Source organism: Hevea brasiliensis, chromosome 17, assembly GCF_030052815.1.
Source record: "Hevea brasiliensis isolate MT/VB/25A 57/8 chromosome 17, ASM3005281v1, whole genome shotgun sequence".
Lineage (NCBI taxonomy): Eukaryota > Viridiplantae > Streptophyta > Magnoliopsida > Malpighiales > Euphorbiaceae > Hevea > Hevea brasiliensis.
In genome coordinates, this window is record NC_079509.1 from 49,308,753 (window position 1) to 49,380,841 (window position 72,089).

Below are 72,089 nucleotides of genomic sequence, written 5' to 3' on the forward strand. Positions count from 1 at the left end.
ATTAGTACAGAGCAGCCTAAATGATTTCATGTCAATCCTTACCCACATTATGTATGATATTGATCTAAGGAAACTATAAGATCATTAAAAATAGAAATTAGATAAAATAAAAAGAAGCAAATAAATTTTGCAAAAGGTGGGGCCTAACAATCCAAAAGCATACAATGCAGGAAGGCATGAAATTCAGAAAATTTTCTAGATCGACAAATTTCCATACTGATATTTGGTTCTATATAAATAAATACAATCCATGGAAGGCATGGCAATTGCACAAAGTGTCAGATCATAAAAACTAGAATGCAAGAACTAATCTTATTGATACCAGTCCGTACAATTTCCTGCAAGGTGACACAAGTTCAACAAGATTAGTCTTCCTGCATGGTGCATGGTAAAACATCCATTACCCTTACCATGTGCCATCCACGCAGCTTTCATTTCAATTATAATTCTATCTACCTTTAGAGAGTTGAATATGACCCATTATATGCAACTCTTCCTTTCCAGAATTGATAATCTTATCAAAGGCCCCAACTGAAATTCCTCCATTTCTAATCCTAGCAGGGGGCAGTGTTCAATCTTTTTGGTCATTTTTTGTAAGCAACTCCAGATATAGGGAGGATTTCTTTTTGACATTTGGAAGAGGTGACACAGTTCCATCTTTTCCTGTTGAAGCAACAATAGAAAAAAAAGACTAAATGAATACAAGTGACTCTATGCTAGGACTTGCCATTAAACATTTGCATAAGGATCTTAATAGTATGGACATTCTTGTGATAGACATGATTTGCAGTTACCCCTATTAAAGAATATGTGCTGTAAGATTGTCTTAGGGGGGAAATTGTCATTATAAACATTTGCATAAAGAAGCAAAGCATTTGGATGGAACATTCTTTATGCTATAGGATGAAACATTTACCACATAAAGGGAATGAAAAGAATATTTTACTTCCAAATTTATAAAATAGGCAATAAATCTGAGCCTATCTGTTAATTACATTTAATATGGAAAAAATATGCCTCCACTGCACCTATTTAAGTTAAGAAGAAATTAGGAGAAAAAGAAAAGGACTAACATTTTCAAAAATAAGACGCTTGGAGAGGTTTGTTAAGTTTAACAAGTTGCATTGCTTGCTGGATGCCATTTTAGGGGAGTCCTATAGCAGCATCCTTCTAGTTGCAACTTGTAATAAACAACAATAAGGTAGTGTTTTCAGACACAACTCCAAGATGACAATGAAAAGATTTTCTCTCCTTTTCCCATGTTAAAATTTTTTTGCAAGACGGCAATTGCTATGTCTTGAAAGATTACCTAATTTCTTAGGCTAAATGCAATTAACAGAATTAGGGAACTCACCAAATAACATCAGAGATCATTTTGATACAAATTGAGGCCAAGTCCTTGGCTTTTTGACACATTTCAGAGTTCAGACGATTAGTGGGTTTCCTCCAAATGGTCATCTCTCTTATACTTCATTCTAGCACAGAGCATTGCAAGATATTCCAACATGGTTTGACCTTGTTCTGAATCCCTATTCTGTCTCTCCTAACCGTTGCAGACAATATCCAATAGTCACCAGGAGGCAATGCTTGATCAATCTGTATCAGATGAGTCCTCATAGTCATTCACATTTAGGAAAACAGAGCCAAAGTGAATAATTTTAAAAAAAAAAAAAAAGAAAAAAGCAAAGTTGAATGTTGGTTTGTTAGATAATCAATATGATTAAAATAGGGCAGTGATATAACTATTTTGTTCTTGTAACAATTGTTGAAACTTAATTCCACAATAAACATCTTTTTTATCTTTCGAAAGCAATTACTTTGTTTCTACTTCACAATATAATGACACAGCTCATTTAAAAAAATAAGAGTACCGTTATTGGTCCTTTGCACTACAGATCTTCAACAGTGAGCCATAACAATTATCTTGACGGGAATGCGGATACCAAGCACTGCTGGAAACCTCCTGCTGAGGTGGAACAAAGTGAAGATTGTCTTTAGTTAAAAAGAGTTCTTTCTGTATTTTTATTTTTAGCATTAAAAGATATTTAGTCATCTTTGCATGTAGATTTGATAGATATGAGATCAAGCAAGACAACATTTTGAGAAGGTCAAAACACACCACATTTTTGGGTAATAGGCACCTCCAACTGTATCAACCAGAATTATAACATTCACTTGTATATAAATACATTGGTCAGCTCCAGGTCCTGAACTGGAATATGATATTGGACATAAAATGTGCTCTTGTTCCGCTGAAAACCAAATAAAATTAGGTAGGCATTTGGGCATGTGATCGTCATGTAGCAAAGTTCCCAAGACCCAAAACCTGCAGAAGAAGAAGAAAGAAATAGAAGAATAACAGAGGAGAGAGCAGAGAAATCAAGATGGAAGAAGAAAGAGGAAGAAAGAGAGAGAAAGAAGTAATTCTTGTATTATTGAATTCTTAGCTTACCTAATTAATTACAATACTACCTTTTCTAAACAATATTTTCCTCCTATACATTCTTGCAGCTCCTGTTCTCCTTATTATCATTGAAGCCAAGCACTTGCCATACAGAACATGAGAAAGTGCAAAAGTTTCAGAAACAATCGCGGGTACAAGAGTAATGCAATCACAACAGAACAACAATAAGCCAACAAATATAGCAAAAATTATCAACCTACATGACTATCTGGTTTCAACTGAAATTTGAGGTCACAGCAGTCAGAGTATTGAAAACAAGCAAATATAAGCCAAGTAAGAAAAATAAATAAATAAATAAAAATAATATAAAAAAAAACTCCAAACTTGAATTTTCATCATGAAACAAGAGTCACAAACTTTAATTAATATGCCAAAAGAAACAACAAAATCAATGTAAGCAAATGAAAGTATATAGGAGAGAGAGAGAGAGAGAGAGAGAGAGAGAGAGAGAGAGCATTTTTACCAAACAAAGCAATTAAGCACCTAGTATTTTTGTGTTCATTTGTGCTATATTTGGTAGGCGCAATGGGATGTAACGAAATCAAATATTCTATTTAATGTTCATAATATATTTGATTACATTGTTTTCCATTACACCTTACCAAACATAGGCTTAGTTCTTATGATTTGAATGCAAAAACAATTGAAAAACAGAGGTCACACTGCTCCATTTAAATAATTGAATAGGGCATGCAATTAATGAATACATAATCACTGCGGCCATTCTTCCAATATGAGAAAAGAACAGAGGTCACACTGTTTCATTTGAATCACTGCATAGAGTTTGCAATGAACAAACAACTTATCACTCCTACTTTTACAATAAGATTTTAGGTCATGCATTACATGAAAACATCCTAAAATTAACCTTCCTGAGGCCAGCAAACAGTCCCAAGGATCACAGATAGGGACTCATTTTCAAGAGTTACAATAATAACAAGCGTTTCTACATCCAACATACACCATTGATCTCTCTAGACCTGCTTTCAAATTGAACATTAGACCTAAACAAGCAAGACTGAATAAGCCCACGAAAGAAACATCCACCAGTTCTCCTTCATGGTGCTCCAAATCAGTGCACAACACGTCACTTAAACAACTTACACAAGCATTATGCAAGCCAAACACCAAGCAAAATGGATAGATATAAACAAATCCAAAGAAATACTCTAGCCATTCAGATAATTCACTGTCGTTTTAAATTATAATTTTTGAAAAAAAAAATAAAATTAGGTGAATTAGAAAAATGTACCATAGAAAATAATGACAAAAATGACAAGCTCAGATATATAAGATTGCAGTACCACAACCAAACAGAAAAACACAAACAAGTCCCACTAAGTAGTCAAACAAAAGAGAATTCACAATTCCACCAAGCATCATTCACCCCACATTTAACACTTGATGATGTACATGAAGCCATTAGATTGATTGAAACTGCAAGTCAACCTCCGAGCAAATCACTTAATAATGCACCATTAACCGTTGGATTTGTTTAAATTGATAAAATATGAGTGCAAAAAAAAACTAATTAGCATCAGCTGCCTGTTTTTCTTGAACCCAATGGATATCCTGTTCAAATGAGGAAATTGTAAGCAAAACACTAATAAGGTATCTATAACATCACAAAAGTAACTTCACATTCTAGATGCTTCAACAAAGCAAAGATGAATAGTGCCTGGAACTTAAATTTTTAGCATGACCAACTCTTCAAATGACCACTTCTGATCCATTGGATAAAGTGGGCAAAATATATTGCTTCACTAGTAAAATAGAAGTTCTCAAATATTCAAGCAGTCTATACGTTAAAAAATTATAGGTGCATAGTTGCAAACGACCAATGACTTGTTTCCGCTCCCTATAGATGGACAGGGAGATTGCTCAGCTTATGGTTATAATCCCTTATAAATGTAGACAAACAACAATCATTCTGATGCAGGGCTGCAAAGACCTCTTAACAAGATAATTTCATTACAAGAAAATTGAAATTTTCAAGGTTCCCTTGGTGACAACTATTTATTTTCTTTACAAGAAAAAGAGAAGGCTCGTATCTGGAATTACTTTGGTTAAAGCACATCCACCAAAAACAGTGTCATATATATGCTTATTGAATAATTATTTGATTGACTTAGCAATAGATGGTGGACAAAAACACAGGTGCATGCGACCACACACACACACATATATGTATGTAAATGTGCATGTGTACAGATAGATAAAAGCCATGTTTCTTTCCCAAAAAAAAAAAAAAAAAGAAACTAAAATTGGTAGGACTGTTATGAAGAAAAAAAGAAGAGATAGGGAAACAAACCATCCGGCATTTGCCATCTGACAGTTGCAGTGCCTCTTCCCACTTGCCAACTCTGAGAAGTCCCTCGATAAGGTGAACTGAACTGCTTAGCTCTGGAACATGGCCACTCCTAATCATGTCTGGGTACAACTTAAAAGCCTCATCAACTTTACATGCAAGTGAAAGGCTTTCAATTAACGAGAAATATGTATTCTTGCAAGCAGCTGAAAAAGAAGAAAATGATGAGAGCTCTGCATGCAGTTCTAGAGCCACTTCCAGTCTTCCAGCCTTGATAAAAGTTTCAATCAGAACTATATAAACTGACAAAATTGGCACTGAATCACTCTCAGTCATCTCAGCTAAAAGACCAAGAGAAGCTATGAATTCACGGCTGAAACCTTCTATAACTTTATGATATATTGCTATGTGCTTTGGCCAGTATGTCTGTTTCATCTCTTCTAAAAGTCTATGAGCCTCATCTAAAAGGCCGGCAGCACAACTGTGATTTATCAAAACCCCACGGGTGACAAAATTTGGAGCAAAACCCTTGGAACACATTTGCTGCAACAGTTCAAGGCATTTGTCAACTCTGCCTGCTTTCCCAAAGCCATCAATCATTGCAGTATAAGTCACAACATTTGGATAACACCACTTTTCTTCCGTCACAAGCATAATTGTTATAAGCTTCATCTGCCTTTCCATCGTTACATAGAGCATCTATCATCTCAGTGTAAATAACAACATTGGGAGTGGTCTGAATAAATCCGCAAGTATACGGTTCGTTAAGTAGTAAATAAAAGCTATCGTTATACAAAGATTTGATATTTAAGTACCAAATTATAAAAGTTACGATTATTTGAGCTAACAATAAGGTGTATAAAAAATTAAAAGATGAGATGCAGCAATTTAAATTGGAATTCAAGGAAAAAATAAAAAGGCAAGCAATTAAATCTCTAAACAGTACGCTAATTTACTAAATTACTAGCAAGTAAATAAAGATTAAATTAATTAATAGCAAATATGATTCCAGAGTTGAGATTTATGAAATAAATTTTATTGGGATTTAGATAGGCAAAACTAAATTTAAGGGAAATACAAAATTTGAATAAAGTTGATTCTGATTTCTTTTAATTTCTCTTTCAAGCAAACTAAAGAGTGTTTTAAAGGAAACTAAACTCATTCTCATACAATGTTTAATAACCAAAAACATTTAAGTACTTTAATCAACTTAAAATTTCTCTTAATCTACTAGTTTATCTCTAACACTAGGTAATTAAGTTTAATATCTTGATTATCTATCATAGATATTTACCTCTCGGTCCATCAATTTAAGATTAAGAATAAAACCCAGAGAGTACCAATAATGGGTATATAAATAAGCACACAAGATAAAAATTAAAACTTATATATATTAAAATCTAGTTAAAACCAGTCTAAATCCATAAATAAAACTTAAATTATTATATTCAACTTTGAAATCTTAAGTATCTACTCACTCATGTTTGTATTTATAAGAGGAAAAATATAAAATAAAGTAAGAAAACATGAAAAAAGGACTAAAAATAAAAGAACCCACAAAAAGAGAATTTAAATCTCTGAAAATAGAAACTGGGAAAACGACACTCTGCAGGTGGTCTTCTTCCAAAGATGGTGTTCTTCCTTGCTTTCCCTTTTTTTCATTTTTCTCTCTCTTTCTTCTTATGGTAAAAATGAGAATATGATGCTTTATACCTTCTAAAGTTTTGCCCTAAAAATAGGCTCAAAAGGAATAAAGACAAAATGTATAAAAGGTGTAAAGTGAGAGAAATTTTCTAGGTCAGTAAATCTGCTAGCATCTTTCAACATGCCTCATATTGAATTCAGTGATTTTTTATATGCCTCATGTTGTTTTAGAAGAGGGGCTTTAGGTTCTGCATTGACCAGCTACACGAGACATGTCAAGGTCCCTGAAACTTTCATCGAGTTTTAGTTCCCAAATTTCTGGCTGCACGATCCAGTGTTAAATCTAACATGCCCTGTGTTGGTTTCTGCTTATTAACTCTTGATTTTACATGCCCTTCAATACGGGGCATGTTGAGGTCCTTGAAAATCTCAGCTAGTTTGCTTCCTGAAGTGATTTTTCTTCATTTTTCTTATCACTTTAAGCTTCTAAATCATCTTGAATTTCTCCTATATGTACCTTTTTGCCTTCAAATCATATTAAAACTTATTAAAAACATTAAAAATTCAAAAATCAAATATAATGCAACTAAATTAACTAATTAACTAAAATAAAGATTAAAATCATAAAATACTAAATTAAAATGGATAAAATGGATGCAAAACTACCTTAAAATACCTATATAAAATGAGCTTATTAAATACTCCCAAACTAAAACATTTACTTGTCCTCAAGCAAATTAAAAACGATTAAATGTAATTGGGGCCCTTAGATTCATGAAAATCACTCATCTAAACTCTCAAGCTTATGTCTAGCAACCAACAAACCATATATTCACCTTCAAGGTATAAGGAACTCAATTCTCATCAAAGTTATCACTGCTTAGCCTTAGGTCAATTATTTATCTCATCAAACCCAAACTAACCAATTACAAAGAGAAATCATACTCAAACAAACTCTAAAATAATCCATAAACTAAAGTATCTCAAATGATGATGGAAATAGATAAATGATATTCCTAGTCCCATAGGCAAACTAACTATTCCAATCTCTATTAATGTAGCAAAACACTATCAAAAGATCAGAAGGACTTTTAAGGGTTGTAATGAGGCTAAGGGGTAATGATTTGGCTAACAAAGAAAAGGCAAAGGAGACAAAGTATGATAATAATTAAATTATTAAAAGATAATAAAGAAAAAGTAAAAGAGACAAAGTGTGAGAATAATTAAATTATTAAAAGATCAAGACACATATATTTTTTTCTTTTTTTTTTTTTAAGCAAATGAGAGAAATAACTTTACAATGAATCACCAGTGCTAGCATAAACAACTTTGAAGCTCTTAGAGGAACTATATAAATAACATTGAATTTGAATTTCATTTGTCCTTTTTAATTCACCCCCAAACTCATTTCTTTATGTACTTGGATGGTAAATTATTTTTTATAACATGATATGATTGCTAGCAAATTTACTTTAGTTACTTCTCTCATTTAATTATATATATATATATATATTTTTTTTCTATTTTTTTATAGTATATTTATTATTTAAACAATCATTCTCATGAAGAGTAGGTAGTGTTTAGGTTTACGGTTAGGTAAATTATGGGTACTAAGGAAATAAAGGGGATGAATGTAAGCTCAAATTGATTTCAAAGGGAAATTTAAAGTGAGATTGGTTAATGCTAAAATGTGGGTTTAAAATCTAAAGAATACCTAAATCATTTCTTTTTTCAAGTGCATATAGGATTTCACCTCGAAAAGTCTAGAAGGATTGTTATATGATTGGTGAGACATAATTAGCTATTTCTTACCCTAGAGTTTTCTCTAAGAACTTAAAACTCAATGCAATTAATTGGGTGGCCCTTGGCTAAGAAGATATAAAACTAGGTAAGAATCTTATAACCTTATACCAATCTGGAACTTTCAATTCATCAAACCCTTCGAGAGGCAAGTTCAATTGCTTTTCAAAGCAATTCTCAATCTTCTAAGGATTAGGTAAAAATTTATTTTTATGATATGTATGATTCCTAAAATAAATGCAAAAATAAAATAAAATCATATGCAATCTATATGATAACTATATACAAGTGCATATGTGTATAAGTAGAGGTATAAGTGTAAACTAACTATGTATGAATGAATGAAATGCAAAGAATGAATGAACGGATGAAATACAAAGAATGAATGAAGTGCTCAAAAAGGTCAAAAATTTTGCAAAAATTTTGCCCTTACCCCTAAATTCAAATTAGACAATATCCTCATTGGCTTAAATGAAGTGGCAAAAGTGTAAATTAAATAAATAAATGGCATCTCAAAAAGATATAAATCAAGAAGATGTGAGAAGGGGTTACCATGTGGAATGAAACATGCTCAGTGTTAAGTAGTCAGGAGATTTACATGAGGCATGTTTATTATAAGCATTTTGAACATGAGGCATGTTGAACTAAAGCATTTTCGACGTGGGGCATGTTAATGTTCAGAAGTTACCTCAGATGGTGAATTTCTATGTCCAAACATAAAAGAAGCTGCTATAATTTTAATAATCCAGTTAAATGACTATCAAAAAGCAATAACAATAATACTAATTCATTAGTCAATACAAACTGAGATAAAAGAAAGCGACCAAATTAGCATGAATTTCAACTAGCAAAAATAAAGAACATGAAACAACAAAAGTAACAGAAGCAGGAAACATGGAAACAACTCAAAATTTAGCCAACAAACAGAAATATGGATTAAAATTCTAACCATTCACAAAGAGCTTAAATATTAAAAAGTCCCAACAAAGCAGAAAGTTAACAACTAAAAGTAGAAAATGTTCTAAATAAACAAAACAACTTAAAACTAAAGTTCCAAAAACTATAAACAGAGACATAGTCCTAAAATTACTAGTCCATCTGTGGTGGGACTATATTTGAAACTGGCTAGTTTGCTGCATCTGCTGGCTATACTTGCTCAGTTGCTATTTTTGGTTCTGGTATAGCTGATGTTCCTACTATAGGTGATGTTGAATTGTCAGATTTTTTAGAGGCAGTGTCCAAGTTCTTTATCATAATATTCATCTTATAAAAAATATCCTAACCCCATTAACACAGTTGATTAAAAGAGGCTGCCAGTTTATTGTAAATGTCAATCATTTCCTTATCGTGTCTTCTTTGCTTCTTCTTGAATGAGAAAAACTTCTTTTTGATCTTTTTCTCATGTTTAATTTGTTGCTGCCCAAATTTGTCAACTTTAACCTCTCAAGCTTTCAAGGCAACCAAAATATCAAAACTAGAATGAGATGGGACATCATGTGCAGGCTATTGTGCATCATTCATTCTATCAACTTTAGCTTCCAAATCTTAAAAAAAAAAAAAAAACAGTTTTGATTGTCCAATTGCCGGTGGTGGTTGGGATCTTGAAGGCCCAATATCAGTTGGCTATCCTGTAATGAACTCACTCTATGACTACTGCTACTGTACAACATCATGTCCAACTATGTTATAATCACCTTTAACTCTAACACCTCCTTCTGCATTTACCAGCACATGCAAATCACCTCTCTTCATGAATATTTTCATCTAAGTCATGATAGTCCTATACAGAAAGGAATTCCCAACCATAGACTCCATAACAAATTGGTCAGGGGTAAAACCAAATGATTTTGCTATCATAGTCACTAACCCTTCAAGAATTATACTCCCAGCTATATGCTTAGTCACTATATGCTCCGTATGAGAAAAGAGAAAATAAGCACCATTTATCCTTTTCTTTTCTTTCATACACCATAAAAAGAATAGATCATTTTTTTAACAACCCCATTGCTATGTCCCCTACCTAAAATAGTGTATGACATGAACCTTTGCAAATGCCCAAATGCAAGGTTTGTAATAGCAGATGCTTTGGTAGAGCTAGGGTTGTAATATCTCCAATATAGTGTAATTGATTTCTAAAATAAGGATGGATCATAAATGGTCCTCTGCCATTCTATTTCTTTTTCACCATCATTACTAAAAACTAATATTGCATTTAATTGAGCAGGTTTAAGTTCTCTATTCTAACCCAAGCATCTAAAAGATATAACATCCATATGGCTATTGTTCTTGGGCTAGAAATCTAATTCTAGTGAGCTTAAAAATTAAAATGTGAGTTCCTTAGATGTAGAATCTTGAATTTTAGCAAAGTTACCCTAGCCTACATTTTTTAGATATTCACTGATAGAGTCATAAAGCCCTATTTCTCTAAGACTTTGTTCATCAATGTATTTTATGGCTACAATTTTCTTCTTAAACAAGATCTCATATTTCTTCCTCATATTGTCATCTCTAAAAGTCCATGGATAAGAGGTATTTACCTTCTCAACCGTTAGAGGTACTAGTGGGGTAGACTGAGACAGTGCTGGTGATTGGTGTTAAGGTGATTGAACCCTAGTTGGAGTTGAAGACACCTGAGGAGAAATGGGTCCTTGTGTAGTAGAGCTAGTTCTAGCACCAACAAGATTTAAAGAGATAACCCTAGGTTGCTTTTTTGTGGTAGGAGAGCTAGAAATTGGGTCTTTCCATTTTCATGACTCATAGACATGAGAAGGGGTAAATTTGGCTTGTTTCTTGGAAGTGGAGGGTGGTTGTTTAGCTATTGCATCGATGACAGGGGTGGAAGGAAAAGATTGGTGAGGTGACGGATTGGGTTTTATATTGGGAGATTGGGGATTTGGGGTCAAAATGGGTATCTCAAGTGAAACATGAGGTGGTGTGGAAGTTGGTGCTTGGGTCAAAAAACCACTATCTCTAGCCATTCTAAGAGCTCGGTGTTTGGGTATGTGAGTGGAGGCTTGTTTGGTGTGCACCATGGGAGGAACAGTGAAGCTTGGGTCGTGCGGCTTACAAAGTGAAATGAAATGAAAGAAACGAGGGTTAATGGTTTTAAGGGATAGGGGTGTAAAGGCTTGACATATGGCATGTGGAATTAAATGTAGGATAACATGCCTCGTGTTGCTGGGTAAGAGATGAATGACATAAGGCATGTTAAAATGAAGGGAAAGGAGCATGCCCCATGTAGTCCTAGAAAATTTAACATGAGGTGTTAATATGAGGCATGTGATGCCCTCCGAAAGTCTCGACAGGTTTTGAATTTTTAATAGTTTAAAGCATTAGAAATGGGTTCTAATGGCAATACTACCCCCAACATGCATCATGTTGAACCTAGTGCTATGTGACATGATATACAATCCCAAAAACATAACCTGAACAACCTGAAACCTAAACCAATACACAATTTAACACAAGAATTTTACTCACAACCAAAACAAAACCTAATAAATCACTAAAAGCATTTAAAATTTATCTAACCACCAAACACAAAATAAAACATCACTTAATTAATATTCACAGTAAAAATCACAGCACAAGAAGCAATACCAACATCAACCCCAAACTCATCACTGAAAACACATGAAATATCAACAAAAATTCTGCTGCAGACACTATTCACATGACAAAAATACTGTAGAATTTTAGCATAAAGATTTTACAAAATTTTAAACTGCAAATATGTCAATTTTAGTACAGTACATCAATATTAATAACCAAAGACTAAAAACAATATCATATTGCTACTGTTTACCATGAAATTTTAGATTTTTCTCACTAATTTACTTATAATTTTGAAATAGCTCCAACCTTTTACATTGCTATATTGTTGCAATAGACAAGAAGCTCACATTAGTTCATATTTGACATGTTAAAAATAACATGCAACATAGCAAACAAAGATAAAGCTCAGAAACTTCCCAAATATATAATTTTTCAATCTAATGGACACATTTGCTTGAAATTTACCATTAACTTGCAAAAAGAAATTTTCACGTCAAATTTGAGTTCAATAGAGTATAAAATAAAATAAAACAAAAGAAATTTAAAATAATAAAGAGAAAAATTTTGGTGTGCCTCCTAAACAGTGCTAATTTTTGGTTACCAGCTTGACTCTTTTTAAGTTAGTGAAGTAGTGGATCATCAAGGAAACAACTTGTTCCCCTCTCAATTGGCTGCCCTGAGACATAAATCTTGAGCCTTTGACCATTAACTTTATAAAGTCTTGAATTTTCACTCCAAACATCTGTGACTCCATAAGAATAAACCTTTATAACCTTGAAAGGACTAAACCTTCTTGATTTTCACTTCCCAGGAAAAAGTCTACGTCTAAAATTATATGATAAAACCAAGTCACCCTCCTTAAACTCCTTCCTCTTAATATGCTTGTAATGCCAAAATTTAGTCCTTTCGTTGTAGATTCTAACATTCTCATAGGCATCCAACCTTATTTCTCAAGTTTATTTAATTGAAGTAATCTTTTCTCTCTAGCATTTTTTTAAATGAAAATTCAAAGTTATTACCCAATATGCTTTGTGTTCCAGCTCAACTGGCAAATGACATGATTTTTCACAGACTAACCTAAAAGGTGTAGTTCCAATGTGTGTCTTATAAGCTGTCCTATATGCCCATAATGCATTATCTAATCTCAATGACTAATCATTCCTTGAATTATTAATAGTTTTCTCCAAAATTCTCTTCAATTCCTTATTAGATAATTCAACTTGCCCAATTTTCTGAGGGTGGTAAGGTGTAGCTACCTTATGAGTGACCCCATACTTCTTCAAAAGATTTTGAAACTGTTTATTGCAAAAATGAGATCCACCATCACTGATTATAGCTCTTGCGATCCCAAATCTAGTAAAAACAAGCTTCTTAAAAAATTTCACTACTACCCTAACATCATTTGTAACGTAAGCAATTGCCTTAACCCATTTTGACACATAATCCACACCTACCAAAATATACTTATTCTGAAAAGAGGATGGGAATGGTCCCATCAAATCTATGCCCCAAACATTAAATAACTCAATCTCTAAAATTTCTTGTTGTGGCATTTTATTTCTCTTTGAAATATTACCCACTGTCTGACATCTATCGCATCTCAAAATAAATTCTCTCACAACTTTGAACATATGTGGCCAATAAAATCCAGCTTGAAGCACTTTAGCCATTATTTTATCCATAGTTAAAAGAGTGATAATGCTCTAAAATATTTTATATTTCCTCTTCAGGCACACACCTTCTAACTACGGCATCATTACATCTCTTAAATAATAACGGTTTTTCCCATGTGTAGAATTTCACATCATGCAAAAATTTCTTTCTCTATTGATAGTTTAAATCTGATGGGAGAACTCCACATGACAGATAGTTAACAACAACCAACAATTGCTCATTTGAGAAAAATTCATCAATTGGCAATTCCTCTTCAATTCCATCTTTACTTTCATGCTTAATCCTTGATAAATGATCTGCTACAACATTTTCAACTCCTTTCTTATCTTTTATTTCTAAATCAAACTCTTAAAGCAGTAAAACCCATCTTATCAATCTTGGCTTTGCTTCCTTTTTATTCAATAAATATCTTATAGCAGAATGGTCTGTATAAACAATCACTTTTGATCTAACCAAATATAACCTAAACTTATCCACAACAAAGACCACAACTAAAAATTCCTTAACAATTGTGGCAGAGTTCACTTGAGTATTATCCAAAGTTTTACTAGCATAATATGTTACATAAGACCGCTTCTCCTTTTTTTGACCAATAACAGCTCGTCTAATAAAGTCACTAGTATCACATATAACCTCAAATGGAAGTGACCAATCTGGAGATTGCATGATAGGTGCTGTTATTAGAGCTTCCTTTAACCTGTTAAAAAAATCAGGACAAGCTTGGTCAAAATTAAAAGGAACATCATGATTTAACAAATTAATAAGAGGTTTAGCAATTTTTTTAAAAATCCTTTATAAACCGTCAGTAGAAACCAGCATGCGCAAGAAAACTTCTGATTCCCTTCACTGAAGTTGGAGGAGGCATATTATGAATTACTTCTATCTTGGCTTTGTCCACTTCAATTCCTCAGTTTGACATCAAATGTCCAAGAACAATGCCTTCTTACACCATGAAATGACATTTTTCCTAATTTAGCACTCAATCAGTTTCTTCACATCTTTTAAGCACATTAGAGAGGTTAGATAGACAATCATTAAAAAAAAAAACTACATACAAAAAAATTATTCCTAAAAACTTCCATAATTTCTTTAATAAAATCAGAGAAAATGGCCATCATACACCACTGAAAAGTAGCTGGTGCATTACACAAGCCAAAAGACATTCTTCTATATGCAAATGTACTATATGGACATGCAAATGTGGTTTTCTTTTGATCACTAAAGCGTATTGGGATTTGGAAAAATCCATAATACCCATCCAAATAACAAAAATATAAATGTTTTGCTAACCTCTCTAGCATTTGATCAAGAAAAGGCAAGGGAAAATGATCTTTCCTAGTAGCACTGTTAAGCTTCCTATAATCAATACACATCCTCCAATTGTGACTATTCTAGTTAGCATCAACTCATTATTTTCATTTTTCACAGCAGTCACACCTCCTTTCTTAGGAACTAAATGGATTAGGCTAACCTAACTACTGTCAAAAATGGGATAAATAATCCCAGCATCAAGCAATTTCAAAATTTTTTCTTTACCACTTCTTTCATGTTAGGATTTAAACCTCTTTGATGTTTCTATGGTGGCTTTAAAATTATCCTCTAAAAAGATTTTATGCATGCACAATGTAGGGCTTATACCCTTGATATCATCAATGGTGTAACCAATGACTTTCCTATGTGCTTTCAGTTCTCTCAACAATTTCTCAACTTGCACATCACTTAAACTTGCATTAATGATTAATGATGAGAGGATGAGTAGAATTAGGTCCAAAAAAAGCATAACTTAGTGTAGATGGAAGTTCTTTGAGATCTATCTGTGGTGCTTCCTCCTCATCTAGCAAAGGTGGTCGTACAACTTCATGCTTTAATTCTTCAACTTGTAACACTTGATCTCTTGTAACTTTTAAGTAGCTTCTAAAATTTAAGCAAAAGTTGCAACTTTAGGATTTTCATCTTTTGTTGTTCTGCTATGCATCAAATAATTCTCCAAAGGATCTTCAGGATACCTTTTTCTAAATTCTTCTTCCACAATTTCATCAATGACATCTATCCTTAAACAAGGGTCAACTTCATGATGTTTCTTCAGAACTTGATTCAAATTGAATTCCACCTCCTTATCTCCAAATCTTAATGTCAATCTACCATTCTTCGCATCTATAATAACACCAGCTATGGCTAAAAATGTCCTTCTTAGAATGATAGGAATGTGAACATCTTCTTTTATTTTATGAACCATAAAATCCAGAAAAATGAAAAAATTTTCAACTTTTTAGGGCACATTCTCCAAAATTCCCACTGGATATTTAATAGATCTATTAGCCAACTACAAAGTTATGGTTGTTGGCTTCAATTCTTTCAACTTCTCATAAATGGATTACGGTATCAAGCTCACACTAGCTGCAAGATCACATAAAGCTTTGTCAATGCTAGTATCTCCAATGTGGCAAGGAATAGAAAAACTTTCTAGATACTTCAACTTCAGTGGGAGTTTATTCTATAATAGAGCACAACACTCTTCTGTTAATGCCATAGTTTCATAATCTTCCAGCCTCCTATTATTTGACAAAATTTCCTCCAGGAGCTTAGCATATGAAGGCATTTGAGAAATTGCATCTGTAAATGGAATGTTGATGTATAACTTCTTCAAAACCTCCAAAAATTTCCCAAACCGTTTATCTAGCTTTGCTTTCTGAAACCTTTGAGTATGCTTGTATGGTGGTGGAGGCTCATACTTCTATTCAACTTCTTTCTCAGCTTCTTTCTTCTTACTTACTTCCTCATTTACTTCACCTTAAACTGAAGTAGACTTATTCTTGTCTTCATCTTCTTTCTTCTTTTCCTCTTCTTCCTCATATTTCTGTTCTTCTCCCATAATTTTCCCACTCCTTAGAATAACTGCCTTGTAATGTTCTCTAGGATTCTCTGGTTGGCTTGGAAGTTTCCCTTGTGCTTTACTAGAAGAACTTACTTATTGATCTATTTGATTTTCAAACATCCTGTTATGAGTAGTGAGTTGATCTATCCCTGAAGTTAATTTATAACATCCTCACTATAGATAGTTTTATATATTCTACTGTTTCAGTAACTAAGGTCTGTTCAAACAGCTAGAATGTATGAAATCACACTTAAACTAGAGTGAGGAGTCATAATTAAATTAAATAAAAATCAATTAAGGTTGAAGACAAATAAAAGAAGTAGAGTGTAATTCAGTTAAATGAGCACATGTAACACCCAAATGTAATGGCCTGGCCCACTAGTGATATTGTCCGCTCTAGGCCGAAGCCCTCACGGTTTTAAAACGTGTCACTAGGGGTTACGAACCACCAACTTATACACCCAGCATCTCTCCCGTGTTTTGCCGATGTGGGATTTGCCTAGGGTGTTACAATCCACCCCCCTTGTGGGACTCAGCGTCCTCGCTGAGGTTTGCCCCACCATCGTTCAAAGTTGCACGTGGAGCGTGTAACACCCTAGGCAAATCCCACATCGACAAAACACGGGAGAGATGCTGGGTTTATAAGTTGATAGTTCGTAACTCCTAGTGACGCGTTGTAAAACGTGAGGGCTTGACGAGCGGACAATATCACTAGTGGGGCCATTACATTTGTGGTATAAGAGCGCTCGCGTGCAACCTTGAGCGATGGTGGGGCAAACCTCGAGACGCCGAGTCCCATAAGGGGTGGATTGTAACACCTAGGCAAATCCCACATCGACAAAACACAGGAGAGATGCTGGGTTTATAAGTTAATAGTTCGTAACTCCTAGTGACGCGTTGTAAAACCGTGAGGGCTTCGGCCCAGAGCGGACAATATCACTAGTGGGCCGGGCCATTACAGAGTGGCTCTGATACCACAAATGTAATGGCCCTGCCCACTAGTGATATTGTCTGCTCTGGACCGAAGCCCACACGGTTTTAAAACGCGTCACTAGGGGTTACGAACCACCAACTTATAAACCCAGCATTTCTCCCGTGTTTTGTTGATGTGGGATTAGCCTAGGGTGTTACAATCCACCCCCCTTATGGGACTCAGTGTCCTCGCTGAGGTTTGCCCCACCATCGTTCAAGGTTGCACGCGGATCGGCTCTGATACCACAAATGTAACGGCCCGGCCCACTAGTGATATTGTCCGCTCTCGGCCGAAGCCCTCACGGTTTTAAAACGCGTCACTAAGGGTTACGAACCACCAACTTATAAACCCAGCATCTCTCCCGTGTTTTGCCGATGTGGGATTTGCCTAGGGTGTTACAGCACAAGCCCCGGCGATGGGTGACCTCACTGGAAAAGATAGTGAGCTCAGTGCAACTCTGAATTTATGTAGAACCCTGTAAAACCCTTAATGAAGGGCTTAATTAAGGGGATTTCCATGAATTAATAAGCCAAGAAAATGAAAAGAAATAAGCACAAAGCAAAGGAAGATAAGAATTTATTAGGTATTATGGAAAAGACGGACTATAACCCGATAAACCCAATGAAGGGCATTTTGGTCATTTCACTTGAATAGTTGACTTTTGACTAAAATATCAATTAAATTAAGTGAAATTAATGTATTGAAATATGAAGAAATTTTGATGAAAATTCAAATAGAAATGTGTAAAGAAAAGAAAAGAAATGAAAATTCAAATTTTGACATTATGGTGACCTAAGCATGACACAATAAAAAGCCATCATCAAATGAATATTAGACAACTCCTCCTTCCTATCTTATTTTAATTTAACTTATCTTTTTCTTCTTCCATAAGCATTCTCGTCCACTCTCTCTCTCCACTTTCTCTCAAAGTTTCTTCATTTTCACCATTAACACACCCTCATCCAAGCTCCCAAACACTTACCTACCTTCATCAAATTTGTTGGAAACTTAGAGAAACCTTCATATCTATCCTTGAAGGGAAGAAAACACACCAAAATTTCAAGCAAGAATTTCGGCTAGAAGTTGGACAAGAAGGGGAAGTGAAGTTTGATTGAATTTAAGGGTGCTTGAAGGTTGTTTGAAGCTAAGGAACAAGGTTAGTGCTAACAATTTCTCTTAACTTTGAAGTTTTAAGAATTTGAGCTAGAGTTTGGTATAATTAGGGATTTTCTTATTTATGCTTTAATTGATGTAATTGAGTGTATATTATAACTCTTGGATGCGTTAATTATTGGACTATGTTAAGAGGATATCAAATTGGTTGATGGAAAGTAGAGTTGTGTAGTGAGCTTGATTCTGGACAGCTTGAGTCTAGTATGGTTAATTGGCCATAAGTTGAGCTATACAAGTCCAATTGAAGTGAAATTTAAACCAAATTAAAGCTAAGACACATAGCTACAACTTGTATTTTTTGTCCTAGGCCAAAATCCTAGGGAAAATGGGTCGAATTGCTAGAACAAGTGCCAAACATTGAAACTGGAATTTCCTGAGATTTAAGCAAATTTCCATTTGACCTCTATATGATGTTTAGGGCATAACTTTCAGTTTATAGATCCAAATAAGATGAATCAAAATGATCTGGAAACCTAAGATATAGACCTACAACTTTGTTTTAGAGACCTTGCTCAACTTTTAGGTGTAAGACACCTGAATATTAAGTGCAAAATTGACCTGAAAACTTAGAATCCTGAAATCTGCAGGGTACTACATCCGTGAGTATGGGTTGATTAATCAGCCATAACTCACTCTATAAAGCTTCAAATTTAGTGATTCTTGAACCTATGGAACCCTGAGACATAGGGGAACAATTCAGATGAAGAACATGGAGTCAAATTTGTTAGTTATGTGTGCCCTAGAGCATGCACTAATCTTGTAACTTGTAAATAACATTGTAAAAATGTTAATGGCAGTAAACATTTCATTTAAATGTTGTGTATGCATAATATCATATTTATTTGAAATTATCCATTAGTAATATGTTATATATTCTATTCTTATGAGATAAGAATATGAGTGACGGAATATATGGGACATTTGCTATAAATCAGAGTTCGCAGCTAAAGGATATTTTGGTGGCACATTATATCCAAGGAGTTGTCACCTCTTTTTATCTCCATTGATTAGTATGAGATACTGATGTATATGGAATGGTGAGTCTCATGCCATCTGATATGAGATATCGGGATAAATACAGTGGGCACTTATGAGATAAGTAGGTCAAACTTGTGACATACATATGACATAAACATGGAGTTTACTCGAGTCAATAAAATGTCATCTGTGTCATACTAGTGCATATAATCCTTAGACTTGAGATGACATGGTTGTCTCTTATATGGTTGGTTTGAGTTTGATACCACTTACATATCTGTACTGTGTATGGATATTTCGGTGTTTGTTGGCTCAGATTGGTTATATGTTAGGATAGGTGTTCAGTCAAGAGGGGATCCATAGCCTTGAGTAAACAAGGTTAAAAGTCCTATGGGGATTTGAGCTGTTCTTGATAAGATTAAGTTCCTAGCTAGGACAGATGACTTTGTTAGGAAAGGTGTTTCCTGATGGTAAAGTCTTATATGTCAAGAATTGGATATCAAATGAGTGCATAACATTCGATAATAAAGGGTTTGACTCAACCATAACCCTTAATGGGATTGGGACAAAATACGGAGGGATTTTAGTGCATGATGACGTATGATTAAAGATTCATATTTAAGGTATTCCTTATTGCTAATTGGGTTGTCATAGCATGCTATGCTAGGTGTTAACCATGGTCTATGAGATGCCTAAAATGATTTGGAGAAATCATTTAGGATGAGGAAGAGTTCCAATGATATTAAGAGTTAATATCATTTCTCATTGCCAATTAGTAATGAGCCTAGTAAGTCACACACCTACACAAGTTAACCACCAAGCTAATTATAATTTGATTATTAGTTAAAGAGTTTAATTAATTAATTAAATAGAATTGGTTTGCAATAAGATTACAAAGTCCCTAGCATGACTTGAAACCAAATCTTGTATATTGGATGTAAGTTGAATTTATATTTAAAGAGTTTGAATATGAATTTAATTGTGAAATTAATTAATAGAGATTAATTAATTAATTAATTAATATGTGATATAAATTAATTTGAGGGAGAAATTATAATTTTGAGTTGAGAACTCAAAAAATACATATAAGGGTAAAATGGTAATTTTACATGGTGACACGTGGCACCTATAGATGGTGCCACTTGTCTTCCATGTGATGGAAGATGACAATTGATGATTTAATCTTAGCTTGACACTTGGCTTAATAAGATTAAGACAACTTAAAAGCAAGAATGAATGAGATCATGACATGTGGCAACCATTTAATGGTTTTTGTCTCTTGTATATAAATACAAGATAAGAAGAAGACTAAAGTTGTTGAATTTTCTTTCTCTTCTTCTTCTTCATCTTGGACGGCAACAAAGGGCTCTCTCCCTTTCTTCATTTTTTTTCTCTTGATTCACAAGAAAAGGTTGTTTTTCCTTGAATCAAAATTCACTAGAAATTGTTTCTAGTTTCTTATACACATCCAATTGAATCCCACCAAAGTAAGACCCCTACAAGTGTGGTTGGCACATCACAAAAGGAGAGGCAAGGGGTTACCATTGGTGACTTGGTGGAAGATTGTGGTGAACAAGCTAGATGAGCTACAAGTGGAGATCTGGAGACTATTAAAGGGAATAAGAAGTGTGAGTTTACGCTTTTGACGTTAGTCTTCTTCAAACCCTCTTTAATTAGGGTTTAATTAGGTTTAAATGTTAAACATCAATCCTTAATGGCAAATGAACACCAAATGCATGTTAAAGAAGTGTTTTGACATGTTTTAGGGCATTAGAGATTGGCTAGGATCATAATACACTTGTATGTATGCATGAAACCCTAGAGTAAAAATTTTGAAATCCATCCTCTAAGGCCCATCCACGCTTCCCAACACCATCAAAATTATGACTATAACCTGTCCAAAATGGCTTGACAAACTAGTTCCAGAAACCTGCCCTATTCTAGACAGACCTGAAACCAAAATTGGTCACTGGACTAGTTTTGGTAAAATGATCATAACTTGAGCTACAAAAATGCAAATTGAGTGATTCCAAATCCAAATGAAACATAAGACATAAACCTACAACTTTCATGGAGAAAGTATGGCCAAATTAATTCTCCATATTGGCTAAATCTATAACGAAAACTAAAGTACAAATTCTGAAATTTATGAAACTTTCACAAAGTGACTTGGATTGTGATTTGTATGTAACACAAATGATTTGATGAACTTGTACACTATGTGAATATGTGATTAGGACCTATGTTCGAACTATGATTGGAACGTTACATATGATGAGATAATGAAAACATTGAATGACTAAATGTGTTAAATTGCCCATGTATGCCTAGACATTTGCTTATGGGTTGGATGGGTTGGCATGCTAAGAAGGGACGAGTTTAGCAATACTGCCTATGGCTTTTAAGCCCAATTGTATTGCATACCTGATAGACATTCATAAGTCCAAAGGTATGACGGTTCGAGACACCGAGTGTCCAGTGCTAGTTATGATTATTCTACATCTGTAATTGTTTGGCCCTTATGCCATTATATTGCATACTAGGTAGACACTATATGACCGATAGTATGACGGCCTAAGGTACCGAGTACCCAGTGCTAGTAAAACCCGCATATCCAGTCTAGTTAGTTCTGTTATAGGTTGCTTGGGCATTGAAAAGAGTTAAAAAGGTTGAATATTAAACAAATGAATGGAAAAGATTCCAATGAAACCAATGTTTCAAAAATCAATAAAACATAAAATGACTCATAATCATTTAGAATGCATTACTTTTATGTTATCATAATATGAAATATCTATTTTATTTGTATAGTATATATTTTTTTCTATTCTATTATTGTACCACTAAGCAGAAATGCTTAGCGCGATGGTTTCTCCTCGCGCAGGTTCAGGTGAGAAAACCCAATAGTCCATAGCATAGGGAGATCTGCAGTAGAGTCAGTCATTGTCACCTTCACTCTATCATATTGGTATATTACAAGGGCCTCCACATGCATGATCGCATTTTTGTAATTAGATACTAAGTTTGTAAATTAATTTTTGGGTGTAAATAATTATGTACAATTGTAAATAAATCCAATGGATGTTTAATGATATGAATGTGCAATGAAATGATGATATGGATTAATATGAAATCATGATTGGAAATTATGGTTGAGAATGCTATTTGGATTGCCTATTATTGTGAAATTTCAAATAGGTGAAAATTTTAATAGGTCAAATGTTAATAAAATAGGGAAAACTCTGGCAGTATTTCCTCTAAAAAAAATAATAATTTGATTTAATTGTGATAAACTTAAATATGGCTAATGAACAAAGTAAGTAAAGGAAAGGTGCTCTGCACAGAATGTGGTATTTCTTGCTCGGCTACACTGTACATCGGGTAAAGGGTGTTACATAATTGTTAAATTATTTCTCCTTATTTTTGTTGAGATAAGAAATTCTCTATCATAGATTTCAAAACTGAATCTTGATATAAAAACTGAACTGGTTGTTGAAAAACAGGTGCATTTTAATTTCTTTATGGTGAAAATCCAAGTGGTACTCTATTTTACTGAAAATTTTGCTGCTGTTGATAATTAGGTGGTTATTGATAATTCTGCTACTGTTATTGTCCTTATCAACCTCCCTAAGAGAAGTTAGGATAGTTCCTCCATGCCTGATTATATATAGTAGAATAAGGATTACCAACTGGCCTCTGATTGTAATTCCCAACAAATTCAACTTGCTCATTTCCAAACTCTTGCCCATAGGAAGGAAAATCATTGACACAGTTCACATTTTCTGCACCAACATCTTCTGTATGACTAGATCCTCCAACTGAAGCATCAGCCTTTATGCTTAATTTATCCATTTTCATTATCAAAGCATCAAATTTGGCATTGAACATACTCATGGTATCTAATTCATAAACACCAGCTGATGACTTCCTCACTTCATTCCTTTCATAGTTCCATTGATAATTGTTATAAGCAATTTTATCCAATGCTGAATAAGCTAGATAAATTTCAACAACTGTGCTTGAACTTATATGATTATAATACTACAGTCCTTCAACTTTAAAATGTAACATAAAACCCTTTAAACTTTTAAATTTTGCATAGTAAAATCCCTCTAACTTTCAATTATTAATTTTTCAGTTAGAAACTGATGTGGCCAGTTCCCACATGGTGCTTAGTTAATATTTCTTTCTCTTCTCATATGCAAAGTGTAAAATTATTTTCTCTACACATGAAAATTTATTCTGTCTATGGGGAGGAGAAGGATTCAATTTATACATGGCTTGAGAGAGAGAAAAGAAATACTGACTAAGCTCCATGCTGGAATCGTCCAGGTTAGCATCTAATTGAAAAAATCAGTATTAGAGGTTAGAAGAATTTTACTATGTAAAATTTGAAAGTTGATGGGGTTTTATGTTATATTTTTAAGTTGAGGGATTGTAATGTTACAACTAGATAAGTTCAAGGACGGTTGTCAAAATTTATCCGGATAAATTTCAGCAACTGTCCATGAATTTATATAGTTATAATACTATAGTCCTTCAACTTTAAAATGTAACATAAAACACCCTAAACTTTTAAATTTTGCATAGTAAAATTTCTCTAACTTTCAACAACTGATTTTTTAATTAGAAACTGACGTGAACAGCTCCTGCATGGTGCTTAGTCAATATTTCTCTCTCCTCTTTTATGCAAAATGTAAAATTATTCTCTCTACACGTGAAAAGTTATTCTATCTACAGAGAGAAGAAGGATTCAATTTACATATGGCTTGAAAGAGAAAAGAGAAATACTGACTGATGTTGGAACTATCCAGGTTAGCGTCTAATTGAAAAACCGATAGTTGAGGATTAGAGGGATTTTACTATTTAAAATTTGAAAATTGATGGGGTTTTATATTACATTTTTAAGTTGAGGGACTGTAATATTATAACTAGATAAGTTCAAGGATAGTTGTCAAAATTTATCCAATTTATCCTAAATAAGCTTAATCTTCTGATTTTTCCATAAGGTCACCTCTAGAAGGTGCATCAATTATACTTCTGATAGCTGGAGAAACACCATTGTAGAAATATTGAACTAGCATCCATTTAGGGATTCCATGATGTGGGCATCTCCTTTGAAGATTCTTATATCTCTCCCATGCTTCATAGAGACTCTCATCATCCCTTGGTTTGGAAAAAGTTAATTCACTCCTCAATTTTGCAGTCTTGCTAGGAGGAAAGTATTGAGCCAAGAAAGCTTGTGACAACCCATCCTAAGTAGTTATAGAACCCAGAGGTAATGAATGCAACCACACCCTAGCATAATCTTTCAAAGAAAAGGGAAATAATCTCAACCAAATGGCATCATCTGGCACTCCATTTAACTTCAACATGTCGCTAATCTCAAGAAAATGTGCAAGGTGTACATGTGGACTCTTAGTGGGACCTCCCCCAAACTGTGCTTATTGAACCAGTTGATAGGGTGAGGGCTTTAACTCAAAGTAGTTTTCTTCCACTCTAGGCCTTGTAATACTTGGTCGAAAATCACCAAAACTAAAAAAAGCATGATCCTTAACTGATCTGTTATTGTTGTTGTTTGCCATAGCTTCTATCTCTTGTTGTTATTGATATTTCTCTTGCTGTCTTTGAATTCTAATTTAAGCTTTTCTTCTTTTAAATTCTGCTCTCAAATCCTTAGTTATCTTCTCAATTCAGGATCAAAAATTAAACCAATTTCCTCACTTCTTGTTCTCCTCATATAAAGATAAGTACCTGCAAAACCAAATAAATAAAATCTCAGAGTAAAATCATAAACAAAAATTAAAAACAAAAATAAAATTCCCAAATTAACCAAACAATCAATTGTTTAATATCAAACAAAATCAAATCCCTGGCAACGGTACTAAAAACTTGGTCCGAATAAATTCGCAAGTATATGGTTCATTCAAGTAATAAAGAAAATATATCGTCCCATAGAGATTTGATGTTTGAGTATTAAACTATAAAAGTTATGATTATTTGGGCTAATAATAAGGTGTATCAAAAATTAAAGGATGAGATACAACAATTTAAATTGGAATATAAGGAAATAATAAAAGGGCAAGCAATTATATCTCTAAACAGTATGCTAATTTACTAAATTACCAACAAGTAAATAAAGATTAAATTAATTAATGGCAAAGATGATTCCAGAGTTGAGAATTATGAAGTAAATTTCATTGGGATTTGGATAGGCAAAACCAAGTTTAAGGGAAATGTAAGTTTGAAGGAAGTTGATTCTAATTTCCTTTAGTTTCTCTTTCAAGCAAACTAAAGAGTGTTTTAAAGGAAACTAAACCCTATTCTCATATGATGTTTAATAACCGAAAACCCTTTAAGTACTTTAATCAACTTAAAATTCCTCTTAACCTACTAGTTTATCTCTAATACTAGGTGATTAAGTTCAATATTTTGATTATCTATCATTAATTTTTACCTCTAGGCCCTTCATTCTAACATTAAGAACAAAATCCAAAGTGTACTAGCAATGGGTATGTAAATAAGCATACAAGATAAGAATCAAAACTTATATATATTAAAATCCGGTTAAAACCAATCCAAATCCACAAATAAAAATTAAATCATTACACTCAATTTTAAAATCTTAAGTATCTACTCACTCATGTTTGTATTTACAAGAGGAAAATATGAAATAGAGTAAGAAAACATGAAAATAAGACTAAAAATAAAAGAACCCAGAAGAAGAGAATCCAAATCTCTGAAAATAAAGGCTAGGAATGTCACACCTTACCCCTTTGTAAGATATGACATGATCCCGTAGTATACCTAATAAATTACCGAACTTCTCCTACCGATAATCTATTAAATATACTATAAGGGATTTTAACAAAATAAATTCATTTTTAGGTTTAATGTGGTGGTAAAAGAATTATTTAAGTGTCTTCAATTCAAGTGTTGTCATAAAATTTATTTGGAAAGAAATAAGCATTTTTAAAATTTTTCAGAAAATCTGCATAGTGGTGGCTTAAAATTCAATAAACCAATTTTTACACCTGTTAAAACAACTTGTGATAGCTTGTGCAATTCAATTGCATCAATTTCATCAGTAAATAAATCATTTTCTCACACACCATTAAAAGGAAATTAACATTTACATTCATTAAAATTAAGAAAGTAATATTACAAAAATTTACAATCCAAAAAAAGTATTTAATTACAACTTTACAAAGATTTACATGATTAAAGTCACAGAAAGTAAGATTACAAAGTTTTTAGGTACAATTGCTCAAATAAACTTTACATACATATAGTTACAATTACATCAAAATATAATTACAAAGGTATACCAAAATATACTGATAAGTGAAGAATTTATTAATTTTACTCCCATCACATTTAGTGTTTCTAGGATAACCTTATGCCTAATTCAGTTGATTAAAGTATAATTATCTATTAGGCATATGTTTAGAGAGTTATTGGAATAATTGTGTTAAATGGAGAAATTTTTAGCATTTGCATTAATTTGACTCTTGCTGTATTTTTCAGGGTTTTGGTGAAGTTCCAGAGCATAAAAGTGTGGAAGGAAGCTTGGAAAGGTCAAAGGATTGGGAAGTGTTGCTGATACAAAGTACACGGGTCGTGTAAGCACAACCACGGACCAGTGTAACATTCTGCCAGAAGAAATCCAGAGAGCCGAGGAAGAAACAAAATACACGGGCCGTGTAACTTGACCCATGTAAATCCTGGAGACCCTTGTAACCTTTAGTGCTAATGCAAGACATATCCATTCAACTCCAGTAAGTTACATGGCCCTGGGTCATGTAGTGATACACGGGCCGTGTATCCATCGATAATCAGTTTCCTGATTTTGCTCCAGTTGCAGCTTTTGACAGAGAGAGAGACTCCTAACACCTCAGGGACTCTAAAAACCTAACCCTAGGCTATTTATTATAAATAGAAAAAGTAGCAGCCGACACAAGGATTCAGACCTTTGTTCTTCATAGACATTCTAGATTTCTTCAATTTTCTATTTTATTTTTCTGTAAGCCATGAACATAAGTAACTAAGTTCTTAATTCAGTTCAAGGGATTCAAGTTCTTTTGCATGATTTGTGAGATCAGGTTCTTAATTTAATTTATGTCTTTTTGAATATCTATTGTTTTCTGATTTCATTGTCTTTGATCTATTGAATAATTTGCTAAAAAGGCCTATTAGTTAATTGTTTGATGTGATCAATTGCTAGTTCATCTTCATAATCCATAATTGTTGTGTAAGATTGAACATGAGTAGCAATTAGGTTTTATTGATTATGATCCCAGTTTTCGATAATAACCTAAGGAAACAATAGAGTGAATTAAATGATTTATGCTTCATAAATTGTTGTTCAGCTTAACTACTTCCTATTCTTAAAGCATTTATTAATTTGATGAGGATTGCTTAATACCAATTTAGTTAATAATTAGAGTCAACTAAAGTGCTGGGCTCAAATTGATGAGTATAGGGAAGTTAGGGATTTTACCTCACTGTTTGGTAAATCTACATTAAGTATTCAATAAGAGATAATTGTATTTCTTTTGTCTATGATCGAATCAATGCATTGGAATGTGAATTACCTTGGACTGAAGTTTGTTTAATTTGAGAGTTTCATATTTAATTTTAGTTCTTAATTTTTGATTTTTGATTTCTTCTTTGGATTGCGAATTACCCCCCCCCCCCAACCTTTGTTTCTTTTTCCATTACACAAGTGCACGAAATTTAATAATTCAGTCTCTATGGTTCGACCTGGATTTACCACTTACTGCAAAAAATATTTCATAATTGGTAATTTCAGTTAATTTAATTTCTGGTGGATTCGACAGCCACCAAGAATTTTGGCACTATTGCCGGGGACTGAAATTTATTAGATTTCGTGTTTTTAGTGTTAGGATATTCTGTTATTAATTTTGTTTGTAAAGTGTTGCTATTTTCAGGTTTTTGAAAAAAAAAATTATGGTGTTAATATTCATCGACAGAATTTTGGTTGAATTTGGAGGGTGGCCCATACCTATTTTGGAGGAAATGACGTTCTGATCAAGACCTTCTAATCTGTTAGATTCATTGGCCCCACCTTCTTGATGCCAAATTCCATCATTTTTTAGGATTTTGAGGCATTTTTCTATTTTTACGTTGATTTCTTTTTATTTATGATAAGAACTTCTCAATCTTGTGAGTTGATCTTTGATCCAGAAGTAGAAAAAACAGCTAAATAGTTGAGAAAATTGGCTAAGCAGGCTAAGCAGATTCCGAGTACATCTGAAGGAGTCTAATCTCTAAGGGAGTTAAGTTCGGATTCAGATTTGGATTCAAATTCTGAAAACGAAACCATGGCTGCTAGGACTTTGAAAGAGTTGGCTGCTCCTGATCTAAACCAACAACCTTTATGTATTCAATACCCTGCTTTAAATGTTGCTTTTAAGTTAAAATCTGGATAAATCCATTTGTTGCCTAAATTTCATGGTCATGCAGGTGAGGATCTACATAAGCATTTAAAGGAATTTCATGTTGTATGTTCCAGCATGAAACCTCAAGGAGTTTCCGAGGACCAGATTAACCTTCGAGCTTTCCCTTTCTCACTGGAGGGCACAGCTGAGGATTGGTTGTATTACCTTCCTTTTGGATCCGTCAACTCATGGAATGGGATGAAGCAGATATTTCTGGAGAAGTATTTTCCTGCTTCTCATGCTGCCAACATAAGAAAAGAAATTTGTAGCATTCGGCAGTACAATGGAGAGAGTTTGTACGAGTATTGGGAACGATTTAAGAAACTGTGTACAAGCTGTCCCCATCATCAAATAAGTGAGCAGCTCTTGATTCAGTATTTCTATGAGGGACTTGTAACGGTCGGGCTCCAACTACTAGAGGAATTGTCCGCTTTGGCCATAAGCCTCACGGTTTTGTCCCATAGATGGAATGGAGAACTTCCCAGGAGCTCACCTATCCTAGGATTTCTCTCAAGCGAGCACGCTGAACACTAGAGTTCTTCCAACTCTCTAGGCCATTTCACCAAAAGGCACATCTAGTGATTAGTTCCCCCATTTTATATATCATTACTTTTAGAACCCAAGACCATCTCCGTGCTTTGCCGATGTGGGATTTGCCTAAGGGACCTTTCTCCCCCCCTTTAGGGACTCAGCGTCCTCGCTGAGGTTTGCCCCACCATCGCCCAAGAGGACACGCGAGCAGCTCTGATACCACTAAAAATGTCACACCTTACCCCTCTATAAGGCATAACATGATCCCGTAGTATACTTAATGAAGGTGGTGAGCATTAAATACACTACAAGGGATTTTAAAACAATTTTCTTCCTTTTTGAAGGTGGTAAGCATTTTTGGTAGGAAATAAAACTTTTATTTGAAGTTAAACCACATATCAAATTTTCAATCAATTTAAAGTTTTCGTAAATTTAATAAAAATTTCGGTAGAGTACCGTCTATAATTGGAAAAAATCAGTTCTTCAAAACCTGTGAAAACACTTCCAAATAGTGCACTTCATCAAATCTCAACCACCAATAACTCAATTCAACACAAATCAACCCAATCTCCACAAATCAAAACAAAATTGTCATCTCAAATATTTCAAATTAATTTATACACATTGCATTCAAAATAACTAATTTACAATCACAATTTAATTTACAGGCATAAAAATCCAAAAGGTAATATTATTATAATTTACTGTACAACTGCTCAATTTTACATACATACATATGACAATACCATATTTACATCAATCAAAACACAATGGGTATAAATAATATACCCGTACAAAAATCTTCAAGTTGTGCTCCCCTATTACTGTAGCAGCTCACTCTGCTGCTTTTTCCTTGCCTCTATCTGCGACAACAAATGAAGCTATCGCTGAGTATAAAAATACTCAGTGGTACACAATAAAGTATAAAATGCATAATATAAAACATTTATGAACAATTCATAATTCAAAAATCTCACAATCTCATTTCACAATTTTTCAAATCACATTTATAAGAAATCACAATTTTCAAAGCTTAATATAACACAAATTTGATCAAACAATTTAATAAACACAGTGTTGCCAATCAATAACACAACTTAGGCCATGACACAAAATTTTCAAATATGCCGTGTTGTACACCACGATAAGGCAAACTCACCTCACTAATCGAAATCAAAGAGGGAGGTAGCTAGCTAGCTAATGAGTACTCATCCAAACTCACCTCAGACTGGCAAGCCAGAGAGGGAGGAAAATGATCAAATATCAAACTCAACCCCACAAGTGGAGAAGGAACATAGTAAGGGACTGCCATGTCAAGTGTGAATCAAAAACAATTTCAAAATCATATTATTTAACATTTCATGCAAAACATTAATCACTTTTCATTTCAAATTTTCATTTACAAAGTAGGCAACACAACATTTCTCAAAGCATTGTTTAGCATAAATTGCTCCAAAATGTATTCAAATAAATTTTCTAATAGCAAATCGAAAGTGAAAAGTTATTGTGCATAAACCTGATGTGAGTCACCACTAGGCCTTAACTTAGCTTGCCCTATCCTTTTCTAGGTCTTTATCAGTTGAAACATGCAATTTATAGTGTTTCAGTATCTTATCTTACAATAAAGCCAATAATTAATTCATATATACTCAATTCTAGCCCCAATATGCTTAAACTAACGTTCTTGGAAATTTTCATTTTGGGATTACTATTCATGTCAATATGTTGACTTTCTTATGTTTAATAGGTATGGGAAATCCAATTATACCCACATACCACATTTTGGGTACCAAATTTGTTGGTTTTGATTGTTTCTTCAAATTTTAGGTCTCTTAGGTACAATTTCAAAATTACTAGATTTGATGTCCTGTTTTGTATTGTTCCATTGGTCATGTTGCTGTGGGAATTTGGCAAAGTGTTCTTCATAAAACTTATTCCTTATTATCTTAACTTTAATTCTTTTTTTTGAATTACTCCATTTGGAGTTTTGTAGCCCAAGTTATTTATGGCCATTTGAACAGGGCTGGCCGGATTGATCTATCCAGAATTTCTGGGCACCTAATTTGATTCTGGTAGTTTCAAATCACTAACTTTGAGTGAAAAAATGAATGGGTTATGGGCAGAATTTGGGTTGGTATTCTTCATGAAAGTTGTATTGCTATGTCATACCTTTCCAATGCCACAAAAATCAGGTCATTTGGACCTGTATAGCCCAAGTTATGGCCAAATGAACAAACACTATTTATTTGGTCATTTTGGTACAGTGGCAGTGCACTACACCCGAGTTTGATCTAATTGTTCACTAGGCTATGGTTATTTTCTGGGCATGTTTCCTAGATGAAAAATGGTCCATTATGTGTCTATTTCATTCCCAATTGGCCTCACACAAATTGGGTTGGTAAATTTTCAGTTTTGGTCCCTGAAAGTGACCTAGGTCAAGCTGTCAGAATTTGAACACTAACCAATCCGAATTGTAACTTGGTTCTATCAATTCACACACACCACAAATGGTCTTAATTGACCATTTCTCAGCTCAAGTAAGGTCAATTACATTAATTGACTAATTCTCAAATTTTTTCCCAATTTTTCACATGCTCAAGAACCCTAATTACATAAAGTTCAAATCTAATGCATTCAAAACATATATCCATACTCTACACACATAATTCAACCTAAACAACCCTTCAATTGAACCAAATTCAATCAATTCAAACCCTCACATAAGCTAGCCGAAATTTCCTTTGGTCCCCCAACAATTTTTTTCTTTTGATTTTAAGTTAATTTCTAAGTTACTTACACCAAGAACACAAGTAATAAACTAAAAATTTTCAATTCAAACTACTAACCTTTCTTTGATGTTCAATTATTCAATTTCTTCCTTTTCTTCTTTTCTTTCCTTCTTCTAATGCTTTCTCAAGTTGATCTAACAAGTTTTTATGGAACACTTTAGGGGATTTAGGTCTAATTTGGTGGAAAATCAAGCTTGTACTCAAGCTTTAAAGGAGGTGCACATGGAGGAAGAGAGAAAATGGGTTTCGGCCACTTTTGAGGAAGAATAAGAAGGATTTTTTTCCTTTTCAATTATTTTATGTATTTTTATGTCTTTCATAATGCTTTTGACTTGGTCAATTTATGTAGGAAAATTAAAATTATTTATGATGTCACATATGAGCTCATCATGATGATGTAATAACTTTTCTTTTTTTCTTTTTCTATTTTCATTTATTTTTCCATTAATTCTTTAATTTAATTCTCGATTCCAAAATTTTTGTTTCTACGATTTTATTGGATAGTTAGGTCAGGAGTCAGCTCTAGGGGTGAATTGACCAAATTGCCCCTCGCTGGTTTGATCCGGTTTGCAAGTTATTCGATATTTCTTCCAGATCCCTGACCTAATTATTTGACCTGTTTAAAAATTTGTTTCTATGATTTTCTCTTTTCCACTGTGTTCGCAATAGTCCTAAGGATCGCGGCATCACATTTTCCGGTTCAAAATTTGGGTTACGACTGACCTCGCAGTCACTTCCCGGGAAGGTCACCCATCGTTGTGACTCCCGACTCATTTAACCTTTTATATTCTGTTTTTCTTATTTATTCTTAACCTTCTAGCACTCACTATTTATTTTCATTCAGCGCTTTTCTAGGTGTCTTAAATATAGTTCTAATCCTCTTAATTGTCCGGACCGACACCGGTCACCGGAATAGTAACATATAGGAGGCTATGCAAATAGGGGTGTTACAGGACTTCTACAATGGACTGCAGTATGATAGATGTTGCTAATGGAGGAGCTTTGGTTAACAAGACACCAGAAAAGGCAAGGAGGCTAATTGCTAACATGGCAGCAAATTCTCAGCAGTTTTGAATGAGAATGGATCACACACCTATGAAGGTTAATGAGGTAAGTACATCTAACCTTGAGAAACAGATTTTTGATTTAACTTCTTTGGTGAGGCAGTTGGCTGTAGGGAATATGCAAACTATTAAGGTATGTGGAATTTGTTCGGGTTTGGGTCATGCTACTGACATGTGTCTTGCATTACAAGAGGATGAATCAATGCAACATGCTAATGCAGTAGGACATTATGGACAGCCACAACGCAAGTATGAGCCCTTTTCTAGTACTTATAATCCAGGATGGCGAGATCATCCCAATTTGAGTTATGGGAATCAACTGGTGCAAAATCGATACCAGCGACAAAGACCACAAGTGAATCAACTACCTCCACCTCCGCCTCCCTCAAATCAAGGTATGTCACTTGATGAAATTGTTAAGGCTTTGGCTAACAATACACAACAGTTTCAACAAGAGACCAGAAATAGCATTCAAAATATAGAGAGGCAGATTGGTAAGTTAGCTTCATCTGTGAGCAAACTTGAAACTCAAGATTCTGGAAAGCTCCCATCACAAACAGTCATGAATCCCAGAGAAAATGCAAGTGCTATACTATTGCTAAGTGGGAAAGAAGTTGATAATCAGACTCCACATGAGACAATAAAAAAGAAGAAGTTGATAATCAGACTCCACAGGAGCAAAAGAGTCTGAAGTTCCTGAAGTTGAGATAAATACTGAACCTAAACTGAATAAGGTTAATAATTCTGTTCTTCCTCCATTCCCATGCAGGTTGGCTAAGACTAAGAAAGAAGAACAAGAGAAAGAAATTTTGGAGACTTTCAGAAAGGTGGAGGTGAATATACCTTTACTTGATGCGATCAAACAAGTTCCTAAGTATGCTAAATTCCTTAAGGAACTATGCACTACAAAGTGCGAGTTGAGGAATAATGAGAAGATCAGTGTGGGGGAAAATATGTCGGTATTAATTCAGTAAAAATTACCCCCTAAGTGTAAGGATCTAGGTTCATTTTCTATTCCCTGCAGAATAGGTGATTCTAAATTTAAACGTGCAATGGCAAATTTAGGAGCATCTATTAATGTTATGTCAAATTCAGTTTTTAAAACTTTAAATTTGGGTCATTTGAAAGAAACCAGTGTCATTATTCAGTTAGCTGATCATTCTAATGCTTAGCCATTGGGAGTAGTTGAGGATGTGTTGGTGCAAGTTAGAGAATTGATTTTTCCTGTAGATTTTTACATTTTGGATATGGAGGATAGTGTTCCCACATCAAAGTCAGCTTTGATTTTATTTGGAAGACCTTTCTTAAAAACTGCCAAGACAAAAATTAATGCGGATGATGGTACCTTAACTATGGAGTTTGATGGAGAGACTGTCAAATTTAATATCTTTGATGCCATGAAGTATCATGCTGATGACCATTCTATTTTTTCTATTGATGTTGTTGATACATTTGTGCAGGATGTTTTTGAGTTAAGCATGGAAGATGAGTTAGAAGTGGTGATTAGTAAAGGAATTCAAGAAATCAGTACCAATCTGCCATTAAGTGTAGAGGTTCAAGAGGCAGTAATAGCATTGCAGTCATTACCTCCTGTTCCAAAAAGGTATGGAGTATCAAAGATTGACTTACCTGTATCTCACACAAAATTATTACCTTCTATGGTGCAGGCACTAGTTTTTGAACTCAAGCCTTTACCTGAGAATTTGAATTATGTTTACTTGGGAGACAGTGAGACACTTCCAGTTATCATCTCAAGCAATTTGACAAAGATTCAAGAAGAAAGATTGACTAGGGCTCTGGCTGGACAATAGCTAACATCAAAGGTATAAGTCCATCAGAGCTGCTCAACTTCGCACAAAAGGACAAAATAACGGCCATTTTGTCTTGGGCAGTGTGTATAACGTTCCAAAAAGGTTTCAAACGGTCTAAAATGATTTGGGACTATAAATACACCTTCTTTACTTCATTTACACTTGATGAAAGCTTACATTTGAACTCCAACTTTGATTTTTCATTTATTGCTTTCATTCAAGAGCTTTAAAGATTTTAAGCTACCATTGGCAAATCAACTCATCTCTTCTTTATAGTTTGATTTGTATTGAGTAAGAGTGACTATTGAAACATTAAATTGCATTTATGAGAGGTTGTATAAGCACCTATTGAAGCTTGAGAGAGTAAGTGCTTGAGATAGCACTTGTGAAGGTTTCAAGCTACCTTGGTAAAAGTTTGGTGTTGAAAAGTTGTAAAGGGCTTTTGGTCTCTTGCCTTCAAAAGAGCAAATAGTGGAGAGAAGACTCAAAGAGAGTTCTTTGAGAGAGTGGATGTAGGCTAGTTAAGCTGAACCACTATAAAAATTATTGTGTTTGATCTCTCTAACCTTGATCTCCTTACTTTTGTGCAATTTAAATTTTTCCTCTTATACATGATATTGAATGTTGGTTAAATAGATTAAATTGATAAACTTGATGACATATTGAATGACTTGAGAAATTAGTTGTATATTGTATGATGCATGTTTTGTTAGATATTGCCATAAATATTAATTGAGGCTTGAATTGCAACTTAGGAACACATTGTTGAAACACATATTACTTTCAATATATCTAGAGAAACACCTAGTTGAACAAAGCCACAATTTTTCATTAGGCTACAAGCAAGGGCCGAAAAATTGTTAAAGTCCAATTCACCCCCCTCTTGGACTATTTTGGGACAACAAATTGGTATCAGAGCCTGTCTCTCTTGCTTAAGGTGTTATAACCTTAGAGTGATCCATAATGGCTGGTTCATCTAGTAATACTGCCGGTATACCCGCACCACTAGCTGAAGGCTACTCAATCACTAGACCACCACTCTTCAATGGCACTAATTATTCATTTTGGAAAGTAAGAATGAGAAATTTCATACAATCTGTAGATATTGATGCATGGAGAATTATTAAAAATGGTCCATATGTTCCTCAAAAGAATGGTCCAGGAACTACAAAAGTTCCAAAACATGAAGATGAATATGATGACAATGATTGGAAGAAAATTTCTATAAATGCTAAAGCTATTAATATTTTGCATTGCTCACTTGATCTTAATGAATATAATCGTATTTCAGGATGTCAATCTGCTAAGGAAATTTGGGATAAGCTTGAAGTCACTTATGAAGGAACTGATGTCGTCAAAGAGTCCAAAGCAAACCTTCTTATTCGAGATTATGAGCTGTTTGAAATGAAGCCAGGAGAATCAATTGCTGATATGAGTACAAGGTTTACCGATCTTGTAAATCTTCTCAAAGCACTTGGTAAAAGATTTGAGGAAGCTGAACTTGTGAAGAAAATTCTTAGATCACTTCCAAAATCTTGGGAAGCGAAGACTACAGTTATCCAAGATACCAAAGATTTTAAAACATTCACTTATGATGAACTCATTGGATCTCTCATTGCCCATGAGATGGTATACAAGAAAGATGAAGTTGAAAATAAGCAGAAAAAGAAGAAAAGCATTGCTCTTAAGTCAAACAAATATGAAGATAAGAAGAAAGGAGTTGCATTCAAAGTTGACTCAAGTGACAACTCAAGTGCTTCAAGTGATGATGATGATGAAATGGCTATGCTTGCAAGAAAATTCAAAAGAGCTTTCAAGAAGGGAGGAAGTAAATACAAGAAATTCTTGAAAAAGTATACTCCCAAGGATAAACACTTCAGAGATTCAAAAGAAGAAATTGTATGTTATGAGTGTCACAAACCTGGACATATCAAGCCCAAATGTCCATTACTCAAAAAGAAGAAAGGAAAAGAAGATAGGAGCAAGAAAGCTATGAAAATAGTATGGAGCAACAGTGAAGAATCTTCAAATGATGAATCAAGTGACAAAGAGACTGCTCTTCTTTGTATGATGGCACTTGAAGAGAAAGTCGAAAGTTCACAAAAGGAAGAAGAAAGTGACAATGAGGTAAATTCTTACGAATCTCCTAATGTAGAAGAACTTGAACTTGCATTTGCTAGAGTATATGATGAGTATAGAAATTACAAGAGAAAGTGCACTAAAATGAATTTAGAAATTGAATCATTGAAATCACAAAATATTGCCATGTCCAATGTGCATAAAGAAAATTAATTTTACAAAGGACAAATTGCTTTGTTTAAAGAACTAGATTTAGAGTTGAAAATCTCAAAAGAAACTTGTGAAATGCTCATTGAGAAAAATAAAGTTCTTGAAGCTAAAGTAGAGTCTTTGACAAATGATTTGGCAAAATTTACAAAAGGAAAAGAAACTCTAGATGTACTTCTTGGAAACCAAAGAATTTCAAATGAAAAGTATGGAATTGGTTTTGATGGTTTCATGAACTATGACAAGTACAAGAATTATTTCATTAAAGCATCTACATCCTCCTTGCCTAATGTTACATGTTATTATTGCAATAAAAGAGGTCATATGATTAGTTCTTGTGCACTTAGGAAAGGTCTTCTTAAGGTAAAGAAGGTATGGGTGCCAAAGGGAACCTTACCTAAGGTCACTAACCCCCAAGGACCCAAAGTTGCTTGGGTACCTAAAGCTCAGTGATTAAATTTCAGGTTTGTTTCAAAGGGATGAAGGAAAGTGATAAATGGTATATAGATAGTGGTTGTTCAAAGCACATAACCGGTGAAAAGGACAAGTTTTCAAAAATCACAATGGAAAATGAAGGACATGTAAAATTTGGAGATAAAGGAAAAGGAAAAATAATTGGAAATGGCACAATTGGAACCAAACCTTGTATTGAAGATGTATAGCTTGTTGAAGGTTTGAAATACAACTTGCTAAGTGTAAGCCAACTGTGTGATAAAGGTTTTGAGGTAAAGTTTACTTCTTCTCTATGTACAATCAATAACTTAGATAATGACACATTGTTCATTGCAAATAGATCCAATAATGTTTACTTGCTTGACATGAATAATTTTGAAACTAATCATGGTACATGTCTAGTATCTCTTGATAATTCTAGTTATTTGTGGCATAGAAGACTGGGTCATGTAAGCATGCATACACTCTCAAAATTGTCTAAGAAAGAACTTGTTAATGGTCTTCCTAAGATTAATTATGAAAATGAATTTCAATGTAGAGCATGTGCACTAGGAAAGCATACTAGAGCATCTTTTAAATCTAAAAATATTGTGTCAACCACTAGGCCATTAGAATTGCTTCATCTTGATCTATTTGGACCCGTATCTCCTACTAGTCTAGGTGGGAAGTCATATGCTTTAGTTATTGTTGATGACTATTCAAGATATACATGGACATTTTTCCTTGCTCACAAAGATGAAACTTTTGAAAAATTCACCTCATTTAGTAAAATGATTCAAAATGAAAAAGGCTTTTGCATCTCATCTATAAGAAGTGACCATGGAACTGAATTTGAAAATCATTTATTTGAGAAATATTGTGATAAATATGGAATCAATCATTTAGCTGCTGGTAGTTGTGTTGCTCAAATCTTATGGATGAAACAACAATTGGAAGATTTTGGTTTAAAATATAATCTTGTTCCAATTAGGTGTGACAACACAAGTGCCATAAACTTGATCAAAAATCCAGTCCAACATTCAAGAACAAAACATATTGAGATCAGACATCATTTTATTAGAGATCATGTTCAAAATGGAAATATCAAAATAGAATTTGTTGCCTCTGAAAATTAAATTGCTGACATTTTACAAAACCTCTTAATGAAGAAACCTTTTGTAGAATTAGAAGGGAAATTGGTATGTGTGAACCACTTGCTTGAAATTTAAGTCATAATAATTTCATGTATTTGCATTTTATTCAATGTGTGAGTGATCTGCTGTGATATAAGTTTGCTGAGAAATCTCTAAAGAACATTAGCTAACTTGTTTGTGTACTCGGGAAATTAGTTTACTAAGTTGTATGCTAATGTTGCGTGACTAAAATTAGTTTGCTATATCGTGTACTGTTCAAATTTCAAACCAAAAGGTGATTGTGCTTGAAATTCTCTGCGTGTCCAGCAATGCATTTATCTTTTCACATTTGATATCACATTCTCAGTGCTGTGTCAGACATGTAGAAATATATATTTGTGCATATAAAGATAGATAGACTTGTTTGAAATAATATAAAAAAAAAAAAAGAGAAAACAGGTTCAGAGAAAGTACACTGGAATAGAAAAGCGCGGGACTCAAGAGAACTTAAAATCCTCTGCCACACGAAACCGTCACCCTCTCTCTCCTCTGCTTCGGTTCACGACACCTCCAAAATAAACCCATTTTCTTTTCGGCAAATCAAACCCATCACTTACCAAAAGCCATTGTTCCTCTATCCGCTCATCTCTTTCTGTCCTCTTCTTCGTTCATCACTTACCGAAAGCCATTGTTAAATTTCATTTTTTTTATGGCTCGCGCCAAACACGGGTCCCCTGTTGCTGCTGCTGCTTCGTCATCCTCATCAGCCTCTGACAATATCCCTGTCGCCACATTACGAAAGAAATTGAAGGAAAAGAAGAACTTACCTGAATCGAAATCAACCAGTGCCTCTTCCGACCCATCCAAGGCTGTCGAACCCACTGCATCAGCACCAGAAAAGAAAAAGAAGTGATTGGTACCCAATGCAAAAATGGGGCTGCCCAATCTTCGGGCTCAGTGGATAAGGCGCTGCTAGATTGTAAATTTATCAAATGGGAGTACTTTAATCAGGTAAATTTTCAATTCAAAGAACTTTTTGTCACACCTTACCCCTCTGTAAGGCATAACATGATCCCGTAGAATACCTAATGAACTACCGAACTTCACCTATCGATAACTCATTAAGTACCCTACAAGGGATTTCAAAATAATTTTCTTATTTTTGACAAGTGGTGAGCATTTTCAAATAAGTTCTTAAAACATTTAGTTAAAATTAAAACTAGTTAATATTTTTGGCCCATTTTATTTTTACGCTAATTTTATAAAAAATTTTGACAGAGTTCCCTCTGTATTTTGAGAAACCAGTTCTTCAAATACCTGTAAAAAGCACTTCTAAAAATTTTTCTCAACAACTACTTCAATTTCTCAACACATTTATCAACTTTCAAATTTCAAATCCACTATCCAATGATCATCAAAATACTAGCAATCCATTTCATTCAAATTAAATAAAATAGTTCCATTCATATTTCATTAGAAAACAAAACAATTTATACACATCCTTACAAATTTATATCAAAAGAAACACAAACTAAACTTCATTACAAACTTCATACAAATTTTTGTACAAGCTGCTCAAGACCCATTTACATGTCCATACATTTATATGCAATACATACATCAAAAGAAATATTTACAATTAGGGTATAAATTATACCCGATAGCTTCAAAACAGGAAGATCCTCAATCCTTAGCAGCTCAGTCTGCTGCTCTTCTAGTCTCTGTATCTGCGACAGCAATAGAAGCTATCGCTGAGTACTAGGACTCAGTGGTGCACAACATACTAAAATAATCTTTATGCAAAATATAAATCACATTTATTCAAAAATTTGACTAAACATAAGCATTAAACACAAAACATGAATTATGAGGTTTAATGCAAACCAAGTTCATTTCGAAGTATCAAAACACGTTTCATAAAACCCACAATTAGATCATGCCATTCGAAACAAATATAATCTCAATAGCCAGAGGCTAAAGAGAAATCACATCACAATGCTAGCTAGCTCAAATATATGGATATCCATTCGCATCCTCTTCTACTGGCACTCCTCAACACTTCTCCAGAGAAGGAATCAAAATTCGAAACTAATTACCTCCACTAGTCGTGCTAGTGAGGTGTTCAAATATATGGTCATGACACTGTGGTTTCAAAACTTATCTTAACAATTTGCTAAACATTGTCATTTCAATATACATAATAACTTTCAACAATTTAAATCAAAACATCATAAGAATGCCATAATTCAATATTTCACATTATTCAAAACAGTATGCAAAAGATAATTATAAAAAAAATATACGTTGTGCACAAACCTCAAACGAGTCGCCTGTTGGCCTTGACTCGGTTCCTCGGGTTCTTTCTCGATATTCCTTTGAACTGAAAAACACAATTTTATAGTGTTTCAGTACCATAATTTAACATAAATCCAAAAATAAATTTAACTTCACTTTTACCTAGCTCTAACGTGCTAAATTCGACGTTCTTGAAATTTTGTGTTTCGGGTTACTATTCACTGCACTATTCAAGTCAAATTATTGACTTTCTAAGGCTTAATAGGTATGGAAATTCCAACTTTACCCACATACCACATTTTGGTCACCAAACTTGTTGGTTTTGGTCATTTTCTCAAAACTTAGGTCTTTTAAGCAAAATTGCCAAATTTTCAGTTTTGGTGTCCTTAATTATACTATTTCATTGATCAGTTTACTGTTAGAATTTGGTAAAACTTTCTTCATAGAAAATGTTTCTTATTGTCTTAAGTTTATTCTCCTTTTTGAATCACCCCAATTGGAGTTTTGTAGCTCAAGTTATAAGCAAATTACTATTACTGTTCATGCTGCAGAATTTGGTTCTGCAGATTTGTTGATCCAATTTCATTCAGTAATTTGATCAAGTTAAGTCCATAATTTGGTCTAACTTTCTTCATATGAAATGTTCTACTATGTCTTAGGTTTCCATCGGTTCAAGAATCGCCTAAATCGGAGTTTTCTAGAGAGAGTTATAGGCATTGAAACTTTACTGTTCATATGGCAATCTGCAGTTCTGTAGATTCAGGTCACCAACTTTGCTCAGTAATTTGATTGGGTTAATGGCATAATTTGGGTTGGTGTTCTTCATGAAAGTTTTAGATCTATATCTCATCTAACCCCTGGTAAAATTTCAGGTCATTTTGACCTGCCTAGCTCGAGTTATGACCAAATGAACAAACACTGTTCATTTGGTCAGTTTGTGCAGAGGCAGCCTGCGATTTTCCGACTTCGGCCACTTTGTTCACTAGGTTTTAGTCACTTTTTGGGCAGGCTTCCTGAATGAAAATTGTGTCATTTAGTGTCTATTTTCATCCCCAATTGGTCCCATATCCATTGGACTTGTAAAATTTCATTTTTGGCCTCAAAGGAGGTTTTGGTCATGCTGCCAGCACATGACCTTATCCAATCCGAATTGGCTTTTAATTCCAACATTTCTAACACACCTCATTTGGTCACAAATGACCATTTTTCACTTCACATTAGGTCAAAGACACCATTTACAAGTTTTTCACATTTTTGGTCTCTAAACCCTAATGTTCAAAACCCTAATTCGCATATTTGTTCCATTCATGCAATTTAAAGTGTGGCACTAACACCTACCCACTTAGATTGACTTGCATGCATGATTTATTGAAGTGAAACATATCACTTTTCCCCAACCCTCATGGCTGCCAAATTGTTTGTCCTTTCATAACTTATCATTTTCTTTAACTTTTCATGCAATTTAGACTCATCTTAACTTAATTTCAAAGCTTAAAGAAGAAAAGAAAGGGAAACAAGTACTAACCTCACTTGTCAAATTTTCTTGAATTGCCAAGTTTGATTTTCCTTCACTTTTCTTCCCTCCTATTCTTCTTTAATCTTCTTTTCTAGGGTAACTTAGAAGCTTTTTAGGGTTTAGGGTTGAAACTTGTGGGGAAGAACTAAGTTTTTCAAGCTTTAAAAGCTTGTTAATGGAGGAACCTTGGGAGAGAAAAGTGAGAGAGAGATGAAAACGTTTTTTGAAGAAGAAGATAAGATTTTCTTTTTTTTTTTTTATGAATTTTTAAGTCTTATGGAAGACCAAAAATGTAAATAAATAAATAAATTAATTATATTCTTTATGGCATCATGCATGAGGTCATGCATGACGTCATCACCTTTTGACTTTTCCTTTTTTTCATTTTCTTTTTTTTTTCCTATTAGTTCTTTAATTTAATTTTCAATTATGAAATTTTCTTTTCTCCGATTTTATTTGACAGTTAGGTCAGGAGTCAGCTCTCGGGGTCAATTGACCAAATTGCCCCTCGCCGGTTCATCCCGGTTTGCAATTAATTCCATATTTCTTTCGGCTCCCTGACCTAATTATTTGACTGGCTTAACAGATCTTTTTTGTGATTTTCTCTTTTCCACTGTGTTTATAAGGGTCCTAAGGACCGCAGCGTCACTTTTTACGGTTCGAAATTTGAGTTTAAAACGACTTTGCAGTCGTTCCCGAGAAGGTCACCCATCGCTGTGACTCTCGGCTCATTTAACTTCTTATGTTCTATTTTTCTTATTTATACTTAACTAATTGGACATTACTAATTATTTGTGTTTATGGCTTCTCTAGTTGTCTTAAGTATGGTTCTAATCCCCTTAATTGTCCGGATCGACACCGGTTATCGGAATAATGAGATATACCAGGGTATCCAAATGGGGTGTTACACTTTTTGAGTTTCAAGGATGGATGGATGTTTGTGAATATACAGATGCGTATTACCCTAGACTTGTTCAAGATTTTTATAGGACTTTAAGAACAGTTGATGATGAGGACAAATTTGAGGTTGTTTTGAATGACAGTGTATATGGTGTCTCTGTTGAAATGATAGCTACGGCTTTGAACTTGCCTAATGATGGAAATAAAATTTCCACACATAAGGATGTTGCTAGGGTGGCAGGCTTTAATTTGGTTGAGTTTGAAAACGAAGTGTTCCCTACTAACACTGCCACAAATGAAAAGTCCACTAGCACAAAAGCTTTTCAACATATCAAAATCATTCACAGTATGGTGAACTACATTTTCTGTCCTAAATCTGGTAGCTATGGTTATTTGAGTCACCTGGACATGTGTATTATGTGGCACATTATTAACAAAGTAAGGATGAATTTGGCTTATTTGATTTTCAAGAACATGTGCAAAGCTTATGGGATTGGAAAACTGTCTTATGCACATCTCTTGACTGTTGTGTTTAAAGAGCTAAATGTAAATGTCTCTAAGGAAAGCTCTAGGACTGATTTGATTGTGCTTAGAGAAATTCACTCTGACACTGATGGAAGAAAGAAAAGGTTTAAAAAGGGTGGTTCTTCCTCAACTAAGGTTGGTTCTGATTCTACAAGTGAATTTTTGAGTGAGATTCAAGGGCTAAAAGCTACTGTTAATGATCAATTCAGTTCAACCCATCAGTCCATTGATCTTTTGCGAAAATTTGTGGATGTGGTTGACTACAAAGTGAGTCACCTGCTTACTCAAAATGAGGAATTAAAGAGGCTAATTGTGGATCTTCAGCAGGCCAAGGAAACTGGTTTCCCAATTAAAGTTGAGGCTGCTACTCAAGTCTCTGCTGATAAGGGTGAAAGTAATAAGGTTGGTGAGTCTCCAGCTGCTGTGGCACATGAAAGTGACCAAGTAGCTGAACCTGAGCTTGAACCTGCAGTAGAAGCTCCTATTGACCATGCTAGTGAACAGGTCATTGAACATGAAATTGGTCCTGCAATTGGTGTACCCACTGAGCATGATAGTGAAAAGGTTGTAGAACCTGAAGGTGAGCTACCTATTGAACCTCCAAGTGCACCACTGCCTGAACCTGCAGCTGTCCCTATGCAGCAGAAGGAAGCCTCTCTAAAGGATCACCAAGAGAGTGCTCCAACTCAACTATCTGCAGCTGCTGCCCCTGCAGCAAAGAAATGTAGGAAACGGTATAAGTCGACTATGTCAAATCCATATCAAACACTAGCTGCTGCTCTTCAACCACCATCTGATGAAGATGAGCCACAGAAGGATGATCAATTGGTTGACCAAGAATCTCAGCCCCCTGTTGCTAAACCCACCAGGAAGAAGATGGTGCCTTCCAAATCCACTCGCAGGAGTAAAAGACTTAAATAGCATCTCATCTGGATTTTTAGTTTCCTATCTGCATGATTAGTTTACTAGTCTATTTGCTACTATTGGTTTTTAGTTTGCTACTGTTTACCTTACTGCGTTTAAATTTGGGCTAACATGATTCTTTTTGGGTTATTTTCTCCTGTTTCCTTTTTGATTGATGACAAAAAGGGGGAGAATAGGATGGACATGGATATGTGAATATGTGTTTATAGGATGGATATGAATGTGTTAATACTTGTGTTGATGGATATATGTTTATACTTGTGAATTGTGAATATGCTTTATAGCACAAACTCAGGGGAAGCTTATGTACAGAAAATAGATTTCTTAGAAATTATGTGCATATATTTAGGGGGAGCATTTTTGGCATACTATACTTGGATTTACATACTCACATAAACTTTCACACACTTTCATTTTTTTATTGTTGATTCAATTGAGTTTTGTCATCATCAAAAAGGGGGAGATTGTTGACCCCGTGTAGCTCAAAATGAGCATTGATTTTGATGATAAAAAAACTCAAAGAGAATCTATCTAACCTAACTTTAAAGTGATGTGTAGATTCTTTGTCTTGTTCCTAAAGTATCTTTGAAGTTGCATCCAAGGAGAAAGGATACTCAAAGGCATTTCAAGAACAAATCCAAAATGAGAAAAGAACAAGACTATGGAAGCCAAGACTCAAAGAAAAGGTATGAAAGGCATAGTGTTAGAGATTGAGTCTTAGGTCTTTTGTGAAAAGAATAGATGAGAATTTAGTCGAATAGAGCTCAAAAATGAAATTTTATTTTCTGATTACTTTTTCTCATCATGACCTTAGACATTACTATTGGAACATTTTTTTTAAGGTCAAAATCATTTTATATTGCAAGTTGAGACATGCAGCTGTTGACTTAGTTTGCTAACTGGTTTGCTAAAATTTTTAGTTTGCTAATGTGTTTGCTAAAAACATTAGTTTACTAACCAGTTTACAGACTGCTACTAAAATTTTATTAGTTTGCTAAATGATCAGAGCTGCTCAACTTCGCACAAAAGGACAAAATAACGGTCATTTTGTCTTGGGCAGTGTGTATAACGTTCCAAAAACGTTTCAAACGGTCTAAAATGATTTTGGACTATAAATATACCTTTTTTACTTCATTTACACTTGATGAAAGCTTACATTTGAACTCCAACTTTGATTTTTTATTTATTGCTTTCACTCAAGAGCTTTAAAGATTTTGAACTACCATTGGCAAATCAACTCATTTCTTCTTTATAGTTTGATTTGTATTGAGTAAGAGTGACTGTTGAAACATTAAATTACATTTATGAGAGGTTGTACAAGCACCTATTGAAGCTTGAGAGAGTAAGTGCTTGAGATAGCACTTGTGAAGGTTTCAAGCTACCTTGGTAAAAGCTTGGTGTTGAAAAGTTGTAAAGAGCTTTTGGTCTCTTGCCTTCCTTCAAAAGAGCAAATAGTGGAGAGAAGACTCAAAGAGGGTTCTTTGAGAGAGTGGATGTAGGCTAGTTAAGCCGAACCACTATAAAAATTATTGTGTTTGATCTCTCTAACCTTGATCTCCTTACTTTTGTGCAATTTAAATTTTTCCTCTTATACATGATATTGAATGTTGGTTGAATAGATTAAATTGATAAACTTGAGGACATATTGAGTGACTTGAGAAATTAGTTGTATATTGTATGATGCATGATTTGTTAGATATTGCCATAAATATTGATTGAGGCTTGAATTGCAACTTAGGAACACATTATTGAAACACATATTACTTTCAATATATCTAGAGAAACACCTAGTTGAACAAAGCCACAATTTTTCATTAGGCTACAAGCAAGGGCCAAAAAATTGTTAAAGTCCAATTCACCCCCTCTTGGACTATTTTGGGACAACACAAGCAAATTAGGAGAATTAACTACTTATGGTAAATAATTAGCTCAAAAATAGGTAGTTTAACAATGCAATGAATAATAAAACGCAACTACAAGCATTTGCATAATATATTTTTTAACCATATAACATTCAATATGAAAGTTTATGTATTGAATCATATAGGCAGTTAATTATCTAAACATTTTTAAAACCTATTATGCACAAAAAAAAAATTAACAAAATAATTTGAAACCATCAAAGACTAAGCAAAAAAATATAACACTTACCAACAAGTCAAAGATTTATGTTCATCCCATTGGCTACCATAATAGCCATTAGTTATTTAATTGTAGCACACTGCTATGATAGCCTCAGCAAGATCCTCTTACAATTTTAGTTGTCAAGTAACTTGTTGATATGCACCTTGTAAGTGGCTTAGGATTTAGGACCGTAACCAAAATCTTTTATGTAAACAGAAGCATGATCAAAAACATCTTGAACAATTTCAAAATTTCTTATTGATTGTAATAATCTACTTCTCTAGCATTGACGGATTAAAAAAATTTTAAAGCGTGGTTTATATAATATATATTAAAATTATTAAAATATATTTTTTAAAAAAATTAGCATAAAAATTTTAGTGAACAATTAAAAACATTATCAAATACACCTTTGTTCTTTTATTTGGAAAAATAATAGGAAAAGACCAAGACTTCTAAAGCAATTCCATCTATTGATTTTGAATTTCTTTAGATAGACAAGACATTAATTATGAGAGCAATCATGACAACTAATATGATATCACTGAGGATAAAATAGTTATAATAATATTATAATTTTTGTGTACACTTAGCTCCAAGCGGCCCCGCGAGGATGCGGAAAGCCAATGATAAGTGGTTAACCGGGCTCTCTTCCCATACTCAATTGATTATTTTATATATAAAAAGTTAGTTAGAAACCATATATTTATTTTTAATTAAAAATTAATTTTCCTAATCATTTAAAATTATTTTGGCATCACCACCATGTGATAATGAAGCGTATTCCACATAGAAAATAATTATACTCAAAAGTGGGATGATTACTTTCATCTGTGTGGGGAACATTATTTAAATATTTTTTATAATACACCATTATTTACAATAAAAAATATTTTTATATTTTTAAAATTAAAGATTTTATATATATATATATATATATGTAATTTGTGTTTTAGAGAAATTGAGTAGGTCAATTGACCCTAATCACTTACATCTAAATTCACCGTGTTATAAATATTATATATATATATATATATATATATATATATATATATATATATATATATATATATATATATATATATATTAAATTACTTATTTAATACTACAAATAATTTTTTAATCCTAATAAGATTTTTAAAAATATTATTATATTTAATAAATTTAGACTTGATGATTACGCTAAATACTTATTTTTTTATTTTTTATAAGAATATTTAATATTTTAATTTTTTAAAATAAATAATAAAATTTTAAAAAAATCAAAGCCTATTTACTAAACTCTAAAAATGCATCTCTTTTTCTCTCCAACTCTTCCTCTTTTAGCTTTTATATATGTTATTTTTTGAATTCACAAATCATAATTTCTTTATCTATCATATATTTTCTTTTCTTTTTTTCATTTTCTAACAATTAACCATCTTTTTTTTCCTTTTCATTTATATGTCAACAAAATTAGTGAACAAACTCAATTTCATAAAATAAATTAAAGAAACTGATGATCTTGTTCGAAAGCTAATCCAAACGGAAAAAAAAAAATCTATTATATCTGTTAGATTATATAATTTACTTGTTAAATTGGCATTAATATTACTGGTTACATTTGCAATTCTATAATAAAAATTGTAAAGACTCAATTGTAAAATTAAATGAGCGATCAATTGTATATGATTATTTGATTACATATATTGAAAAGTTTTCAAATTAAAAAATAAAAACTCATCGAGTATAATAATAAATTTAATATTATAGCTATTTATAAAATTATTTTCTTTTTTGTTACTCAATAATATTTTGAAAATTTAAAATTTTTCCTCAATAATTAGCTTATTGTTGTGTATAATTTTTTTTTGAATTAAATAAAACAAAATTTTTTGACCCCACTGAATCAAATTCCTAGCTCCTCCCCTCATTTATAAATTATAAGTAAATTATATATTTTAAACAATTTACACATATTTTTTTAGTATCAAAATAAATTACAATAAATTAAATAAAAAACTCAATATTTTTATATAATTTTCTTAAAAGATCACGTTAAAAGAGTTGTTATATCTATTTCTTTATTAAAAAAAAAATCACTAGAAGTAGTGTAACACCCCTTACCTGGTCTATAGTGTAGCTGAGCAAGGACTGCCACATTCTGTGCCGGAGTACCTTATATTATCTTGTTTTCTCCGTTATTAATTTCAATCTCATTATTAATTAAATCATAATATTCAAATGGAGAAACTAACGGAGTTTTCCCTGTTTTATTAACATTTGGCGTATTACACAATTCACCTATTTAAAAATATTCTATATCAATTCATGTGCTCATCAACGTTCTCAAATTCAATTCATAATCTCAACCAATAATTCTCAATATCAAGTCACCAAATTCATTCAAATTTTCATCCATTCATGCTCAATTTATACATGAAATTTTCAACTTTATTAATTACATCATATATGTACTTAATTGCACAAATTCATAATATACATTACAAAATTAATGAATATTTACAATATACAAAATTACACTGCTATGGTCTAGAACTGCGTGAGGAGATGACACTATCCGACACTGATGCAGATCCGATCCAAACAATCCCAGTCAGATGGCTACTAGGTCTTATCCTTATCTCCAGTACCTATGCGATGGAAAACCAACACGCTAAGCATAACACTTAGTGGTGCAATAATAAAATAAAAATAACTAAATAGATAAATAAAATTTATTGTGTTTCTATTTGTCTGAGTAAAATGCACTTTTATGATTTATAATTTATTTCACATTAGATGGCTATCCAATTTTTATTCTTTAGCACTTATCACTGCCCAAGTAACCTATGCAGACTGATTGGACTGGATACACTAGTTTCTAAGCACTGGACACCGTGGTTCCTCGGGCCGTCATACCATGGAACACATAATGTCAACCATGAATGCAGAATGGCTAGAAGCCATAATATCAACAGAATGACTCACAGGTCATAAACGGGCATAAAGCCATGTGTATAGAATCATATACGTCAGAATGGCATAAAGGCCATATATAATAGAATGGCATAAAGCCATAGGCAGTACTGCTAAACATATCGGTCCCTTCTTGGCATGCCAATCTATCCAACCAAACACACATGTCTAGGCCTATATGGGCACTTAGTGTTTTTAAGCATTCATAGGTCACATATTCTCATCACATTTTATATTCATGCTTCATAGTATTTTTTATTTTCGTGTCAATCATGTTGGGAATATGGGTCCCAAATACATATTCATATCACATTTATATTCAATGATTCATTGGCATTAAATACTAATCACATTTTAATTTGTTGTGAGTGTACTTCATTAAATTTAGAATTTCAGTCTTAATTTCACTCTCATTTTAGGTCAAGCTACAGTGTTAATCTGACCATCCTTTCTTCATGAAAGTTGTTCCTTATTGTCTAAATTTAATTTTCTTTTTGAATCATCCAACTTTGAGTTGTGTAGCTCTAGTTATGATCAATCTACTAAGTACTGGTCCAGTGACCAATTGTAACACCCCGAACCTCCGAGCTCTGAATAGTATCGTTTTTGATCGATGACTTGTACTATTCAAAGATACCTTGAGGACCAAAAATAAAATTAAAATTTATTAAGATAGACACAATAAAAATTTAAGTGACCAAAAAATATAAGGACTCACCGGGTATACTGAAAAAGAGGGATTATGACTCGATAAGGGGCATTTTGGTCAATTCACCTCAAGAGTTGACTTTTGACCAAAATGTTAATTAAATTAAATGAAATTAATGAATTGAATTATGGGGTGAAATTTGAAGAAAATTTAAGAAATAAAAACTTAAAAATTTATTTTCATTATGACAAAAATTAAAATTTATGACTTATGGGCTTTTGATAATTAAATTCAATTATTTAATTAAAAGAAATAAATAAGTATAAAAGAAGACAAAACCCTCCCTTTTATGCCCTATGTGCCGCCATCCATCTTCCCTCTCCCTCTCTCTCTTTTTCTCTTCTTCTCCTAGCTTCTTCCACCATTGCTTTCCCTTCCAAGTCTTGATTCACTTGAATTCCCTTCATAAATCTCATAACCCACTAAAAGAAAATATCAAAGAGAACTTTGATTGAGACATTAGAGCAAGTAGAACAAGAGAAATTGGAAGAAAGATTGAAGTTGGAAATAAATCAATAAGAGGTAAGTTTCTTTTCATGTTAGATTAGCTGTATAAGCTTTGAATGAAGTTAACTTATGATGAAATTTTATGAGAAATTGAAAGGAAACATGCATGCAACCTAAACTAAGGTTTTGGCCAATTTGGGGAAAATTAGAGTTTGATGTATTTTAATGAAATTGATGATGAAATCAAGCTTAGTTGAAGTAGTGTGCTTGATTGGGGTAAAGAAATTGCATGAGATTTGCATAAATTGAAATACGGAAGATTAGGGTTCATGGGAAAATTGGGGTTTTTGTGCTATGAGTGCTATGGATGTGTCAATGCTAAATTATAGTCATTTGGGGTGAATTAAATATGAATTGAGGTTGGTTAGTGAGAGTAATTGAAGAAATGAAAATTTGAACCTATGATAGAATTTTGCGCACTGAGTTCAGTGTGTTTGACAGCCCATAAATTGAGCTACACAAATCTAATTGGTGTGAAACTAATTGAAAATGAAACTTAAGACATAGGGCTAGAATTTTCATGAAGAGACCCAACCTAGAAACTGCCCAGAAATTGCCTAAAACTTGGCTTGAACTTGGAGATAAAATTCTGGAACCTGCAGAATTAGGCACGTGAATAGTAAATTTTGCATGGCCATAACTCTCTCTAGAAAACTCTGATTTAGGTGATTCTTAAACCAATGGAAACCTAAAACATAGTAGAACATTTCATATGAAGAACTTAAGGCTAAATTATGGACTTAACCCAATCAAATTTCTAAGCAAATTTGAGTCACCAAATCTGTAGAAAATTTAGAAATTTGCAAATTGACCATATGAATAGTAAACTTTGCAAGGCTATAACTCTCTCTAGAAAACTCCGATTTAGGTGATTCTTAAACCGATAGAAATGTAAAACATAGTAGAACATTGTTTATGAAGAACGTGAAGCCTAATTACGAAATAAACCCAACCAAATTACTAAGTAAATTTGAGTTGATAAATCTACTAGAGCAGTGAATAATAACGTAAGCAGTAAACTTTAAACAGGTATAAATCTCTTTAGAAAGCTTTGATTTAGGTGATTCTTGAATTGATGGAAATTTAAAATATATTAGAATATTTCATATGAAGAACTCGGAGCCAAATTATGAACATAACCCGATCAAAATATTGGCCAAAGTTAAGTTGCCAAAGCTGCCACAAGTAGCTCCACGTGAACAGTAAAATTCATTTGACTATAACTTTGGCTACACAACTCCAAATGAGGTGATTCAAAAAGGAAAATAAAGATGAGACCTAGAGGGACAATTTTCATGAAGAATACCTCACCAAATTATGATTGAAACTAGGAAAAATTGGGTTCAAAGTCCAATGTGCCAAGCTATCCAAAATCAAAACTCTTTAAAAATTTATAAAGTTAACTTGGGATGCATTAGACATTTATGTAATGAGTACTTGGCAGTAATTGGGATGAGTATTGAGGTATTTTATTTGTGTATTTTCAGTAGAGAAAGAGTTTGGGACGGACAAGGAGAAATAAGTAAAGATAAAGGAGTTCATTGAAGGTTTGTGCACAACTAACCTTTTTCTTCGTTTTAAACTTGCAAATTGTTTGGAATGTGTTTATTTGAATGTGTTCACTTTGAACAAGTTTACTTTGACTGAAATATAGTTTTTCTCTTGCATTTGAGAAATTTGGGTGTTGCCACCTCTACATGGATATTAGGTTAATTTGAATGTGTTTATTGGTTTATAAACATGATTGTTGAGTGGAAAACTTTTGAAAACTGTTTTGAAACCACAGTTAGCATGACAGTGCCTTTCAGAACTCCCCAGTAGTAACGGCTACTTAGGGTTGATAATGGATATTGATTATGTCTCTCATTAATAACGGTTAGTGGGGTAAGACTACATGAGTACTCATTAGCTAGCTAGCCCTTCCATCATTAATAACGGTTAGTGAGGTTGAGATTGCTTTGTCGTGGTGTATAACTTGGCACTGATCGTGAAATTTTGTGTCATGTCCTAAACTGTGTGTTGATGTTGACAACATTAATGCTTTGTGAATTGTGATTTATGAAGTGTGATTTCTCATTTGAAATGTTATTCCAATAAATGACCCTTATGGACTTAAAACTATTGTGAAGTTTTCATACTTAAAAAAAATGTGATTTATTATGCTTTGACAAGTTGTGTTTTACCTTAAGTTTTAAAGTTATTAGTTGTGCACCACTGAGTGATATACTTAGTGATAGCTTCTTTATGCTGTCGTAGGTAAGGGAAAGGAGAAGGTTGCTGAGGGAGAAACTTGGAAGCAGCATTTTGATATTGATTGTGGGTATTTAAGTTAGGTATACCCTTGTGATTCTTTTGGATATATTTTGTACCTATATATATATGGATGTACGGACATTGAGTAGTTTGTTTTAAAAAACACTGCATTACTAAAGTATTTTGAGTTTGTAACTATTTGTATTTTATTTTGAAACTTGTGGAAATGTAACTTTTGCAATATTCAATCTATCATTATTTCCAATGAATGTTTACATTGAATTTTAACTATTCCCATGCAGTTTTTTGCAAAAGAATTGATAAGATCAAAAGCTATAATTTATTTTAAATCCCTTATAGCATAATTAATGGATTACCGGTAGGTGTAGTTCGGTAATTCATTAGGTATACTACGGGAACATGTTATGCCTTACACGAGAATAGGTGTGACATGTTTCAGTGGTATCAGAGCTTTGGTTTTTATACAAGTTTTGAAATTGCATGTTTGAAAATTTTTTATAAGTACAACTGCTCAACTGTCATTAATTGATACATATAGTGCATTACATCATAAATATGGACTAATGGAGGGAAATCTCCTTGTGTTGGTTATCCAGGGAGTAGAATTCTTTGTGATTCAGTATGGAAGAGGGGGATCACACAGTAGTGCAATCAGTAGCAGCTGAGGTACAGGGGGAGGCCCCAGCTCTTCAGAATGCCAGTTGATCAGTTGCACCCATCCCACCCATGCAGTTTCCTGCTCAGTTCGCTCAGTAGATGGCTACACTATTTCAGTAAATGGCTGGCAATATACTAGTCCAAGCTCCTATGCAAGCACCTCCAGTGCAACCACCATCCCCAGCCAGACAATATGACAAGTTAATGAAGTATGAGGCAACAGAGTTCAAGGGTACAGTGGACCCATTGGAAGCTGAGCAATGGTTAGAACAGATGGAAAGGGTATTCAAGAAACTGCACTGCACCGATGATTTGAAGTTTGAATTCTCAGTTTCCCTACTACACGGAGATGCATATGAGTGGTGGAAGACTATTCCCCACAGTTTGGCTGAGCCTCTAGTGTTGACATGAGATGACTTTCTAAGGGAGTTTAGACAAAAGTATATTCCTGATACCTATGTGGATATGAAGCTATAGGAGTTTCTCAGTTTGAAGCAAGGGAGCAGGACTATAGCCGAGTATGAGAGAGACTTTTCCCATCTCAGCCACTATGCTGGAAGCCTACTCACTGCCAGCAGAGACAAATGCAAATGGTTTGAGGCCGAGTTGAGGTCTAGTTTGAGATTGCAAGTGGTTGGGTTTCGGCATGACAACTTCTCTGAGTTGATATCACAGACCCTTGAGCTGGAAAGGATAGAACTAGAAGGGGCATCTGAGAAGGTAATCACTGAAAAAGAGAAGAGTAATAAGCCTACAGGTCAGAGTCCAAGTAGCAGTTTGGGTAAGAGGAAGAGTTTTGGAGGACCAAGTAACAGAGGATCTAGTAGGGGAAGATTCTCAGGGCAGAGGCCACCTAGATTCAGACAGCAGACATCTAGGGGTTCCTTTCCTATTCGTACCTGTGAAACTTGTGGCAGGACTCATGGAGGAGTATGTTATAAGGCCATAGGAGCCTGTTACAACTGTGGTGGAAGTGGGCATTTTGCTAGAGATTGCACTAGTGCCCGCAGATCTGGGTCGCCTACTACCACTGAGGGATCTGTTCAAGGTTCTACTTCTAGAGGACAATAGACAGTTAGTAAAGGCAGAGGCAGGGGTAGAGGTAACACTTCTGGCAGCCAGGGCACAGTGAGCCAACTAAAGTAGAGTGGTGCACCAGCCAGGGTGTATACCATGCGCCAGAGGGAGGAAGCTGAGACATCAGATGTTGTGGTTGGTACTTTCTCCATCTTTGGTAGAGATGTATATGTGCTATTTGACCCTGGTTCTACATATTCTTATGCTAGTGCCAGTATTGCATGCTCTGTTGCTATTCCTTGTGTGAAATTGGATTATGATGTGCTAGTGACTAGTCCTTTAGGATAAGAGGTTAGGGTGAACAAATTGTATGAAGATTGTCCTTTGGTGATCTAAGGACATACATTCCTGTCAGACTTAATTGAAATGCCCTTCCGAGATTATAATATCATCTTGGGCATGGATTGGTTAGCCAGGCATCACGCCATAATCGACTGTAGATTGAAAACGGTCACCTTTGGTCTTCCTAAGTATGCAGACATAGTGATACACGGGGAGAGGCAGTTATTGCCATCCAACATCATTTCAGCTGCACTTGCTAGGAAGATGATTAGAAAATGATGTAAAGCTTATCTAGCTCATGTGATAGACACCCAGGTGGGGAGTACAGATCTTAAGGATATTCCTATAGTATGGGATTTTCCGAATGTATTTCTGGAAGAGTTGCCAGGATTGCCTCCAAAAAGAGAGGTGCAGTTTGAAATTGAGACTATGCCTGGTGTGGAGCCAATCTCCATCACTCCTTATAGGATGGCACCTGTTGAGTTGAAAGAGTTGAAAGTGCAATTATAGGAATTACTAAATAAGGGTTTCATCCGCCCTTGCGTGTCACCTTGGGGAGTACCAGTATTGTTTGTGAAGAAGAAGGATGTTACTCTCCGTCTATACATAGACTATAGACAGTTGAATAAGGTGACCATAAAGAATAGATATCCTCTGCCATGGATTGATCATCTATTTGATCAGTTGAAGGATGCAACTGTATTCTCCAAGATTGACTTGAGATCAGGCTACTATTAGTTGAGGGTGCAGGAGCAGAGTATTCCTAAAACTACCTTTAGGACTCAGTATGGCCATTATGAGTTCTTGGTGATGCCATTCGGGTTGACTAATGCTCCAGCTGCTTTTATGGGCCTGATGAACACTACCTTCAGGCCATATTTGGATTAGTTTATAGTGATGTTCATTGATGATATTTTGGTATACTCAAAGAATGTAGAGGAACATGATAAACACTTGAGGATAGTATTATAAACTTTGAGGGAGAAATAGTTGTATGCCAAACTGTCGAAATGTGAGTTTTGGTTGAAGGAGGTTACATTTTTGGGGCATATTATATCTGCAGAGGGTATCCAGGTGGATCCTAGCAAAGTAGAAGCCATTCTTAATTGGAAGCCACCTAGAAATGTCACAAAAGTTTAGAGTTTCCTTAGTTTAGCTGGGTATTATCAAAGGTTTGTGAAGGGATTCTCCATGCTAGCATCTCCACTGACTAAGCTACTTAGAAAGGATGTGAAATTTCAGTGGACCTATCAGTGCCAGGAAAGTTTTGATGAGTTGAAGAGGTGTTTAACTGAAGCTCCAGTCTTAACTTTGCCTACCTTGGGTAAAGAGTACACCATATATAGTGATACTTCTCATAATGGATTGGGTTGTGTGTTGATGCAAGATAGAAATGTCATTGCTTATGCTTCTTGCCAGCTTAAACCACATGAGAGGAATTATCCTACACACGACTTAGAGCTGGTAGCCATTGTTTTTAAGTTGAAGATCTGGAGACATTACTTGTATGGGAAGAGATGTTATATATACACAGATCATAAAAGTTTGAAGTACTTAGGCACACAAAAGGAGTTAAATTTGAGGCAGAGGAGATGGATAGAGCTGATAAAAGATTATGATTGCTTGATAGACTATCAACCTGGAAAGGCAAATGTTGCAGCTGATGCTTTAAGTCACAAGAATATGACTGGTTTGAGGGTTTCTCCATTGTCCATGGTGCGTGAGTTAAGGGCATTACATGCTAATCTAGAGATTGATGAAGATGGGCAGATGGTAGCTACTTGGCAAGTGAAGCCAATACTGACAGAACAAATTAAAGCAGCTGCATAGAATGATGATAAGCATGTGAAGTTGATGGAAGAGGCTCGGGATGGCAAGAAACCAGAGTTGTCAGTTAATAATGAAGGCTTGCTATTATATCAAGGCAGAATTTGCATTCTTGATAATGTTGAACTGAGGCAGATCATTTTAAAGGAAGCACATGATTTATCTTTTGCTATGCACCCTAGTGGAACCAAAATGTATAAAACTATGAAAGGGCACTATTGGTGGAGGGGAATGAAGAAAGACATTGCAGAATATATTGCCAAATGCCTAACTTGTCAGTAAGTAAAGGCAGACTACCAAGTGCCTGCAAGGTTGCTACAGCCATTGCCAATTCCCGAGTGGAAATGGGAAAGAATCACTATGGATTTCATGACAGGACTTTCACGTACACAAAAGAATCATGATGTAGTTTGGGTTATTGTTGATAGATTGACCAAGTCTGCACACTTTTTGCCAGTGAGGATGGATTATAGCTTGGAAAGATTGGCCAAACTGTACATTGATGAAGTGGTGAGGTTGCATGGAGTGCCAGTGCCTATTGTATCAGATAGAGATCCAAGGTTCACTTCTAGATTCTGGGGTAGTCTCTAAAAAGCCCTAAGAACTAAATTGAACTTCAGTACAACATTCCATCCATAGACAGACGGCCAGTCTAAAAGGATCATTCAGATTTTGGAGGACATGTTTAGGGCTTGTGTGATTGAATTTGAGGGAAGTTGGGACTCACACTTGCCTTTGATTGAATTTGCCTATAACAACAGTTATCAGTCAAGCATTGGGATGCCTCCATATGTGGCACTTTATGGCAGAAAGTATAGAACTCCCTTGTGTTGGGGTGAAGTGGGCGAGAGGAAGTTGATTGGCCCAGAATTAGTGCAGCAGACGGAAGAAAAGGTTAAGATCATTAGAGACAAACTTAAAGTTGCAGCGGATAGACAAAAGTCTTACATTGATCTAAAGAGAAGAGATATTCAGTACAGTGTGGGTGACAAGGTGTTCCTGAAAGTTTCCCCATGGAAGAGGATCATGAGGTTTGGTAGGAAGGGAAAACTGAGTCCTTGCTTCATTAGGCCATATGAGGTTCTGAAAAGAGTAGGTCCATTAGCATATAGACTTGCATTGCCTCCGGAGTTAGAAAAGATTCACAATGTCTTCCATGAACACCAAGCTTTTACACCAAGGTAGCTTGAACCTCCACAAGTGCTATCACAAGCACTACTACTTCTTTCAATCAATGGTGCTTGTACAACCTCTTTAGACCGCTTGAAACCCTTTTTTGGAATATATACACACACCCCAAAAAAAAAAAATTATATTAGCAAACCGAAAATTTTAGCAAACCGTTTAGGAAAAAGTCAACAACAAGCATGATGTCTCAACTTGCAAAAATGGCAAGAATCGTAAACCATTTTTAGCAGAGGAGGAACCACCCTTTTCACCTTTTCTTTCTCCCATCGTTTGAATGTATTATGTTTCTCTAAGCTCACACAAATCAGTCCTCCTTTTTTTAGAGACATTTTCATTCATCTTCAAGCAAGTGATTCACACATACCAATTTCCCTTCTAATTCTACAGTTTCTTCATAAAGCATAAAATCCTTGAAACATGCAAGGGCACACAACATCTAATATCCTTCAATTCTAGCAACCTGAAGGTTTTCATCAATCAAAATCCCTTCCTCTTTGTAGCCTTGAGCCACCCACTGAAGCTTTTTTTTGTTTCTTTTTCCAAAGAAGAGCAGCTCTTTGTCACTCGATTCATCATCATTTAGACTCTTCACCTGCTGCCATACTACTTTCTTCATAGCTTTGCTCTATTCTTTCTTTTTTCTCTTCTTTTTTGAGCAATGGACATTTGGGGATTGATATGTCGTTTGTGACACTCATAATATACAATTTTCTCTTTTGAATCTTTAAAGTACTTGTCCTTGGGAGTATTTTTTTTCATTTTTTTCCTCTTTTTGCCTTTCTTGAAAGCTCTTTAAATTTTAAGCAAGAGAGTCAAGCTCATACCAATTGTGTGTCCCAAAAAAGTCCAGAGGGGGGGGTGAATTGGAACAATTTTTTTTTTTTTTATGCTTATATATGAAAAATTGTGGCTTTGTTCTTTGTATGTCTCTCTCTCTAGAAAGTTTAAATTGCATAAAAGTAAAGAGGTAAGGTTAGAGAATCAAAACACAAGGATTTTTATAGTGGTTAGAAAGCCTACATCCTACTCCTCTCTCTCTCTCTTTGAGTCTTTTCTCCACTATTTGCTCTTTTGAAGGCAAAGGCAAGGAAGAAAAAAATTTTTTTTTCTCTCAACACACTTTACACCAAGTTGGAAACAAAACCTCCAAGTGCTCACACACACACTTACACTTACTTACAGCTTAGGTGTTTGTCAAACTTCTCTGAATGCAATTCAATCTTACTTAAATGCTCTTGAATGAAAGCAATAAATGAAAATTCAATGTTGAGAGATCAAATAAGCTTTCATTAAATTGTAAATGAAGTAAAGAAAGGTATATATAGTCAAAAATGAAACCATGTCTCCATGTTGAGGAGGTACAAATCAGACCCCTCTCACATTTTGCCAGTAGAGGAGATTGAGGTGAATCCAGACCTGACATATGATGAAGAGCCCATAAATATCTTGGCACATGAGGTGAAGCAGCTAAGGAACAAGCAGATACCCCTAGTAAAAGTGCTATGGAACCATCATTTAGCCCAGGAGCCTACATGGGAGCGTGAGGAGGACATGAGGAGGTAGCACCCACAGCTATTCAGAGAATAAGACCAGGTAAATTTCGAGAATGAAATTTTATTTTTAAGGAGGGGAGAATTGTAACACCCTAAACCTCCGAGCTCTGAATAATATCTTTTTTAGTCTGTGACTTGTACTATTCAAAGACACCTTGAGGACCAAAAATAAAATGAAAATTTATTGAGATAGACACAATAAAAAATCAAGTGACTAAAAAATATAAGGACTCACCGGGTATATTGAAAAAGAGGGATTATGACCTGATAAGGGGCATTTTGGTCAATTCACCTCAAAATTTGACTTTTGACTAAAATGTTAATTAAATTAAATGAAATTAATGAATTGAATTATGGGGTGAAATTTGAAGAAAAATTTAAGAAATAAAAACTTAAAAATTTATTTTCATTATGACAAAAATTAAAATTTATGACTTATGGGCTTTTGATAATTAAATTCAATTATTTAATTAAAAGAAATAAATAAGTATAAAAGAAAACAAAACCCTCCCTTTTATCCCCTATGTGCCGCCACCCATCTTCCCTCTCCCTCTCACTCTTTTTCTCTTCTTCTCCTATCTTCTTCCACCATTGCTTTTCCTTCCAAGTCTTGATTCACTTGAATTCCCTTGATAAATCCCATAACCCACTAAAAGAAAACATCAAAGAGAACTTTGATTGAGGCATTGGAGCAAGTAGAACAAGAGAAATTGGAAGAAAGATTGAAGTTGGAAAGAAATCAAAAAGAGGTAAGTTTCTTTTCATGTTAGATTAGTTGTATAAGCTTTGAATGAAGTTAACTTATGATGAAATTTCATAAGAAATTGAAAGGAAACATGCATGGAACCTAAACTAAGGTTTTGGCCAATTTGGAAAAAAAATTAGAATTTGATGTATTTTAATGAAATTGATGATGAAATCAAGCTTAGTTGAAGTAGTGTGCTTGATTGGGGTAAAGAAATTGCATGAGATTTGCATAAATGGAAATATGGAAGATTAGGGTTCATGGGGAAAATGGGGTTTTTGTGCTATGAGTACTATGGATGTGTAAATGCTAAATTATAGTCACTTGGGGTGAATTAAATGTGAATTGAGGTTTGTTAGTGGGAGTAATTGAAGAAATAAAAATTTGAACTTAGGGCAGAATTTTACACACTGAGTTCAGTGTGTTTGACAGCCTATAAATTGAGCTACACAACTCCAATTGATGTGAAACCAATTGAAAATGAAACGCAAGACATAGGGCTAGAATTTTCATGAAGAGACCCAACCTAGAAACTGCCCAGAAATTGCCTAAAACTTGGCTTTAATTTGGAGATAAAATTTTGGAACCTGCAGAATTAGGCACGTGAATAGTAAAATTTGCATGGCCATAACTCTCTCTAGAAAACTCTGATTTAGGTGATTCTTGAATCAATGGAAACCTAAAACATAGTAGAACATTTCATATGAAAAACTTAAGGCTAAATTATGGACTTAACTCAATCAAATTGCTAAGCAAATTTGAGTCACCAAATCTGCAGAAAATCTGAAAATCTACAAATTGACCATATAAATAGCAAATTTTGAAAGGCTATAACTCTCTCTAAAAAACTCTGATTTAGGTGATTCTTAAACTGATAGAAACTTAAAACATAGTAGAACATTTTTTATGAAGAACTGGAAGCCTAATTATGAGCTAAACCCAACTAAATTGCTGAGTAAAGTTGAGTTGATAAATCTGCCAGAGCAGTGAATAGTAACATAAACAGTAAAATTTAAACAGCTATAACTCTCTTTAGAAAGCTCCAATTTAGGTGATTCTTGAACCGATAGAAACTTAAAACATAGTAGAATATTTTATATGAAGAACTCAGAGCCAAATTATGAACATAACCCGATCAAATTGTTGGCCAAAGTTAAGTCGCCAAAGCTGCTACAAGTAGCCCTACGTGAACAGTAAAATTCATTTAACTATAACTTTGGCTACACAACTCCAAATGAGGTGATTCAAAAATGAAAATAAATATGAGACCTAGAGGGACAATTTTTATGAAGAACACCTCATCAAATTATGATTGAAACTAGGTAAAAATTGGATTCAAAGTCCAATGTACCAAGCTGTCCAAAATCAAAACTCTTTAAAAATTTACAAAGCTAACTTGGGATGCATTAGACATTCATGTAATGAGTACTTGGTAGCAATTGGGATGAGTATTAAGGTATTCTATTTGTATATTTTCAGTAGAGAAAGAGGTTGGGACAGACAAGGAGAAGTAAGTAAAGATAAAGGAGTTCATTGAAGGTTTGTGCACAACTAAATCTTTTTCTTCGTTTTAAACTTGAAAATTGTTTGGAATGTGTTTATTTGAATGAGTTCACTTTGAACAAGTTTACTTTGACTAAAATATGGTTTTTCTCTTGCATTTGAGAAATTTGGGTGTTGCCACCTTTATATGGATATTATGTTGATTTGAATGTGTTTATTGGTTTATAAACATGATTGTTGAGTAGAAAACTTTTGAAAATTGTTTTAAAATCACAGTTAGCATGACAGTGCCTTTCGAAACTCTCCAGTAGTAACGGCTACTTGGGGTTGATAATGGATATTGATTATGTCTCTCATTAATAACAGTTAGTGGGGTAAGACTACATGAGTACTCATTAGCTAGCTAGCTCTTCCCTCATTAATAATGGTTAGTGAGGTTGAGATTGCTTTGTCGTGGTGTACAACACGGCACTAATCGTGAAATTTTATGTCATGGCCTAAACTGTGTGTTGATGTTGGCAACACTAATGTTTTGTGAATTGTGATTTATGAAGTGTGATTTCTTATTTGAAATGTTATTCCAATAAATGGCCCTTATGAACTTAGAACTATTGTGAAGTTTTCATGCTTAAAAAAATGTGATTTATTATGCTTTGACAAGTTGTGTTTTACCTTAAGTTTTAAAGTTATTAGTTGTGCACCACTGAGTGATATACTCAGTGATAGCTTCTTTATGCTGTCACAGGTAAGGGAAAGGAGAAGGCTGTCGAGTGAGAGACTTGAAAGTAGCATTTTGATATTGATTATGGGTATTTACGTTAGGTATACCCTTATGATTCATTTGGATGTATTTTGTACCTATATGTATAGATGTACGGATATTAAGCAATTTGTATTAAAAAATATTGTATTATTAAAGTATTTTGAGTTTGTAACTATTTGTATTTTATTTTGAAACTTATGGAAATGTAACTTTTGCAATATTCAATCTATCATTATTTCCAATGAATGTTTACATTGAATTTTAACTATTCCCATGCAGTTTTCTGCAAAAGAATTGATAAGATCAAAAACTATAATTTGTTTAAAATCCCTTGTAGCATAATTAATGGATTATCGGTAGGTGTAGTTTGGTAATTCATTAGGTATGCTACGGGAATATGTCATGCCTTACAAGGAAATAGGTGTGACACCAATACTGTTCCAGAATAGGGCAGATTCTAGAACTCAACTTTGTCAAGCCATTTAATCAAGTTACAGCTATAATTTGGCTTAGTGTTCTTCATATGGATTGTTCCCCTGTGTCTCATGGTTACACAAGTTCAAGATTCACTAAATTTGAGATTATATAGGGTGAGTTATGGCAATTTAACCAACCTGGACTCATAACCCTATACATTCAGGATTTCAAATTCAGGTTAGTCTTTGCAATTCATATTTGAGGTCCTTACACTCAAAATTTGAGCAGGATTTCTAAACCAAAATTGTAGTTCTATTTCTTAAGTTTTCAAATCAAATTGGCTCATCCTAATTGGAGTTTTTTTTATTGAAAGTTATGATTTATTTACTATCCGGGTGTCAAATGGTCAAACTATCCAAGTGCAGGAATTTTCAGATTAGGAATTCCTGATTTCTCCTAGAAATTTCACTAAGTTGTAGTTTTAAGTCTTACAAAGATTTTGGTTTTTAAATAACTACATTTACAGTTCTTTTAGCTCAAGTTATGAAAAATTTTTATCATAACTGGTTGGATAGCCTAAAGTCCAGAATTTCCAGGTCAGGTTTGGTCCAGGTAGGTTTGATAGACTAACTTTACCTAGCAATTTGGTTGGGTTAGGATCAGAATTAGGGTTCCTAATCTTCATGAAAAATGTTCACCTATATCTAAGCATTTCATAAGTTCAAGAATTAGGTCATTTGGAGCTTCCTAGAGTAAGGTATGCCTAATTTACCAAACACTATTCATTTGGTTATTTCTGCCTAAGTCCATGACACTAATTCCGAATTCAAGCCAATTTGAAGGAAATTTGTGGGCAGTTTCTGAGCAAGGTTTCTTCATGAAAATTGTGACATTAGGTCTTAAATTTCATCTTCAATTAGTTTCATACCAATTGGAGCAATGTAGCTCTACTTATGGCCATATAAACACACTGGACTCAAGGTCCAAAATCCCTGCACAGAAAACACACTCCCAATTCAACACCACTACCAACGTCAAAATTCAACCAATTCTCATCAAATGGTCAATATTTGACCTCAACAATCTCAATTGAGATTTTAACATAAAACCCCCAAATTTCCCCTCAAAACCCTAGCTTCCAATTCACAATTCATGCAACACATGCACTTTAACATATATTTCATGTGTATCACATCATCAAAGTTAGAATCAATGTTTAATATCAATTAACAACATCAAACCCTCACTACCCTAATAGGCTGGCCAAATTTTCACTTTTTCAAACACACTTCTTTTTCATCAATTCTCACATAATTTCACCTCAATTCATCTTAATTTTAAGTATTAAACAAGAGAAAAGACAAGGTTAAGCACTAACCTCTTTTGTGAGATTTCCAAGCTAGCCAATTCTTCACTTTCTTCTCTTCTTCTTGGTACCAAACTCTCAATCAAGGTCTATAATCAAGTTTTTGTGTTGGGAATTATAAGAAATATGGAGAGAATTTAGGGTTTTATGAGCTTGAGGAGCTCAACAATGGAGGAAGAGAGTTTAGAGTGGGTTTCCGCCAAGAGGAAATAAAGAAGAAGAAGACCAAATTTTTCTTTTTAATGAATTCTTATCTCTTATGTTTATGTGTCTAATTATAATTAGTGAAAATTTTTAATGAGGTCATCATGAAATCATGCTTAGGTCATAATTAGAATTAAAATTTTCGTTTCTTTCTTTTCTTTTCTTCTTTTCTCTACTCATTTTTATTTAAATTTTTATCAATATTTCCTCATATTTTATTACATTAATCTTACTTAATTAAATTGACATTTAGGTCAAAAGTCAACTCTCCAAGTGAAATGAACAAAATGCCATTCTTTGTGTTTATCAAGTCATAATTGTCTTTACCGATTGGCATAAATTTTCTTACATTTTCTTGACATTTTTATTATCATTAATCTCCATTAATCCTTCAATTAAATCCCAATTAATTATCTTACAGGGTTCCTCATGAGTCTAGTATTGGCAACTAAATCTACAGTCGTTTCCCTAGAGGGTTACCTATCGCCGGAACCTCGTGCTCTTTTAACCCATTTGCATTTCATTTTTTTTATTTCTCTTTAATTTTACATAACTATTATTTAATTTATTTTGGCTCTTCACTCTAGTTTAAGTATGGTTCCAGACATTCTACCTGTCCTAACAGACGTTAGTTACCAGAACAGTAGAATGTACGAACTACCTAAAGTGAGGAAGTAGTGAGTAGTTGCGTCTATAAACTCAGAAATCTAAGTTTGATTGTCTCCTCCCCCACATATATAATAAAAAATATGTATATCATTGTTATATATATATATAAAAAAAGTCTATCGCAAAATTTTAGATTATGTTAAAAAAAATTTAAAAATTTAGAGAAGTATGTTATTATATATTTAGTAATAAAAATTATTATTTTGTAAGTAGTATTTCATATTCAAATAATTATATATGTAGGAGAGGAGCTGAACTTGGCCTTAGGTCTCCCAAATATAGCATATATGCAACTACCATTGACGTGCAGTATTTGAGTTTTTAGATAAACTATTTTGTAACCCTTTATTGGTGGATTAAAAATTTTTTTTCTAAGTGTGGCTTATATATATATATACATATATATATATGTATATATTAAAAAAATAATTAAAATAAAATATTAAGTAAATAATTACAAATTAACATTATCAAATACACTATTTAATTTTTATTTAGTAAAACAATAGGAAAAGACCAAAATTTCTAAAGTAATTCAATCTATTGATTTTGAATTTGTTTAGATAGACAAGTCATATTATGAGCCCAATCATGACAAGTAACATGATATCACTGAGGATAAAAAATTTATATTCTTAAAATTTTTTGTGTACTAGCTTCGTTCCCGTACTTAATTGATTATTTTATGTAAAAAAAATTAGTTAGAAATCAATTATTTTTTAATTAAAAATAATTTTACTAGTATCACATTTACAAAAGTCACCGACTCCTAATCATTTAAAATTATTTTGGAATCAACCTGCGAATTCCACATAGAAAATAACTCTATTCACACGCGGCGCACGAGGATGATTATTATTTAAATATTTTTTATAATACACAATTATTTATAATTAAGAACATTTTTATATTTTTAAAATTAAAGATATTTTTATACATATATATAAAATTGTTATTTGTTAAATATAATATTATTTAAATATAGTCAAATTAAACTAAAATATAATTAATTTTCTAAAAAATCTATAAATTATAAGTAAATTATATTACAATAAAAAGAACCGCATTTTTTATATAAATTTCTTAAAAATCATGTTAAAAGATTTTTTTTTATAACTATTTCTTTATTAAAAAATATTACATCGATAAGCATAGACCAATAATAGCTGTATATAGTTGAATTTGAGAGACTTAATACGGCTTTTCCTTCTCACCTATATAATAAAAAATAAATACCAATACAAAAAAAATAATTCTATCACAAAATTGTAGATTTTGTTATTAAAAATATTTTTAAAAATTTAGAGAAGTACTCTATATATTTATTAATGAATTATTATTTGTAATTAGTATTTTATATTAAAATATAAAAAATGTATGGATAATAGAAAAAATATTTAATCATATGTAATTGAATAATAATCTATTTTAATTTTATAATTATTTAAAATATATAAATTTTTGAATATTTTATTTAAATGAAGGAACTATTTTCATTAATGAGACATAAATTATTTCTAATTTAAAATAAAATGAATGTATTTTTATTAGTCAACTTGTAATTATGATAAATTTATAATAAGTTAAATGAAAGAGCCATTATATTAAAAAAGTAAAAAAATTAAAAATAAAGAGATTAATGTATGTTTTTAAGGTATGTCTTAGCAAACAGAAAAGGCTGAATGTATAAATTAATTAATATATGATTTTTATTAAAAAAGTCTAAGGTCACCTTATCTTTAAAAATATTTCTTTTCACCATCAACCTTCGTAATTTAATAAATCTAAGAAGATAGAATATATCATTATATATGATTTAATTTTTGGTTTTTATATATTAAAAAAAAATTTAGTATCATTCTCAACTAGTTCAGTTTCTCTTAAATTTTGATGTTGATTAGAATTATAAGATTTACTTAATTTTACTTTTTAAAATTTAAAATATATGAGGTAAAATATTTTTAAAATTTGACATTATGTTATGAAAAATTTTTAAAAATTTAAAGAAGTATATTACAAATTTAGTAACAAAAATAATTATTATATTTGTAACTAGTATTTAATAATGTGGCATGCTCTTATTGGTCCGAAGCATGGATTGGCCCACGCACCAGGTGTATGATGGAATTTGGATGAAGGTACTCATTTCTACTGCCATATTGTAGAATCAGTTGATCAGCTGGAATGCAGGTTTTTTTTTTTTTTTTTTCTTGGAAAATGTTGGAATTCCTTTCTCTTAAATTTTCGCTTAATTGTGTCTAAGTAGGGGTTTCTATAATAACTGGCTGACCTCAAGTTGATTATTCAGTATCATGCTTAAAATATCCACTAAGCCACTTTCTGAATTTTTTATCTCACAGCTTTATCAGGTTATTTGGATGCATACTTGCAGCTCTGCGTTTGTTGAAGTTGATTATACTAAGGGACTAGATTGAAGCCGAGTCATTGAGACAGCATGTTACTAATTAATGCGAAGGAGATGGCATGTTGGGAATATCCAATTTCATTGATTGGATTATTTTTCATTAATTTGTTTACCAAACTAAGAAATTTGATGTTACTGGAATTTTCAAGTAAAGTTGAGAATTAAAATATGAAAAGCAAAGCTAAACCAAAAAGTTTATGACCTCTAAAATAAGTTGTTCTAGAAAGTCAAAGTTAAAATGTTGCACCAAAAGTCAGCGCTGTTATTCTAAATTTTCAAATTGGCAAGTAGGCCTCACACAAAATAATATAAAATGACTAGGACTAGTCATTGAGCATATTAATATAATAACTCTCTCACTGCGATGACTCCGTGTATATATGGAAGATGCGCGCGCAATTTTCAGCTGTGCAGGTGCAGCTGAATACCCCGCGTAAAATAGGCAGGCTGCCGAGGAAAGGTTTGCTCCTCATTTTAATTTTTCTTTGAATATTATTATAATCATTCTCTTTTACACGTGCTATCTATGGATTTGCAGATTATACACGAGCAACAATGTCGTCTAAGAGGAGAGGAAAAGCGAAATTGCTGGAAACGTTAAAGGAAAAAGTCGGAGAATTAATGGATGCAATACACAACATTGAGGACCACCACCATCTAACGCATGAGAAAATCGACGACCTGCAAGATATCATAAAGAAAACTAGTAATTATATTGAACGATTGAGGAAGGCCATGGAGCCTCCACAACGAGGCAGCGAACAGAACCAGGGAACACCTCCTACAAAAAAGGCAGAGGCTAAAACTGAAGAGAGTCCCAAGAGCGAAATTGTTAATGAAAAGATAAAAAAGCGTACAAGCAGTCAAGTTCAACAGAATGATGATGATGCTCCATCTCGAAAATATCAGAAGAAGAACGATGGTTCCCCAACAACAATGGATTGCTTAGGACGACCGCCATCCCCCTGAAGATCCTTTGGCTTTATACATATAAATAAATAAATAAATAAATAATATATATATATATATATATATATATATATATATATATATATATATATATATATATATATATATTTTTTTTTTTTTTTCATGTTCTGTTTTTGGATTTTTGTCAAATCAAATAAAATTGTGTGCATTGACTGTTGGTATATGGCATTGTAGCGAATTGGTTGGTTGCATATGCAGTGTTGTTGTCCATACAATTTACATATTAATTTAATAAATATTATTATTATTATTATTATTATTATTATTATTATTATTATTATTATTCATGGGTCTAATAGTTTTGTAATGAAATTATAATATTACTACAATTATGAGACTTTTATTGCATTAAAGTATAATATCTAAATATTTCTAATTGATGCTTTATTAAAACTGGATATAATATGATCGGTTGAGACTAACAAGTTCAATATATTAATTTGTTCGAGGTATCCCTATGTATTATACTCAGAGCTCATATGAGCTTAATTTTAATGACAAAAAAATTTGAAGGAATGATACTTAACCATTATGCAAAATATATATTTCAAGCGATGGCAGGTTAGCTTATACGAAAAAAAAAAAAAAAAAGTGCCCGCAGGTTAGCTGTCAAAGCCTAAGGAATTCAAAGGAATAAAGTTGCTTGATGTAAAAAGGGCTTGAAGCATATAATTGAAGTATGCAGAATATCAAAAAGGCCATCTATTTTTATTTTTATAGGATTTTGTAAGAATGTACAGGATAAATTGGCCAAGAAAACCATCTTGCTATAAATATTTTTCAAATTTAAGGTTTAGAACAAGTTTTACGCATCATGGTTAATATTTTTGAAGCCCCAAAATGAATTGTTAAAAGCCATTTTGAAACCTCAAAAGTTGAGAAACAGAAGCTAAATGTGAGCGGCTTCATATCATTCTGATCTGTTTTATGCCATTTTCTTATAATATTACTATGGTACTTAAGAATACGCCATGAAAGTGAAGGATTAATTGGAGTTTCCATCCAAATAATCAATTAAAGAAACATTATTTTTGTTTATTTTGAAAGATAAGTTGTAACGCCCTCACCATAGGTAGTCCGTACATTTTACTATTCCGACGACTAATGTCTGTTCGGACAGTTAGGATGTCTGGAACTGCATTTAAACTATAATGAGGAGGTATAAATTAATGAAATAAATATTAAAAAGAAATATAGGAAAAATTTTGAGAAATAAAATAAAATTTAGAGAATTTATAAATTGGTACAAAAATAATAAAAACAATCCAATATGCACTACTAAGGGCATTTTGGTCATTTCACCCCTAAAGGTGAATTTTGACCTAAATGTCAAATTAAAAATTTAGAGAATTAAAATAATTAGTATGAATTAAAACTTTATAAATTGAATTAGAAAAGAAAGAAGAAGAAAAGAAAAGAAAAGAAAAGAAAGGAAAAGAAAAGAAAAGAAAAGAAAAGAAAAGCTTATGAAAATTTTAAACAAATTAAGCACACATATAAATATATAAATATAAAGCATAAGAGACAAAACTCACCAACTAAAGTCATCTTCTCCATCTCTTCCCTCTCTCTTTGCCATCCACCCTAGTCCCCATTTCCCTCCATTTTTGTCAAGCTTTCAAGCTTGATTTCCCAAGCTTCCACACACCAAAACCCATAGTCCCCTTCACAAAAAATACTCCCCACACCCTAAGGAAGCTATAGATGCCCATAAAGAGGAGAAAAGTTGAAGTTTAGGAAGCTTGAAGTTGGGTCACCACAAAGGTTAGTGCTTTAAATTTTAAATCTCTTTTTTAAGCATGAATATCATGCTAAATCAAGTGAAAATTTGCATGAAATTGAAAAGAAAATTTGAAGGAAAGAACCCTTGATTTTTGGCAGCCATGGAACTTAAGGTCTGTTGCTTTTAAGTAATGAAAAAAGGTTCCATGAGAATGTGTGATGAATTGAAATGGTTGGAAGTTTGATTGTGTAGTGTTTGTGTAAATTTGAAACTTTGAAAACTAGGGTTTGTGTAAATGTTGAGGACTTTGTGTAAAATATTGACATTGACCTATTGAGTTGAGATTGTTGCTTATAGAAGTGTATTGGATACAAATTGAAGTAAGGAAGTTGAAGGAATTGAGTTATTGGGAGTGTTCAATTTTCTGCAGGTTTGGACTCAATGAGTCTAGTGGGTTTATTGACCCATAACTGAAAATGTGTAACTCCAATTGGTATGAGGCCAATTGAAGGTGAAAATAGACTCAAAATAGTCCATTTTTCATGTAGACACCATGCCCAAATTTTGTCAAAATCATGACCAATTCTCTGCCCAAAACTGGATGACCAAACACTAAAATCCAGAAAATAACCAAATGAACAGTCATTTGGTCATAACTCTCTCTATACTGGTCCAAATGACCTAAAATTTATATCAATGGAAAGCTTAGACATAGGGCTACACTTTTCATGAAGACCACTTGACCCAGTTTTGCATTTAACCAAGTCAAATTGTTAGCACAATTTGGGTCACTAAAACTGCCAACCCAGAAATAGACCAAAACACTGTTCCTTTGGTATGCTTGACCAGTTTTGGCAAAAATGCCATAACTTGGTCTCCAAAGTTGAAAATTGAGTGAAACTAGTGCAGAAAGTTTTATAAGACATATCTGAACAATTTTTATGTTTTGACCAAGCTCCAAAACCCATTGCATCCTAGGGAAAATATTAGCCAGAGTTAGGAATTGAAATCTGAAAG

At 33.4% G+C, this 72,089-nt stretch overlaps 2 protein-coding genes and 2 non-coding genes across 4 annotated transcripts; 2 read left to right on the top strand and 2 right to left on the bottom strand.

Annotated features, from left to right (window-relative positions):
- Nucleotides 1-2,148: 2,148 nt before the first annotated feature.
- LOC110641075 (pentatricopeptide repeat-containing protein At1g06710, mitochondrial-like) lies at nucleotides 2,149-5,578 on the bottom strand. The gene is made up of 2 exons (XM_058139698.1): nucleotides 4,776-5,578; nucleotides 2,149-2,545 (listed from the first exon to the last, which is right to left on the bottom strand). The coding sequence occupies exons 1-2, from the start codon at nucleotides 5,469-5,471 to the stop codon at nucleotides 2,453-2,455; spliced, it is 789 nt and encodes a 262-aa protein (XP_057995681.1). The 5' UTR covers nucleotides 5,472-5,578; the 3' UTR covers nucleotides 2,149-2,452.
- Nucleotides 5,579-24,538: 18,960 nt separating this feature from the next.
- LOC131175783 (small nucleolar RNA R71) lies at nucleotides 24,539-24,645 on the top strand. The gene has a single exon (XR_009145973.1). It is a non-coding gene; the product is annotated as a small nucleolar RNA R71 (small nucleolar RNA).
- A 4,506-nt stretch (nucleotides 24,646-29,151) lies between these two features.
- On the bottom strand, nucleotides 29,152-29,258 carry LOC131175645 (small nucleolar RNA R71). Its single transcript, XR_009145838.1, has one exon. It is a non-coding gene; the product is annotated as a small nucleolar RNA R71 (small nucleolar RNA).
- A 39,468-nt stretch (nucleotides 29,259-68,726) lies between these two features.
- LOC110647049 (uncharacterized) lies at nucleotides 68,727-69,361 on the top strand. Its single transcript, XM_021800705.2, has 2 exons — nucleotides 68,727-68,819; nucleotides 68,898-69,361. Exons 1-2 carry the CDS (start codon nucleotides 68,747-68,749, stop codon nucleotides 69,326-69,328), a joined length of 504 nt encoding a protein of 167 aa, XP_021656397.1. The 5' UTR covers nucleotides 68,727-68,746; the 3' UTR covers nucleotides 69,329-69,361.
- Nucleotides 69,362-72,089: the final 2,728 nt, after the last annotated feature.

Bases quoted from the DNA above. Each gene is read 5' to 3' on its own strand.
- LOC110641075 (XM_058139698.1), bottom strand. From the start codon at position 5,471: ATGCTCTATGTAACGATGGAAAGGCAGATGAAGCTTATAACAATTATG. The intron at 2,546-4,775 runs GTTTGTTTCCCT...CTGTATGGCAAG, and splicing joins CAGATGGCAAATGCCGGATG to TGCTTGGCTTCAATGATAAT.
- LOC110647049 (XM_021800705.2), top strand. From the start codon at position 68,747: ATGCGCGCGCAATTTTCAGCTGTGCAGGTGCAGCTGAATACCCCGCGT. The intron at 68,820-68,897 runs GTTTGCTCCTCA...ATGGATTTGCAG, and splicing joins AGGCAGGCTGCCGAGGAAAG to ATTATACACGAGCAACAATG.